Source organism: Mustela lutreola, chromosome 17, assembly GCF_030435805.1.
Source record: "Mustela lutreola isolate mMusLut2 chromosome 17, mMusLut2.pri, whole genome shotgun sequence".
Taxonomy (NCBI): Eukaryota; Metazoa; Chordata; class Mammalia; order Carnivora; family Mustelidae; genus Mustela; species Mustela lutreola.
In genome coordinates this window covers 26,624,828-26,694,168 of record NC_081306.1, presented here as the reverse complement: position 1 = coordinate 26,694,168, position 69,341 = coordinate 26,624,828, and positions in this window count along the sequence as shown.

The window sequence follows — 69,341 nt, the reverse complement described above, 5'->3', positions numbered from 1 at the left end:
GTTTTACACTGGGGTCCCAGGAGCATTTCTGTGCAAGGTGCAGCATGCTGCCCAGGGAGAAGAGCAGGAGCCGTTGGATTCTGGTCTGGAAAAGGTTGCGGAGCAGGAGATCCGGCCCTGGCAGGCACAGCGGCCGGTGGTAATACAATGTCACCAGCTCCAAATGCAGAGTGAAAGAAGCCTGGCTACTAAGGAGACAGGAGGGCATGAGTAGGGCAGGGTGCGTGCTCCACTCTTAGGAAGGAGTCTGGGCAGAAAGCATGCCTTTCCTGAACCTCTTTGCCTAAGGAGACAGCAGCTCCATGGCCTCCTGTCCCTGGGGCAGACTGCGCTAGTCACCAGGTGCCTACGCTAAACTCGCAGAAACAGCTCCCTGAAAGAACGGGGAGTCAGATGCCGTCTTCCTCTAGGATGTGGAAGCTTAGAGGAGGCACGGGGTTTATGGGGAAGGAGTGGGGACAGTCCCCAAAAGCTCCATAATCAGTGCACGGGCCGTGTGCAGGGATCCTGTCGCCTCCTCTCTCCTGTGGTGATGGCACTGGCCTAGCCGAGTCTGCCTTAGAGCCAGAACAAAAAGCAAAGCCTAACCTACCACAGGAGATGGTAATAGGCATAGAGTGCCATGCTAGGCCAAGCTCGCTGCTGCAGTGTTGTGACTTTGTCTGCTTATTTCAGCATAGCAAGGTGAATCCCGGGCGTAAATTCGGAGCCAGGGAAATCAAATGCCAAGAGGCACCACCTCTCCCGCGGCACTTCTTCCCTGCCCCGGAGAGTGAACACCCAATGCCTTTCTGAGGAAGCAGCAGCGAAGTGCGGTTTGTGCCAAGCTGAAAACCTTTGAGAACACATAGCAGTCGCTGGGAAATCAGAGTCGGTTCTGTGGGCTGCTGTTGCTGCTTGCCTTAGCCTAATATTCGCAGCACGAAGGGTGAAACCTGAATAGAGCGAAAGCCTCTTTGCCTTGGCATCCCCTCTGGGAAAGCACAGCAAACTTTGGGAAATCAGAGTCCGGTCTGAGGGATGCTCCTGTTGCCTGAGCTGGTCTCCTCAGCACGGTGTCATCAACCCGCATGGAGCGAAATCCTCTATGCCTGGGCATCCCCTCTGCCTGAGAGAGAAGCGCGGGTGCACCTGTGGAACGAGCCTTAAGGAAAGGGACACGTTTTGCAGTGCGGTCCGCAGGAGCATGTCTGTGGAAGGTGCAGCACGCTGTCCGGGGAGAACAAGAGCCATTAACCTTCTGGTCTGGAAACGTTTGCGAAGCAGGAGAGCCTGCAATACAATTATCACCCGCTCCCAGTGCAGAGAGACAGAAGCCAGGCTGCTAAGGAGACAGGAGGGGAAGAGTAGGGCAGGGCGCGTGCTCCACTCTTAGGAAGGAGTCTGGGCTGAAAGCATGCCTTTCCTGAACCTCTTGGTCTAAGAAGACAGCAGCTCCATCCCACCTGTCCCCGGGACAGACATGCGCTAGCCACCAGGAACCTACGCTGAACTCACAGAAACAGCTCCCTGAAAGAACAGGGAGTCAGATGCCGTCTTCCTCTAGGATGTGGAAGCTTGAAGGAGGCACGGGGTTTAAGGGGAAGGAGTGGGCACAGTCCCCAAAAGCTCCATAATCAGTGCACGGGCCGTGTGCAGGGATCCTGTCGCCTCCTCTCTCCTGTGGTGAAGGCACTGGCCTAGCCGAGTCTGCCTGAGAGCCAGAGCAAAAAGCAAAGCCTAACCTACCCCAGGAGATTGTAATAGGCATAGAGTGCCATGCTAGGCCAAGCTCGCTGCTGCAGGGTTGTGACTTTGTCTGCTTATTTCAGCATAGCAAGGTGAATCCCGGGCGTGAACTCGGAGCCAGGGAAATCACATGCCAAGAGGCACCACCTCTCCCGCGGCACTTCTTCCCTGCCCCGCAGAGTGAACACCCAATGCCTTTCTGAGGTAGCAGCAGCGACGTGCGTTTCCTGCCAAGCTGAAAACTTCTGCGAATGCATAGCAGTCGCTGGGAAATCAGAGTCGGTTCTGTGGGCTGCTGTTGCTGCTTGCCTTAGACTACTATTCGCAGCATGAAGAGTGAAACCCGAATAGAGCGAAAGCCTCTTTGCATTGGCATCCCCTCTGGGAAAGCACAGCAAACTTTGGGAAATCAGATTCCAGTCTGAGGGATGCTCCTGTTGCCTGAGCTGGTCTCCTCAGCACGGTGTCATCAACCCGCATGGAGCGAAATCCTCTATGCCTGGGCATCCCCTCTGCCTGAGAGAGAAGCGCGGTTGCGCCTGTGGAAAGAGCCTTAAGGAAAGGGACACGTTTTTCAGTGCGGTCCCCAGGGCATGTCTGTAGAAAGTGCAGCACGCTGCCATGGGAGAAGAGCAGGAGCCGTTGGCATTCTGGTCTTGAAAAGGTTGCGGAGCAGAAGAACCGGCCCTGGCAGGCACAGCGGCCGGTGACAATACAACTGTCACCCGCTCCAAATGCAGAGTGAAAGAAGCTTGGCCGCTAAGGAGACAGGAGGCCATGAGTAGGGCAGGGCGCGTGCTCCACTCTTAGGAAGGCGTCTGGGCAGAAAGCATGCCTTTCCTGAACCTCTTGGTCTAAGGAGACAGCAGCTCCATGGCCACCTGTCCCTGGGGCAGACTGCGCTAGCCACCAGGCGCCTACGCTAAACTCGCAGAAACACCTCCCTGAAAGAACGGGGAGTCAGATGCCATCTTCCTCTAGGATGTGGAAGCTTGGAAGAGGCACGAGGTTTAAGGGGAAGGAGTCCCCAAAAGCTCCATAATCAGTGCACGGGCCGTGTGCAGGGATCCTGTCGCCTCCTCTCTCCTGTGGTGAAGGCACTGGCCTAGCCGAGTCTGCCTTAGAGCCAGAGCAAAAAGCAAAGCCTAACCTACCCCAGGAGATGGTAATAGGCATAGATGCCATGCTAGGTCAAGCTCGCTGCTGCAGGGTTGTGACTTTGTCTGCTTAGTTCAGCATAGCAAGGTGAATCCCGGGCGTAAAATCGGAGCCCGGGAAATCAAATGCCAAGAGGCACCACCTCTCCCGCGGCACTTCTTCCCTGCCCCGCAGTGTGAACACCCAATGCCTTTCTGAGGAAGCAGCAGCGAAGTGCGGTTCGTGCCAAGCTGAAAACCTCTGCGAACGCATAGCAGTCGCTGGGAAATCAGAGTCGGTTCTGTGGGCTGCTGTTGCTGCTTGCCTTAGCCTAATATCGCAGCACGAAGGGTGAACCCGTATAGAGCGAAAGCCTCTTTGCCATGGCATCCCTTCTTGGAAAGCACAGCAATCTTTGTGAAATTAGAGTCAGGTCTGAGGGATGCTCCTGTTGCCTGAGCTGGTTTCCTCAGCACGGTGTAATAAACCCGCATGGAGAGAAATCCTCTATGCCTGGGCATCCCCTCTGCCTGAGAGAAAAGCGCGGTTGTGCCTGTGGAAAGAGCCTTCAGGAAGGGTACATGTTTTTCAGTGCGGTCCCCAGGAGCATGTCTGTGGAAGGTGCAGCACGCTGTCCGGGGAGAACAAGAGCCATTAACCCTCTGGTCTGGAAACGGTTGCAAAGCAGGAGAGCCGGCTATACAATTATCACCCGCTCCCTGTGCAGACAGACAGAAGCCTGGTTGCTAAGTAGACAGGAGGGGATGAGTAGGGCAGGGTGCATGCTAACTCTTAGGAAGGGGTCTGGGCAGAAAGCATGCCTGTCCTGAACCTCTGGGCCCAAGGGGACAGCAGCTCCTTGGCCACCTGTCCCTGGGGCAGACATGCGCTAGCCACCAGGCGCCTATGCTGAACTCGCAGAAACAGCTCCCTGAAATAATGGGGAGTTAGATGCCGTCTTCCTTTCCTTCAGGATGTGGAAGCTTGGAGGAGGCATGCGGTTTAAGGGTAAGGAGTGGGGAAGGTCCCCCAAAGCTCCCTATTCAGTGCACGGGCGGTGTGCATGAATCCTGTCACCTCTCGTTTCCTGTGGGGAAAGCACTGGCCTAGTCCGAGAATCCGCCTGAGCGCCAGAGTAAAAGGCCAAGCGATGCCTACACTGGGAGATGGTAGTGTGCATAGAGTGCCATCCTAGGCTATGCAGGCTACTGCACGGTGGTGGCTGTGTCTGCTTAGTTCGGCCTGGCAGGGTGAACCCAGGACGCGAACATGGAGCCCGGGAAAGCAAGGCCCAAGAGGCACCAGCTCTCCCGCAGCTCTTCTTCCCTGACGCGACTGAAGCCTTGCTGAGGAAGCAGCGGCGAAGTGCTGTTCGCGCCAAGCCAAAGCCTCTGCGAAAGCACAGCATTTGCTGAGAAGTGTTTTGCGGGCTGCTGCTGCTTGCCTGAGCCCAGTCTCGCCGTGGGAGAAACGCGCATACAGCGAAAGCCTCTTTGCCTCGGCATCTCCCCTGGGAAAGCACAGCATTCGTTGTGAAATCACAGTTGGGTTTGGGGATGCTGCTGCTGCTTGCCTGAGCTAGTCTCCGCAGCACGGTGGAAGATACCCGCATGGAGCGAAATACTCTTTGCCCTAGCATCCCTTCTGCCTGAGAGAGAAGAGTGGTAGCACTCGTCTGTCACAGCGCTCCTCAGGAGCAAGTGTGGGGAACGAACAGCACGCCACCCCCAGGGAATAGAAGGAGCCCTTGGTCTTGGGGTCGGGAAACGCTCGGGAAGCCGAATGGCCTGCTGTGCACGAACAGCAGGCCAGTGGCAAGACAAGTGTCACCTGCTCTCTGTGTGGAGAGATGGAAGCCTGTCTGCTAAGGAGACATGAGGGGACGACTAGGGCAGAGGCGCGTGCTCCACTCTGAGGAAGGAGTCTGGGCAGAAGGCAGGCCTGTCCTGTGCCTCTGGTCCCAAGGAGACAGCATCTCCTTGGCCACCTGTCCCAAGGGCCGACGGGCTTGCCCCCAGGTGCCATACCCGGAACTCGCAGAAAAAACCCCATGGAGAAAGGGCAGTCAGATGCTATCTTCCACCAAGATGTGGCAGCTATGTGGGTGGCAGGGGAAGGAGTGGAGACATTCCCCCACATTTCCCGATCGCAGTGCAAGGGCCCTGTGCACAGATCCTGTCGCCTCCTCCCTCCCGTAGTGAAGTCACTGGCTTAGACGCCGAGTCTGCCTGAGCGCCTGAGCAAAAGACAAAGCCTTACCTAGGCCAGGAGAAGGTAATAGGCATAGAGTGCCATGCTAGGCCGCGCACGCTGCTGCACTGTTGTGGCTTGTCTGCTTAGTTCGTACCGGCAGGGTGAACTCAGGACGCGAACATGGAGCCCGTGAAAGTGAGGCCCAAGAGGCACCAGCTCTCCCGCAGCTCTTCTTCCCTGACGCGTCTGAAGCCGTGCGAGGAAGCAGCGGCGAAGTGCTGTTCGCTCCAAGCCAAAGGCTCTGCGAAAGGACAGCATTCGCTGAGAAGTGTTCTGGCGGCTGCTGCTGCTTGCCTGAGCCCAGTCTCGCGGTGGGAGAAACCCGCATACAGCGAAAGCCTCTTTGCCTGGGCATCTCCCCGGGAAAGCACAGCTTTCCTTGGGAAATCAGAGTTGGGTTTGGGGATGCTGCTGCTGCTTGCCTGAGCTAGTCTCCGCAGCACGGTGGAAGATACCCGCATGGAGCGAAATACTCTTTGTCCTAGCATCCCTTCTGCCTGGGAGAGAAGAGTGGTAGCACTAGTCTGTCACAAAGCTCCCCAGGAGCAAATGTGGGGAAGGCGCAGCACGCCGCCCCCGGGGAAGAGAAGGAGCCCTTGGCCTTGGGGTCGGGAAACCTCGGGAAGCAGGATAGACTGCTGTACACGAACAGCAGGCCAGTGGCAAGACAAGTGTCACCGGCTCCCTGTGCGGAGACATGGAAGCCTGTCTGCTAAGGAGACATGAGGGGATGACTAGGGCAGGGGCGCGTGCTCCACTCTGATGAAGGAGTCTGGGCAGAAGGCAGGCCTGTCCGGTGCCTCTGGTCCCAAGGGGACATTATCTCATTGGCCACCTGTCCCAAGGGCAGACGGGCTTGCCCCCAGTTGCCATACCCGGAACTCGCAGAAACAACCCCATGGAGAAACGGGCAGTCAGATGACGTCTTCCACCAAGATGTGGCAGCGTTGTGGGTGGCAGGGGTGTGCCGGGGAAGGAGTGGAGACAGTCCCCCACAGTTCCACATCCCAGTGCACGGGCCGTGTGCACAGATCCTGCGCCTCCTCTCTCCTGTAGTGAAGGCACCGGCCTAGACCCCGAATCTGCCTGAGCGCCTGAGCAAAAGACAAAGCCTTACCTAGGCCAGGAGATGGTAATAGGCATAGAGTGCCATGCTAGGCCACGCACGCTGCTGCAGGGTTGTGACTGTGTCTTCTTAGTTCGGCTCAGCAAGGTGAACCCGGTCGCGTACTTGGAGCCCTGGAAAGCAAGGCCTAAGAGGCACCAGCCCTCCCGCGGCTCTTCTTCCGTGCCGCTAAAGAGCCAATGACCAAAGCCTTGCTGAGGAAGCAGCAGCGAAGTGCGGTTTGCGCTAAGCTGAAAACCTCTGCGAGAGCATAGGAGTCGCTGGGAAAACAGAGTCGGTTCTGTGGTCTGCTTTTGTTGCTTGCCTTAGCATAGCATTCCCAGCACGATGGGAGAAACCCGCATAGAGCGAAAGCCTCTTTACCGAGTCATCTCCTCTGGGAAAGCACAGCATTCTTTGGGAAATCAGAGTCGGGTCTGTGGGAGGCCGCCTGCTGCTTGCCGGAGCTAGTCTCCACAGCACGGTGTGATAAACCCGCATGGAGCGAAATCCTCTATGCCTGGGCATCCCCTCTGCCTGAGAGAGAAGCGCGGTGGCGCCTGTGGAAAGAGACTTAAGGGACACGTCTGTCACTGCAGAGCGACGGAAGCCTGGCTGCTAAGGAGACACGAGGGGAAGATTAGGGCAGGGGAATGGGCTCCACTCTGAGGAATGAGTCTGAACAGAAAGCCTTTGGGCTCAAGGTGACAGCAGCTCCTTGGCCACCTGTCCGTGGTGGAGACATGGGCCTGCCACCAGGAACCTACCCTGAACTCGAGAAACAACTCCCAGAAAGAACTGGCCATCAGATGCCGTCTTTCACCAGGATGTGGAAGCTTGGCGGAGGCACGGGGTTTAAGGGGAAGGAGAGGGGACAGTCCCGCAAAGCTCCCTGTTCAGTGCACAGGGCAGTGTGCAGGGATCCTGTCACCTTCCTTTCCAGTGGGGAAAGCGCTGGCCTAGTCCGCGAGTCCTCCTGAGCGCCTGAGTAAAAGGCCAAGCGTTGCCTACACCGAGAGATGGTAGTGTGCATAGAGTGCCAATCTAGGCTACGCACGCTACTGCACGGTGGTGGCTGTGTCTGCTTAGTTCGGCCTGGCAGGGTGAACCCAGGACGCGAACATGGAGCCCGGGAAAGCAAGGCCCAAGAGGCACCAGCTCTCCGGCAGCTCTTCTTCCCTGACGCGACTGAAGCCTTGCTGAGGAAGCAGCGGCGAAGTGCTGTTCGCGCCAAGCCAAAGCCTCTGCGAAAGCAGAGCATTTGCTGAGAAGTGTTTTGCGGGCTGCTGCTGCTTGCCTGAGCCCAGTCTCGCCGTGGGAGAAACGCGCATACAGCGAAAGCCTCTTTGACTCGGCATCTCCCCTGGGAAAGCACAGCATTCGTTGGGAAATCACAGTTGGGTTTGGGGATGCTGCTGCTGCTTGCCTGAGCTAGTCTCCGCAGCACGGTGGAAGATACCCGCATGGAGCGAAATACTCTTTGCCCTAGCATCCCTTCTGCCTGAGAGAGAAGAGTGGTAGCACTCGTCTGTCACAGCGCTCCTCAGGAGCAAGTGTGGGGAACGAACAGCACGCCACCCCCAGGGAATAGAAGGAGCCCTTGGTCTTGGGGTCGGGAAACGCTCGGGAAGCCGAATGGCCTGCTGTGCACGAACAGCAGGCCAGTGGCAAGACAAGTGTCACCTGCTCTCTGTGCGGAGAGATGGAAGCCTGTCTGCTAAGGAGACATGAGGGGACGACTAGGGCAGAGGCGCGTGCTCCACTCTGAGGAAGGAGTCTGGGCAGAAGGCAGGCCTGTCCTGTGCCTCTGGTCCCAAGGAGACAGCATCTCCTTGGCCACCTGTCCCAAGGGCCGACGGGCTTGCCCCCAGGTGCCATACCCGGAACTCGCAGAAAAAACCCCATGGAGAAACGGGCAGTCAGATGCTGTCTTCCACCAAGATGTGGCAGCTATGTGGGTGGCAGGGGGTGTGCCGGGGATGGAGTGGAGTCATTCCCCCACGTTTCCCGATCGCAGTGCATGGGCCCTGTGCACAGATCCTGTCGCCTCCTCCCTCCCGTAGTGAAGTCACTGGCTTAGACGCCGAGTCTGCCTGAGCGCCTGAGCAAAAGACAAAGCCTTACCTAGGCCAGGAGAAGGTAATAGGCATAGAGTGCCAATCTAGGCCGAGCACGCTGCTGCAGGGTTGTGACTGTGTCTGCTTAGTTCGGCTTAGCAAGGTGAACCCCGGGCGCGAACTTGAAGCCCGGGAAAGCAAGGCCCAAGAGGCACCAGCTCTCTCGCGGCTCTTCTTCCCTGCCGAGACAGAGCCAATGACCAAAAACTTGCTGAGGAAGCAGCAACGAAGTGCTGTTTGCGCCAAGCTGAAAACCTCTGCGAGAGCATAGGAGTCGCTGGGAAAACAGAGTCGGTTTTGTGGGCTGCTATTGTTGCTTGCCTTAGCCTAGTATTCCCAGCACGATGGGAGAAACCCGCATAGAGCGATAGCCTCTTTGCCAGGGCATCCCCTCTGGGAAAGCACAGCATTCTTTGGGATCAGAGTCAGGTCTGTGGGATGCTGCCTGCTGCTTGCGGGAGCTAGTATCCACAGCACGGTGTGATAAACCCACATGGAGCGAAATCCTCTTGGCCTGGGCATCCCCTCTGCCTGAGAGAGAAGCGCGGTGGCGCCTGTGGAAAGAGCCTTAAGGGACACGTCTGTCACTGCAGAGCGACGGAAGCCTGGCTTCTAAGGAGACAAGAGGGGAAAATTAGGGCAGGGGAAAGGGATCCACTCTGAGGAAGGAGTCTGGGCAAAAAGCCTTTGGGCTCAAGGAGACAGCAGCAGCTCCTTGTCCACCTGTCCGTGGTGGGGACATGGGCTTGCCACCACGCCCTACCCTGAACTCGAGAAACAACTCCCAGAAAGAACTGGCCATCAGATGCCGTCTCCTACCAGGATGTCGAAGCTTGCTGGCGGCACGGGGTTTAACGTGAAAGAGTGGGGATAGTAACCCAAAGCTCCCTATTCAGTGCAAAGAGCAGTGTGCAGGGATCCTGTCACATTCCTTTCCTGTGGGAAAAGCACTGGCCTAGTCTGCGAGTCCTACTGAGCGCCAGAATAAAATGCCAAGCGATGCCTACACGGGCGATGGTAGTGTGCATAGAGTGCCATCCTAGGCTACGCACGCTACTGCACGGTTGTGGCTTGTCTGCTTAGTTCGTACCGGCAGGGTGAACTCAGGACGCGAACATGGAGCCCGTGAAAGTGAGGCCCAAGAGGCACCAGCTCTCCCGCAGCTCTTCTTCCCTGACGCGACTGAAGCCGTGCGAGGAAGCAGCGGCGAAGTGCTGTTCGCTCCAAGCCAAAGCCTCTGCGAAAGCACAGCATTCGCTGAGAAGTGTTCTGGCGGCTGCTGCTGCTTGCCTGAGCCCAGTCTCGCGGTGGGAGAAACCCGCATACAGCGAAAGCCTCTTTGCCTGGGCATCTCCCCTGGGAAAGCACAGCTTTCCTTGGGAAATCAGAGTTGGGTTTGGGGATGCTGCTGCTGCTTGCCTGAGCTAGTCTCCGCAGCACGGTGGAAGATACCCGCATGGAGCGAAATACTCTTTGTCCTAGCATCCCTTCTGCCTGGGAGAAAAGAGTGGTAGCACTAGTCTGTCACAAAGCTCCCCAGGAGCAAATGTGGGGAAGGCGCAGCACGCCGCCCCCGGGGAAGAGAAGGAGCCCTTGGCCTTGGGGTCGGGAAACCTCGGGAAGCAGGATAGACTGCTGTACACGAACAGCAGGCCAGTGGCAAGACAAGTGTCACCGGCTCCCTGTGCGGAGAGATGGAAGCCTGTCTGCTAAGGAGACATGAGGGGACGACTAGGGCAGAGGCGCGTGCTCCACTCTGAGGAAGGAGTCTGGGCAGAAGGCAGGCCTGTCCTGTGCCTCTGGTCCCAAGGAGACAGCATCTCCTTGGCCACCTGTCCCAAGGGCCGACGGGTTTGCCCCCAGGTGCCATACCCGGAACTCGCAGAAAAAACCCCATGGAGAAACGGGCAGTCAGATGCTGTCTTTCACCAAGATGTGGCAGCTATGTGGGTGGCAGGGGGTGTGCCGGGGAAGGAGTGGAGACATTCCCCCACATTTCCCGATCGCAGTGCATGGGCCCTGTGCACAGATCCTGTCGCCTCCTCCCTCCCGTAGTGAAGTCACTGGCTTAGACGCCGAGTCTGCCTGAGCGCCTGAGCAAAAGACAAAGCCTTACCTAGGCCAGGAGAAGGTAATAGGCTTAGAGTGCCATGCTAGGCCGCACACGCTGCTGCAGGGTTGTGACTGTGTCTGCTTAGTTCGGCTTGGCAAGGTGAACCCCGGGCGCGAACTTGAAGCGCGGGAAAGCAAGGCCCAAGAGGCACCAGCTCTCTCGCGGCTCTTCTTCCCTGCCGAGACAGAGCCAATGACCAAAGCCTTGCTGAGGAAGCAGCAGCGAAGTGCGGTTTGCGCCAAGCTGAAAACCTCTGCGAGAGCATAGGAGTCGCTGGGAAAACAGAGTCGGTTTTGTGGGCTGCTATTGTTGCTTGCCTTAGCCTAGTATTCCCAGCACGATGGGAGAAACCCGCATAGAGCGATAGCCTCTTTGCCAGGGCATCCCCTCTGGGAAAGCACAGCATTCTTTGGGATCAGAGTCAGGTCTGTGGGATGCTGCCTGCTGCTTGCGGGAGCTAGTATCCACAGCACGGTGTGATAAACCCACATGGAGCGAAATCCTCTTGGCCTGGGCATCCCCTCTGCCTGAGAGAGAAGCGCGGTGGCGCCTGTGGAAAGAGCCTTAAGGGACACGTCTGTCACTGCAGAGCGACGGAAGCCTGGCTGCTAAGGAGACACGACGGGAAAATTAGGGCAGGGGAAAGGGATCCACTCTGAGGAAGGAGTCTGGGCAAAAAGCCTTTGGGCTCAAGGAGACAGCAGCAGCTCCTTGTCCACCTGTCCGTGGTGGGGACATGGGCTTGCCACCACGCCCTACCCTGAACTCGAGAAACAACTCCCAGAAAGAACTGGCCATCAGATGCCGTCTCCTACCAGGATGTCGAAGCTTGCTGGCGGCACGGGGTTTAACGTGAAAGAGTGGGGATAGTAACCCAAAGCTCCCAATTCAGTGCAAAGAGCAGTGTGCAGGGATCCTGTCACATTCCTTTCCTGTGGGAAAAGCACTGGCCTAGTCTGCGAGTCCTACTGAGCGCCAGAATAAAAGGCCAAGCGATGCATACACGGGCGATGGTAGTTTGCATAGAGTGCCATCCTAAGCTACGCACGCTACTGCACGGTTGTGGCTTGTCTGCTTAGTTCGTACCGGCAGGGTGAACTCAGGACGCGAACATGGAGCCCGTGAAAGTGAGGCCCAAGAGGCACCAGCTCTCCCGCAGCTCTTCTTCCCTGACGCGACTGAAGCCGTGCGAGGAAGTAGCGGCGAAGTGCTGTTCGCTCCAAGCCAAAGCCTCTGCGAAAGCACAGCATTCGCTGAGAAGGGTTCTGGCGGCTGCTGCTGCATGCCTGAGCCCAGTCTCGCGGTGGGAGAAACCCGCATACAGCGAAAGCCTCTTTGCCTGGGCATCTCCCCTGGGAAAGCACAGCTTTCCTTGGGAAATCAGAGTTGGGTTTGGGGATGCTGCTGCTGCTTGCCTGAGCTAGTCTCCGCAGCACGGTGGAAGATACCCGCATGGAGCGAAATACTCTTTGTCCTAGCATCCCTTCGGCCTGGGAGAGAAGAGTCGTAGCACTAGTCTGTCACAAAGCTCCCCAGGAGCAAATGTGGGGAAGGCGCAGCACGCCGCCCCCGGGGAAGAGAAGGAGCCCTTGGCCTTGGGGTCGGGAAACCTCGGGAAGCAGGATAGACTGCTGTACACGAACAGCAGGCCAGTGGCAAGACAAGTGTCACCGGTTCCCTGTGCGGAGAGATGGAAGCCTGTCTGCTAAGGAGACATGAGGGGATGACTAGGGCAGGGGCGCGTGCTCCACTCTGATGAAGGAGTCTGGGCAGAAGGCAGGCCTGTCCGGTGCCTCTGGTCCCAAGGGGACATTATCTCATTGGCCACCTGTCCCAAGGGCAGACGGGCTTGCCCCCAGGTGCCATACCCGGAACTCGCAGAAACAACCCCATGGAGAAACGGGCAGTCAGATGACGTCTTCCACCAAGATGTGGCAGCGTTGTGGGTGGCAGGGGTGTGCCGGGGAAGGAGTGGAGACAGTCCCCCAGAGTTCCCCATCCCAGTGCACGGGCCGTGTGCACAGATCCTGCGCCTCCTCTCTCCTGTAGTGAAGGCACCGGCCTAGACCCCGAATCTGCCTGAGCGCCTGAGCAAAAGTCAAAGCCTTACCTAGGCCAGGAGATGGTAATAGGCATAGAGTGCCATGCTAGGCCACGCACGCTGCTGCAGGGTTGTGACTGTGTCTTCTTAGTTCGGCTTAGCAAGGTGAACCCGGTCGCGGACTTGGAGCCCGGGAAAGCAAGGCCTAAGAGGCACCAGCCCTCCCGCGGCTCTTCTTCCGTGCCGCTACAGAGCCAATGACCAAAGCCTTGCTGAGGAAGCAGCAGCGAAGTGCGGTTTGCGCTAAGCTGAAAACCTCTGCGAGAGCATAGGGGTCGCTGGGAAAACAGAGTCGGTTCTGGGGTCTGCTTTTGTTGCTTGCCTTAGCCTAGTATTCCCAGCACGATGGGAAAAACCCACATAGAGCCAAAGCCTCTTTACCGAGTCATCCCCTCTGGGAAAGCACAGCATTCTTTAGGAAATCAGAGTCGGGTCTGTGGGAGGCCGCCTGCTGCTTGCCGGAGCTAGTCTCCACAGCACGTTTTGATAAACCCGCATGGAGCGAAATCCTCTTGGCCTGGGCATCCCCTCTGCCTGAGAGAGAAGCGCGGTGGCGCCTGTGGAGAGAGCCTTAAGGGACACGTCTGTCACTGCAGAGCGATGGAAGCCTGGCTGCTAAGGAGACACGAGGGGAAGATTAGGGCAGGGCAATGGGCTCCACTCTGAGGAATGAGTCTGAACAGAAAGCCTTTGGGCTCAAGCAGACAGCAGCTCCTTGGCCACCTGTCCGTGGTGGAGACATGGGCCTGCCACCAGGAACCTACCCTGAATTCGAGAAACAACTCCCAGAAAGAACTGGCCATCAGATGCCGTCGTTCACCAGGATGTGGAAGCTTGGAGGAGGCACGGGGTTTAAGGGGAAGGAGAGGGGACAGTCCCGCAAAGCTCCCTGTTCAGTGCACAGGGCAGTGTGCAGGGATCCTGTCACCTTTCTTTCCAGTGGGGAAAGCGCTGGCCTAGTCCGCGAGTCCTCCTGAGCGCCTGAGTAAAAGGCCAAGCGATGCCTACACCGAGAGATGGTAGTGTGCATAGAGTGCCAATCTAGGCTACGCACGCTACTGCACGGTGGTGGCTGTGTCTGCTTAGTTCGGCCTGGCAGGGTGAACCCAGGACGCGAACATGGAGCCCGGGAAAGCAAGGCCCAAGAGGCACCAGCTCTCCCGCAGCTCTTCTTCCCTGACGCGACTGAAGCCTTGCTGAGGAAGCAGCGGCGAAGTGCTGTTCGCGCCAAGCCAAAGCCTCTGCGAAAGCACAGCATTTGCTGAGAAGTGTTTTGCGGGCTGCTGCTGCTTGCCTGAGCCCAGTCTCGCCGTGGGAGGAACGCGCATACAGCGAAAGCCTCTTTGACTCGGCATCTCCCCTGGGAAAGCACAGCATTCGTTGGGAAATCACAGTTGAGTTTGCGGATGCTGCTGCTGCTTGCCTGAGCTAGTCTCCGCAGCACGGTGGAAGATACCCGCATGGAGCGAAATACTCTTTGCCCTAGCATCCCTTCTGCCGGAGAGAGAAGAGTGGTAGCACTCGTCTGTCACAGCGCTCCTCAGGAGCAAGTGTGGGGAACGAACAGCACGCCACCCCCAGGGAATAGAAGGAGCTCTTGGTCTTGGGGTCGGGAAACGCTCGGGAAGCCGAATGGCCTGCTGTGCACGAACAGCAGGCCAGTGGCAAGACAAGTGTCACCTGCTCTCTGTGCGGAGAGATGGAAGCCTGTCTGCTAAGGAGACATGAGGGGACGACTAGGGCAGAGGCGCGTGCTCCACTCTGAGGAAGGAGTCTGGGCAGAAGGCAGGCCTGTCCTGTGCCTCTGGTCCCAAGGAGGCAGCATCTCCTTGGCCACCTGTCCCAAGGGCCGACGGGCTTGCCCCCAGGTGCCATACCCGGAACTCGCAGAAAAAACCCCATGGAGAAACGGGCAGTCAGATGCTGTCTTCCACCAAGATGTGGCAGCTATGTGGGTGGCAGGGGATGTGCCGGGGAAGGAGTGGAGACATTCCCCCACATTTCCCGATCGCAGTGCATGGGCCCTGTGCACAGATCCTGTCGCCTCCTCCCTCCCGTAGTGAAGTCACTGACTTAGACGCCGAGTCTGCCTGAGCGCCTGAGCAAAAGACAAAGCCTTACCTAGGCCAGGAGAAGGTAATAGGCATAGAGTGCCATGCTAGGCCGCGCACGCTGCTGCAGGGTTGTGACTGTGTCTTCTTAGTTCGGCTTAGCAAGGTGAACCCGGTCGCGGACTTGGAGCCCGGGAAAGCAAGGCCTAAGAGGCACCAGCCCTCCTGCGGCTCTTCTTCCGTGCCGCTACAGAGCCAATGACCAAAGCCTTGCTGAGGAAGCAGCAGCGAAGTGCGGTTTGCGCCAAGCTGAAAACCTCTGCGAGAGCATAGGTGTCGCTGGGAAAACAGAGTCGGTTCTGTGGTCTGCTTTTGTTGCTTGCCTTAGCCTAGTATTCCCAGCACGATGGGAGAAACCCGCATAGAGCGAAAGCCTCTTTACCGGGTCATCCCCTCTGGGAAAGCACAGCATTCTTTGGGAAATCAGAGTCGGGTCTGTGGGAGGCCGCCTGCTGCTTGCCGGAGCTAGTCTCCACAGCACGTTTTGATAAACCCGCATGGAGCGAAATCCTCTTGGCCTGGGCATCCCCTCTGCCTGAGAGAGAAGCGCGGTGGCGCCTGTGGAGAGAGCCTTAAGGGACACGTCTGTCACTGCAGAGCGACGGAAGCCTGGCTGCTAAGGAGACACGACGGGAAAATTAGGGCAGGGGAAAGGGATCCACTCTGAGGAAGGAGTCTGGGCAAAAAGCCTTTGGGCTCAAGGAGACAGCAGCAGCTCCTTGTCCACCTGTCCGTGGTGGGGACATGGGCTTGCCACCACGCCCTACCCTGAACTCGAGAAACAACTCCCAGAAAGAACTGGCCATCAGATGCCGTCTCCTACCAGGATGTCGAAGCTTGCTGGCGGCACGGGGTTTAACGTGAAAGAGTGGGGATAGTAACCCAAAGCTCCCTATTCAGTGCAAAGAGCAGTGTGCAGGGATCCTGTCACATTCCTTTCCTGTGGGAAAAGCACTGGCCTAGTCTGCGAGTCCTACTGAGCGCCAGAATAAAAGGCCAAGCGATGCCTACACGGGCGATGGTAGTGTGCATAGAGTGCCATCCTAGGCTACGCACGCTACTGCACGGTTGTGGCTTGTCTGCTTAGTTCGTACCGGCAGGGTGAACTCAGGACGCGAACATGGAGCCCGTGAAAGTGAGGCCCAAGAGGCACCAGCTCTCCCGCAGCTCTTCTTCCCTGACGCGACTGAAGCCGTGCGAGGAAGCAGCGGCGAAGTGCTGTTCGCTCCAAGCCAAAGCCTCTGCGAAAGCACAGCATTCGCTGAGAAGTGTTCTGGCGGCTGCTGCTGCTTGCCTGAGCCCAGTCTCGCGGTGGGAGAAACCCGCATACAGCGAAAGCCTCTTTGCCTGGGCATCTCCCCTGGGAATGCACAGCTTTCCTTGGGAAATCAGAGTTGGGTTTGGGGATGCTGCTGCTGCTTGCCTGAGCTAGTCTCCGCAGCACGGTGGAAGATACCCGCATGGAGCGAAATACTCTTTGTCCTAGCATCCCTTCTGCCTGGGAGAGAAGAGTGGTAGCACTAGTCTCTCACAAAGCTCCCCAGGAGCAAATGTGGGGAAGGCGCAGCACGCCGCCCCCGGGGAAGGGAAGGAGCCCTTGGCCTTGGGGTCGGGAAACCTCGGGAAGCAGGATAGACTGCTGTACACGAACAGCAGGCCAGTGGCAAGACAAGTGTCACCGGCTCCCTGTGCGGAGAGATGGAAGCCTGTCTGCTAAGGAGACATGAGGGGACGACTAGGGCAGGCGTGCGTGCTCCACTCTGAGGAGGAGTTTGGGCAGAAGGCCGGCCGGTCCTGTGCCTCTGGTCCCAAGGAGAGAGCATCACCTTGGACACCTGTCCCAAGGGCAAACTGGTTTCCCCCATGTGCCATACCTGGAACTCGCAGAAACAACCCCATGGAGAAACGGGCAGTCAGATGACGTCTTCCACCAAGATGTGGCAGCGTTGTGGGTGGCAGGGGTGTGCCGGGGAAGGAGTGGAGACAGTCCCCCACAGTTCCCCATCCCAGTGCACGGGCCGTGTGCACAGATCCTGCGCCTCCTCTCTCCTGTAGTGAAGGCACCGGCCTAGACCCCGAATCTGCCTGAGCGCCTGAGCAAAAGACAAAGCCTTACCTAGGCCAGGAGAAGGTAATAGGCATATAGTGCCATGCTAGGCCACGCACGCTGCTGCAGGGTTGTGACTGTGTCTTCTTAGTTCGGCTTAGCAAGGTGAACCCGGTCGCGGACTTGGAGCCCGGGAAAGCAAGGCCTAAGAGGCACCAGCCCTCCCGCGGCTCTTCTTCCGTGCCGCTACAGAGCCAATGACCAAAGCCTTGCTGAGGAAGCAGCAGCGAAGTGCGGTTTGCGCCAAGCTGAAAACCTCTGCGAGAGCATAGGTGTCGCTGGGAAAACAGAGTCGGTTCTGTGGTCTGCTTTTGTTGCTTGCCTTAGCCTAGTATTCCCAGCACGATGGGAGAAACCCGCATAGAGCGAAAGCCTCTTTACCGGGTCATCCCCTCTGGGAAAGCACAGCATTCTTTGGGAAATCAGAGTCGGGTCTGTGGGAGGCCGCCTGCTCCTTGCCGGAGCTAGTCTCCACAGCACGGTGTGATAAACCCGCATAGAGCGAAATCCTCTTGGCCTGGGCATCCCCTCTGCCTGAGAGAGAAGCACGGTTGCGCCTGTGGAGAGAGCCTTAAGGGACACGTCTGTCACTGCAGAGCGACGGAAGCCTGGCTGCTAAGGAGACACGAGGGGAAGATTAGGGCAGGGGAAAGGGCTCCACTCTGAGGAATGAGTCTGAGCAGAAAGCCTTTGGGCTCAAGGAGACAGCAGCTCCTTGGCCACCTGTCCGTGGTGGAGACATGGGCTTGCCACCAGGAACCTACCCTGAACTCGAGAAACAACTCCCAGAAAGAACTGGCCATCAGATGCCGTCTTTCACCAGGATGTGGAAGCTTGGAGGAGGCACGGGGTTTAAGGGGAAGGAGAGGGGACAGTCCCGCAAAGCTCCCTGTTCAGTGCACAGGGCAGTGTGCATGGATCCTGTCACCTTCCTTTCCAGTGGGGAAAGCGCTGGCCTAGTCCGCGAGTCCTCCTGAGCGCCTGAGTAAAAGGCCACGCGATGCCTACACCGAGAGATGGTAGTGTGCATAGAGTGCCAATCTAGGCTACGCACGCTACTGCACGGTGGTGGCTGTGTCTGTTTAGTTCGGCCTGGCAGGGTGAACCCAGGACGCGAACATGGAGCCCGGGAAAGCAAGGCCCAAGAGGCACCAGCTCTCCCGCAGCTCTTCTTCCCTGACGCGACGAAAGCCTTGCTGAGGAAGCAGCGGCGAAGTGCTGTTCGCGCCAAGCCAAAGCCTCTGCGAAAGCCCAGCATTTGCTGAGAAGTGTTTTGCGGGCTGCTGCTGCTTGCCTGAGCCCAGTCTCGCCGTGGGATAAACGCGCATACAGCGAAAGCCTCTTTGACTCGGCATCTCCCCTGGGAAAGCACAGCATTCGTTGGGAAATCACAGTTGAGTTTGCGGATGCTGCTGCTGCTTGCCTGAGCTAGTCTCCGCAGCACGGTGGAAGATACCCGCATGGAGCGAAATACTCTTTGCCCTAGCATCCCTTCTGCCGGAGAGAGAAGAGTGGTAGCACTCGTCTGTCACAGCGCTCCTCAGGAGCAAGTGTGGGGAACGAACAGCACGCCACCCCCAGGGAATAGAAGGAGCTCTTGGTCTTGGGGTCGGGAAACGCTCGGGAAGCCGAATGGCCTGCTGTGCACGAACAGCAGGCCAGTGGCAAGACAAGTGTCACCTGCTCTCTGTGCGGAGAGATGGAAGCCTGTCTGCTAAGGAGACATGAGGGGACGACTAGGGCAGAGGCGCGTGCTCCACTCTGAGGAAGGAGTCTGGGCAGAAGGCAGGCCTGTCCTGTGCCTCTGGTCCCAAGGAGGCAGCATCTCCTTGGCCACCTGTCCCAAGGGCCGACGGGCTTGCCCCCAGGTGCCATACCCGGAACTCGCAGAAAAAACCCCATGGAGAAACGGGCAGTCAGATGCTGTCTTCCACCAAGATGTGGCAGCTATGTGGGTGGCAGGGGATGTGCCGGGGAAGGAGTGGAGACATTCCCCCACATTTCCCGATCGCAGTGCATGGGCCCTGTGCACAGATCCTGTCGCCTCCTCCCTCCCGTAGTGAAGTCACTGACTTAGACGCCGAGTCTGCCTGAGCGCCTGAGCAAAAGACAAAGCCTTACCTAGGCCAGGAGAAGGTAATAGGCATAGAGTGCCATGCTAGGCCGCGCACGCTGCTGCAGGGTTGTGACTGTGTCTTCTTAGTTCGGCTTAGCAAGGTGAACCCGGTCGCGGACTTGGAGCCCGGGAAAGCAAGGCCTAAGAGGCACCAGCCCTCCTGCGGCTCTTCTTCCGTGCCGCTACAGAGCCAATGACCAAAGCCTTGCTGAGGAAGCAGCAGCGAAGTGCGGTTTGCGCCAAGCTGAAAACCTCTGCGAGAGCATAGGTGTCGCTGGGAAAACAGAGTCGGTTCTGTGGTCTGCTTTTGTTGCTTGCCTTAGCCTAGTATTCCCAGCACGATGGGAGAAACCCGCATAGAGCGAAAGCCTCTTTACCGGGTCATCCCCTCTGGGAAAGCACAGCATTCTTTGGGAAATCAGAGTCGGGTCTGTGGGAGGCCGCCTGCTGCTTGCCGGAGCTAGTCTCCACAGCACGTTTTGATAAACCCGCATGGAGCGAAATCCTCTTGGCCTGGGCATCCCCTCTGCCTGAGAGAGAAGCGCGGTGGCGCCTGTGGAGAGAGCCTTAAGGGACACGTCTGTCACTGCAGAGCGACGGAAGCCTGGCTGCTAAGGAGACACGACGGGAAAATTAGGGCAGGGGAAAGGGATCCACTCTGAGGAAGGAGTCTGGGCAAAAAGCCTTTGGGCTCAAGGAGACAGCAGCAGCTCCTTGTCCACCTGTCCGTGGTGGGGACATGGGCTTGCCACCACGCCCTACCCTGAACTCGAGAAACAACTCCCAGAAAGAACTGGCCATCAGATGCCGTCTCCTACCAGGATGTCGAAGCTTGCTGGCGGCACGGGGTTTAACGTGAAAGAGTGGGGATAGTAACCCAAAGCTCCCTATTCAGTGCAAAGAGCAGTGTGCAGGGATCCTGTCACATTCCTTTCCTGTGGGAAAAGCACTGGCCTAGTCTGCGAGTCCTACTGAGCGCCAGAATAAAAGGCCAAGCGATGCCTACACGGGCGATGGTAGTGTGCATAGAGTGCCATCCTAGGCTACGCACGCTACTGCACGGTTGTGGCTTGTCTGCTTAGTTCGTACCGGCAGGGTGAACTCAGGACGCGAACATGGAGCCCGTGAAAGTGAGGCCCAAGAGGCACCAGCTCTCCCGCAGCTCTTCTTCCCTGACGCGACTGAAGCCGTGCGAGGAAGCAGCGGCGAAGTGCTGTTCGCTCCAAGCCAAAGCCTCTGCGAAAGCACAGCATTCGCTGAGAAGTGTTCTGGCGGCTGCTGCTGCTTGCCTGAGCCCAGTCTCGCGGTGGGAGAAACCCGCATACAGCGAAAGCCTCTTTGCCTGGGCATCTCCCCTGGGAATGCACAGCTTTCCTTGGGAAATCAGAGTTGGGTTTGGGGATGCTGCTGCTGCTTGCCTGAGCTAGTCTCCGCAGCACGGTGGAAGATACCCGCATGGAGCGAAATACTCTTTGTCCTAGCATCCCTTCTGCCTGGGAGAGAAGAGTGGTAGCACTAGTCTCTCACAAAGCTCCCCAGGAGCAAATGTGGGGAAGGCGCAGCACGCCGCCCCCGGGGAAGGGAAGGAGCCCTTGGCCTTGGGGTCGGGAAACCTCGGGAAGCAGGATAGACTGCTGTACACGAACAGCAGGCCAGTGGCAAGACAAGTGTCACCGGCTCCCTGTGCGGAGAGATGGAAGCCTGTCTGCTAAGGAGACATGAGGGGACGACTAGGGCAGGCGTGCGTGCTCCACTCTGAGGAGGAGTTTGGGCAGAAGGCCGGCCGGTCCTGTGCCTCTGGTCCCAAGGAGAGAGCATCACCTTGGACACCTGTCCCAAGGGCAAACTGGTTTCCCCCATGTGCCATACCTGGAACTCGCAGAAACAACCCCATGGAGAAACGGGCAGTCAGATGACGTCTTCCACCAAGATGTGGCAGCGTTGTGGGTGGCAGGGGTGTGCCGGGGAAGGAGTGGAGACAGTCCCCCACAGTTCCCCATCCCAGTGCACGGGCCGTGTGCACAGATCCTGCGCCTCCTCTCTCCTGTAGTGAAGGCACCGGCCTAGACCCCGAATCTGCCTGAGCGCCTGAGCAAAAGACAAAGCCTTACCTAGGCCAGGAGAAGGTAATAGGCATATAGTGCCATGCTAGGCCACGCACGCTGCTGCAGGGTTGTGACTGTGTCTTCTTAGTTCGGCTTAGCAAGGTGAACCCGGTCGCGGACTTGGAGCCCGGGAAAGCAAGGCCTAAGAGGCACCAGCCCTCCCGCGGCTCTTCTTCCGTGCCGCTACAGAGCCAATGACCAAAGCCTTGCTGAGGAAGCAGCAGCGAAGTGCGGTTTGCGCCAAGCTGAAAACCTCTGCGAGAGCATAGGTGTCGCTGGGAAAACAGAGTCGGTTCTGTGGTCTGCTTTTGTTGCTTGCCTTAGCCTAGTATTCCCAGCACGATGGGAGAAACCCGCATAGAGCGAAAGCCTCTTTACCGGGTCATCCCCTCTGGGAAAGCACAGCATTCTTTGGGAAATCAGAGTCGGGTCTGTGGGAGGCCGCCTGCTCCTTGCCGGAGCTAGTCTCCACAGCACGGTGTGATAAACCCGCATAGAGCGAAATCCTCTTGGCCTGGGCATCCCCTCTGCCTGAGAGAGAAGCACGGTTGCGCCTGTGGAGAGAGCCTTAAGGGACACGTCTGTCACTGCAGAGCGACGGAAGCCTGGCTGCTAAGGAGACACGAGGGGAAGATTAGGGCAGGGGAAAGGGCTCCACTCTGAGGAATGAGTCTGAGCAGAAAGCCTTTGGGCTCAAGGAGACAGCAGCTCCTTGGCCACCTGTCCGTGGTGGAGACATGGGCTTGCCACCAGGAACCTACCCTGAACTCGAGAAACAACTCCCAGAAAGAACTGGCCATCAGATGCCGTCTTTCACCAGGATGTGGAAGCTTGGAGGAGGCACGGGGTTTAAGGGGAAGGAGAGGGGACAGTCCCGCAAAGCTCCCTGTTCAGTGCACAGGGCAGTGTGCATGGATCCTGTCACCTTCCTTTCCAGTGGGGAAAGCGCTGGCCTAGTCCGCGAGTCCTCCTGAGCGCCTGAGTAAAAGGCCACGCGATGCCTACACCGAGAGATGGTAGTGTGCATAGAGTGCCAATCTAGGCTACGCACACTACTGCACGGTGGTGGCTGTGTCTGTTTAGTTCGGCCTGGCAGGGTGAACCCAGGACGCGAACATGGAGCCCGGGAAAGCAAGGCCCAAGAGGCACCAGCTCTCCCGCAGCTCTTCTTCCCTGACGCGACGAAAGCCTTGCTGAGGAAGCAGCGGCGAAGTGCTGTTCGCGCCAAGCCAAAGCCTCTGCGAAAGCCCAGCATTTGCTGAGAAGTGTTTTGCGGGCTGCTGCTGCTTGCCTGAGCCCAGTCTCGCCGTGGGATAAACGCGCATACAGCGAAAGCCTCTTTGACTCGGCATCTCCCCTGGGAAAGCACAGCATTCGTTGGGAAATCACAGTTGGGTTTGCGGATGCTGCTGCTGCTTGCCTGAGCTAGTCTCCGCAGCACGGTGGAAGACACCCGCATGGAGCGAAATACTCTTTGCCCTAGCATCCCTTCTGCCTGAGAGAGAAGAGTGGTAGCACTCGTCTGTCACAGCGCTCCTCAGGAGCAAGTGTGGGGAACGAACAGCACGCCACCCCCAGGGAATAGAAGGAGCCCTTGGTCTTGGTGTCGGGAAATGCTCGGGAAGCCGAATGGCCTGCTGTGCACGAACAGCAAGCCAGTGGCAAGACAAGTGTCACCTGCTCTCTGTGTGGAGAGATGGAAGCCTGTCTGCTAAGGAGACATGAGGGGACGACTAGGGCAGAGGCGCGTGCTCCACTCTGAGGGAGTCTGGGCAGAAGGCAGGCCTGTCCTGTGCCTCTGGTCCCAAGGAGACAGCATCTCCTTGGCCACCTGTCCCAAGGGCCGACGGGCTTGCCCCCAGGTGCCATACCCGGAACTCGCAGAAAAAACCCCATGGAGAAACGGGCAGTCAGATGCTGTCTTCCACCAAGATGTGGCAGCTATGTGGGTGGCAGGGGATGTGCCGGGGAAGGAGTGGAGACATTCCCCCACATTTCCCGATCGCAGTGCATGGGCCCTGTGCACAGATCCTGTCGCCTCCTCCCTCCCGTAGTGAAGTCACTGACTTAGACGCCGAGTCTGCCTGAGCGCCTGAGCAAAAGACAAAGCCTTACCTAGGCCAGGAGAAGGTAATAGGCATAGAGTGCCATGCTAGGCCGCGCACGCTGCTGCAGGGTTGTGACTGTGTCTGCTTGGTTCGGCTTAGCAAGGTGAACCCCGGGCGCGAACTTGAAGCCCGGGAAAGCAAGGCCCAAGAGGCACCAGCTCTCTCGCGGCTCTTCTTCCCTGCCGAGACAGAGCCAATGACCAAAGCCTTGCTGAGGAAGCAGCAACGAAGTGCTGTTTGCGCCAAGCAGAAAACCTCTGCGAGAGCATAGGAGTCTCTGGGAAAACAGAGTCGGTTTTGTGGGCTGCTATTGTTGCTTGCCTTAGCCTAGTATTCCCAGCACGATGGGAGAAACCCGCATAGAGCGATAGCCTCTTTGCCAGGGCATCCCCTCTGGGAAAGCACAGCATTCTTTGGGATCAGAGTCAGGTCTGTGGGATGCTGCCTGCTGCTTGCGGGAGCTAGTATCCACAGCACGGTGTGATAAACCCACATGGAGCGAAATCCTCTTGGCCTGGGCATCCCCTCTGCCTGAGAGAGAAGCGCGGTGGCGCCTGTGGAAAGAGCCTTAAGGGACACGTCTGTCACTGCAGAGCGACGGAAGCCTGGCTGCTAAGGAGACACGACGGGAAAATTAGGGCAGGGGAAAGGGATCCACTCTGAGGAAGGAGTCTGGGCAAAAAGCCTTTGGGCTCAAGGAGACAGCAGCAGCTCCTTGTCCACCTGTCCGTGGTGGGGACATGGGCTTGCCACCACGCCCTACCCTGAACTCGAGAAACAACTCCCAGAAAGAACTGGCCATCAGATGCCGTCTCCTACCAGGATGTCGAAGCTTGCTGGCGGCACGGGGTTTAACGTGAAAGAGTGGGGATAGTAACCCAAAGCTCCCTATTCAGTGCAAAGAGCAGTGTGCAGGGATCCTGTCACATTCCTTTCCTGTGGGAAAAGCACTGGCCTAGTCTGCGAGTCCTACTGAGCGCCAGAATAAAAGGCCACGCGATGCCTACACGGGCGATGGTAGTGTGCATAGAGTGCCATCCTAGGCTACGCACGCTACTGCACGGTTGTGGCTTGTCTGCTTAGTTCGTACCGGCAGGGTGAACTCAGGACGCGAACATGGAGCCCGTGAAAGTGAGGCCCAAGAGGCACCAGCTCTCCCGCAGCTCTTCTTCCCTGACGCGACTGAAGCCGTGCAAGGAAGCAGCGGCGAAGTGCTGTTCGCTCCAAGCCAAAGCCTCTGCGAAAGCACAGCATTCGCTGAGAAGTGTTCTGGCGGCTGCTGCTGCTTGCCTGAGCCCAATCTCGCGGTGGGAGAAACCCGCATACAGCGAAAGCTTCTTTGCCTGGGCATCTCCCCTGGGAAAGCACAGCTTTCCTTGGGAAATCAGAGTTGGGTTTGGGGATGCTGCTGCTGCTTGCCTGAGCTAGTCTCCGCAGCACGGTGGAAGATACCCGCATGGAGCGAAATACTCTTTGTCCTAGCATCCCTTCTGCCTGGGAGAGAAGAGTGGTAGCACTAGTCTCTCACAAAGCTCCCCAGGAGCAAATGTGGGGAAGGCGCAGCACGCCGCCCCCGGGGAAGGGAAGGAGCCCTTGGCCTTGGGGTCGGGAAACCTCGGGAAGCAGGATAGACTGCTGTACACGAACAGCAGGCCAGTGGCAAGACAAGTGTCACCGGCTCCCTGTGCGGAGAGATGGAAGCCTGTCTGCTAAGGAGACATGAGGGGACGACTAGGGCAGGCGTGCGTGCTCCACTCTGAGGAAGGAGTTTGGGCAGAAGGCCGGCCAGTCCTGTGCCTCTGGTCCCAAGGAGAGAGCATCACCTTGGACACCTGTCCCAAGGGCAAACTGGTTTCCCCCATGTGCCATACCTGGAACTCGCAGAAACAACCCCATGGAGAAACGGGCAGTCAGATGACGTTTTCCTCCAAGATGTGGCAGTGTTGTGGGTGGCAGGGGTGTGCCGGGGAAGGAGTGGAGACAGTCCCCCACAGTTCCCCATCCCAGTGCACGGGCCGTGTGCACAGATCCTGCGCCTCCTCTCTCCTGTAGTGAAGGCACCGGCCTAGACCCCGAATCTGCCTGAGCGCCTGAGCAAAAGACAAAGCCTTACCTAGGCCAGGAGAAGGTAATAGGCATAGAGTGCCATGCTAGGCCGCGCACGCTGCTGCAGGGTTGTGACTGTGTCTTCTTAGTTCGGCTTAGCAAGGTGAACCCGGTCGCGGACTTGGAGCCCGGGAAAGCAAGGCCTAAGAGGCACCAGCCCTCCTGCGGCTCTTCTTCCGTGCCGCTACAGAGCCAATGACCAAAGCCTTGCTGAGGAAGCAGCAGCGAAGTGCGGTTTGCGCCAAGCTGAAAACCTCTGCGAGAGCATAGGTGTCGCTGGGAAAACAGAGTCGGTTCTGTGGTCTGCTTTTGTTGCTTGCCTTAGCCTAGTATTCCCAGCACGATGGGAGAAACCCGCATAGAGCGAAAGCCTCTTTACCGGGTCATCCCCTCTGGGAAAGCACAGCATTCTTTGGGAAATCAGAGTCGGGTCTGTGGGAGGCCGCCTGCTGCTTGCCGGAGCTAGTCTCCACAGCACGTTTTGATAAACCCGCATGGAGCGAAATCCTCTTGGCCTGGGCATCCCCTCTGCCTGAGAGAGAAGCGCGGTGGCGCCTGTGGAGAGAGCCTTAAGGGACACGTCTGTCACTGCAGAGCGACGGAAGCCTGGCTGCTAAGGAGACACGACGGGAAAATTAGGGCAGGGGAAAGGGATCCACTCTGAGGAAGGAGTCTGGGCAAAAAGCCTTTGGGCTCAAGGAGACAGCAGCAGCTCCTTGTCCACCTGTCCGTGGTGGGGACATGGGCTTGCCACCACGCCCTACCCTGAACTCGAGAAACAACTCCCAGAAAGAACTGGCCATCAGATGCCGTCTCCTACCAGGATGTCGAAGCTTGCTGGCGGCACGGGGTTTAACGTGAAAGAGTGGGGATAGTAACCCAAAGCTCCCTATTCAGTGCAAAGAGCAGTGTGCAGGGATCCTGTCACATTCCTTTCCTGTGGGAAAAGCACTGGCCTAGTCTGCGAGTCCTACTGAGCGCCAGAATAAAAGGCCAAGCGATGCCTACACGGGCGATGGTAGTGTGCATAGAGTGCCATCCTAGGCTACGCACGCTACTGCACGGTTGTGGCTTGTCTGCTTAGTTCGTACCGGCAGGGTGAACTCAGGACGCGAACATGGAGCCCGTGAAAGTGAGGCCCAAGAGGCACCAGCTCTCCCGCAGCTCTTCTTCCCTGACGCGACTGAAGCCGTGCGAGGAAGCAGCGGCGAAGTGCTGTTCGCTCCAAGCCAAAGCCTCTGCGAAAGCACAGCATTCGCTGAGAAGTGTTCTGGCGGCTGCTGCTGCTTGCCTGAGCCCAGTCTCGCGGTGGGAGAAACCCGCATACAGCGAAAGCCTCTTTGCCTGGGCATCTCCCCTGGGAATGCACAGCTTTCCTTGGGAAATCAGAGTTGGGTTTGGGGATGCTGCTGCTGCTTGCCTGAGCTAGTCTCCGCAGCACGGTGGAAGATACCCGCATGGAGCGAAATACTCTTTGTCCTAGCATCCCTTCTGCCTGGGAGAGAAGAGTGGTAGCACTAGTCTCTCACAAAGCTCCCCAGGAGCAAATGTGGGGAAGGCGCAGCACGCCGCCCCCGGGGAAGGGAAGGAGCCCTTGGCCTTGGGGTCGGGAAACCTCGGGAAGCAGGATAGACTGCTGTACACGAACAGCAGGCCAGTGGCAAGACAAGTGTCACCGGCTCCCTGTGCGGAGAGATGGAAGCCTGTCTGCTAAGGAGACATGAGGGGACGACTAGGGCAGGCGTGCGTGCTCCACTCTGAGGAGGAGTTTGGGCAGAAGGCCGGCCGGTCCTGTGCCTCTGGTCCCAAGGAGAGAGCATCACCTTGGACACCTGTCCCAAGGGCAAACTGGTTTCCCCCATGTGCCATACCTGGAACTCGCAGAAACAACCCCATGGAGAAACGGGCAGTCAGATGACGTCTTCCACCAAGATGTGGCAGCGTTGTGGGTGGCAGGGGTGTGCCGGGGAAGGAGTGGAGACAGTCCCCCACAGTTCCCCATCCCAGTGCACGGGCCGTGTGCACAGATCCTGCGCCTCCTCTCTCCTGTAGTGAAGGCACCGGCCTAGACCCCGAATCTGCCTGAGCGCCTGAGCAAAAGACAAAGCCTTACCTAGGCCAGGAGAAGGTAATAGGCATATAGTGCCATGCTAGGCCACGCACGCTGCTGCAGGGTTGTGACTGTGTCTTCTTAGTTCGGCTTAGCAAGGTGAACCCGGTCGCGGACTTGGAGCCCGGGAAAGCAAGGCCTAAGAGGCACCAGCCCTCCCGCGGCTCTTCTTCCGTGCCGCTACAGAGCCAATGACCAAAGCCTTGCTGAGGAAGCAGCAGCGAAGTGCGGTTTGCGCCAAGCTGAAAACCTCTGCGAGAGCATAGGTGTCGCTGGGAAAACAGAGTCGGTTCTGTGGTCTGCTTTTGTTGCTTGCCTTAGCCTAGTATTCCCAGCACGATGGGAGAAACCCGCATAGAGCGAAAGCCTCTTTACCGGGTCATCCCCTCTGGGAAAGCACAGCATTCTTTGGGAAATCAGAGTCGGGTCTGTGGGAGGCCGCCTGCTCCTTGCCGGAGCTAGTCTCCACAGCACGGTGTGATAAACCCGCATAGAGCGAAATCCTCTTGGCCTGGGCATCCCCTCTGCCTGAGAGAGAAGCACGGTTGCGCCTGTGGAGAGAGCCTTAAGGGACACGTCTGTCACTGCAGAGCGACGGAAGCCTGGCTGCTAAGGAGACACGAGGGGAAGATTAGGGCAGGGGAAAGGGCTCCACTCTGAGGAATGAGTCTGAGCAGAAAGCCTTTGGGCTCAAGGAGACAGCAGCTCCTTGGCCACCTGTCCGTGGTGGAGACATGGGCTTGCCACCAGGAACCTACCCTGAACTCGAGAAACAACTCCCAGAAAGAACTGGCCATCAGATGCCGTCTTTCACCAGGATGTGGAAGCTTGGAGGAGGCACGGGGTTTAAGGGGAAGGAGAGGGGACAGTCCCGCAAAGCTCCCTGTTCAGTGCACAGGGCAGTGTGCATGGATCCTGTCACCTTCCTTTCCAGTGGGGAAAGCGCTGGCCTAGTCCGCGAGTCCTCCTGAGCGCCTGAGTAAAAGGCCACGCGATGCCTACACCGAGAGATGGTAGTGTGCATAGAGTGCCAATCTAGGCTACGCACGCTACTGCACGGTGGTGGCTGTGTCTGTTTAGTTCGGCCTGGCAGGGTGAACCCAGGACGCGAACATGGAGCCCGGGAAAGCAAGGCCCAAGAGGCACCAGCTCTCCCGCAGCTCTTCTTCCCTGACGCGACGAAAGCCTTGCTGAGGAAGCAGCGGCGAAGTGCTGTTCGCGCCAAGCCAAAGCCTCTGCGAAAGCCCAGCATTTGCTGAGAAGTGTTTTGCGGGCTGCTGCTGCTTGCCTGAGCCCAGTCTCGCCGTGGGATAAACGCGCATACAGCGAAAGCCTCTTTGACTCGGCATCTCCCCTGGGAAAGCACAGCATTCGTTGGGAAATCACAGTTGGGTTTGCGGATGCTGCTGCTGCTTGCCTGAGCTAGTCTCCGCAGCACGGTGGAAGACACCCGCATGGAGCGAAATACTCTTTGCCCTAGCATCCCTTCTGCCTGAGAGAGAAGAGTGGTAGCACTCGTCTGTCACAGCGCTCCTCAGGAGCAAGTGTGGGGAACGAACAGCACGCCACCCCCAGGGAATAGAAGGAGTCCTTGGTCTTGGTGTCGGGAAATGCTCGGGAAGCCGAATGGCCTGCTGTGCACGAACAGCAAGCCAGTGGCAAGACAAGTGTCACCTGCTCTCTGTGTGGAGAGATGGAAGCCTGTCTGCTAAGGAGACATGAGGGGACGACTAGGGCAGAGGCGCGTGCTCCACTCTGAGGGAGTCTGGGCAGAAGGCAGGCCTGTCCTGTGCCTCTGGTCCCAAGGAGACAGCATCTCCTTGGCCACCTGTCCCAAGGGCCGACGGGCTTGCCCCCAGGTGCCATACCCGGAACTCGCAGAAAAAACCCCATGGAGAAACGGGCAGTCAGATGCTGTCTTCCACCAAGATGTGGCAGCTATGTGGGTGGCAGGGGATGTGCCGGGGAAGGAGTGGAGACATTCCCCCACATTTCCCGATCGCAGTGCATGGGCCCTGTGCACAGATCCTGTCGCCTCCTCCCTCCCGTAGTGAAGTCACTGACTTAGACGCCGAGTCTGCCTGAGCGCCTGAGCAAAAGACAAAGCCTTACCTAGGCCAGGAGAAGGTAATAGGCATAGAGTGCCATGCTAGGCCGCGCACGCTGCTGCAGGGTTGTGACTGTGTCTGCTTGGTTCGGCTTAGCAAGGTGAACCCCGGGCGCGAACTTGAAGCCCGGGAAAGCAAGGCCCAAGAGGCACCAGCTCTCTCGCGGCTCTTCTTCCCTGCCGAGACAGAGCCAATGACCAAAGCCTTGCTGAGGAAGCAGCAACGAAGTGCTGTTTGCGCCAAGCAGAAAACCTCTGCGAGAGCATAGGAGTCTCTGGGAAAACAGAGTCGGTTTTGTGGGCTGCTATTGTTGCTTGCCTTAGCCTAGTATTCCCAGCACGATGGGAGAAACCCGCATAGAGCGATAGCCTCTTTGCCAGGGCATCCCCTCTGGGAAAGCACAGCATTCTTTGGGATCAGAGTCAGGTCTGTGGGATGCTGCCTGCTGCTTGCGGGAGCTAGTATCCACAGCACGGTGTGATAAACCCACATGGAGCGAAATCCTCTTGGCCTGGGCATCCCCTCTGCCTGAGAGAGAAGCGCGGTGGCGCCTGTGGAAAGAGCCTTAAGGGACACGTCTGTCACTGCAGAGCGACGGAAGCCTGGCTGCTAAGGAGACACGACGGGAAAATTAGGGCAGGGGAAAGGGATCCACTCTGAGGAAGGAGTCTGGGCAAAAAGCCTTTGGGCTCAAGGAGACAGCAGCAGCTCCTTGTCCACCTGTCCGTGGTGGGGACATGGGCTTGCCACCACGCCCTACCCTGAACTCGAGAAACAACTCCCAGAAAGAACTGGCCATCAGATGCCGTCTCCTACCAGGATGTCGAAGCTTGCTGGCGGCACGGGGTTTAACGTGAAAGAGTGGGGATAGTAACCCAAAGCTCCCTATTCAGTGCAAAGAGCAGTGTGCAGGGATCCTGTCACATTCCTTTCCTGTGGGAAAAGCACTGGCCTAGTCTGCGAGTCCTACTGAGCGCCAGAATAAAAGGCCACGCGATGCCTACACGGGCGATGGTAGTGTGCATAGAGTGCCATCCTAGGCTACGCACGCTACTGCACGGTTGTGGCTTGTCTGCTTAGTTCGTACCGGCAGGGTGAACTCAGGACGCGAACATGGAGCCCGTGAAAGTGAGGCCCAAGAGGCACCAGCTCTCCCGCAGCTCTTCTTCCCTGACGCGACTGAAGCCGTGCAAGGAAGCAGCGGCGAAGTGCTGTTCGCTCCAAGCCAAAGCCTCTGCGAAAGCACAGCATTCGCTGAGAAGTGTTCTGGCGGCTGCTGCTGCTTGCCTGAGCCCAATCTCGCGGTGGGAGAAACCCGCATACAGCGAAAGCTTCTTTGCCTGGGCATCTCCCCTGGGAAAGCACAGCTTTCCTTGGGAAATCAGAGTTGGGTTTGGGGATGCTGCTGCTGCTTGCCTGAGCTAGTCTCCGCAGCACGGTGGAAGATACCCGCATGGAGCGAAATACTCTTTGTCCTAGCATCCCTTCTGCCTGGGAGAGAAGAGTGGTAGCACTAGTCTCTCACAAAGCTCCCCAGGAGCAAATGTGGGGAAGGCGCAGCACGCCGCCCCCGGGGAAGGGAAGGAGCCCTTGGCCTTGGGGTCGGGAAACCTCGGGAAGCAGGATAGACTGCTGTACACGAACAGCAGGCCAGTGGCAAGACAAGTGTCACCGGCTCCCTGTGCGGAGAGATGGAAGCCTGTCTGCTAAGGAGACATGAGGGGACGACTAGGGCAGGCGTGCGTGCTCCACTCTGAGGAAGGAGTTTGGGCAGAAGGCCGGCCAGTCCTGTGCCTCTGGTCCCAAGGAGAGAGCATCACCTTGGACACCTGTCCCAAGGGCAAACTGGTTTCCCCCATGTGCCATACCTGGAACTCGCAGAAACAACCCCATGGAGAAACGGGCAGTCAGATGACGTTTTCCTCCAAGATGTGGCAGTGTTGTGGGTGGCAGGGGTGTGCCGGGGAAGGAGTGGAGACAGTCCCCCACAGTTCCCCATCCCAGTGCACGGGCCGTGTGCACAGATCCTGCGCCTCCTCTCTCCTGTAGTGAAGGCACCGGCCTAGACCCCGAATCTGCCTGAGCGCCTGAGCAAAAGACAAAGCCTTACCTAGGTCAGGAGAAGGTAATAGGCATAGAGTGCCATGCTAGGCCACGCACGCTGCTGCAGGGTTGTGACTGTGTCTTCTTAGTTCGGCTTAGCAAGGTGAACCCGGTCGCGGACTTGGAGCCCGGGAAAGCAAGGCCTAAGAGGCACCAGCCCTCCCGCGGCTCTTCTTCCGTGCCGCTACAGAGCCAATGACCAAAGCCTTGCTGAGGAAGCAGCAGCGAAGTGCGGTTTGCGCCAAGCTGAAAACCTCTGCGAGAGCATAGGTGTCGCTGGGAAAACAGAGTCGGTTCTGTGGTCTGCTTTTGTTGCTTGCCTTAGCCTAGTATTCCCAGCACGATGGGAGAAACCCGCATAGAGCGAAAGCCTCTTTACCGGGTCATCCCCTCTGGGAAAGCACAGCATTCTTTGGGAAATCAGAGTCGGGTCTGTGGGAGGCCGCCTGCTCCTTGCCGGAGCTAGTCTCCACAGCACGGTGTGATAAACCCGCATGGAGCGAAATCCTCTTGGCCTGGGCATCCCCTCTGGCTGAGAGAGAAGCACGGTGGCGTCTGTGGAAAGAGCCTTAAGGGACACGTCTGTCACTGCAGAGCGACGGAAGCCTGGCTGCTAAGGAGACACGAGGGGAAGATTAGGGCAGGGGAAAGGGCTCCACTCTGAGGAATGAGTCTGAGCAGAAAGCCTTTGGGCTCAAGGAGACAGCAGCTCCTTGGCCACCTGTCCGTGGTGGAGACATGGGCTTGCCACCAGGAACCTACCCTGAACTCGAGAAACAACTCCCAGAAAGAACTGGCCATCAGATGCCGTCTTTCACCAGGATGTGGAAGCTTGGAGGAGGCACGGGGTTTAAGGGGAAGGAGAGGGGACAGTCCCGCAAAGCTCCCTGTTCAGTGCACAGGGCAGTGTGCAGGGATCCTGTCACCTTCCTTTCCAGTGGGGAAAGCGCTGGCCTAGTCCGCGAGTCCTCCTGAGCGCCTGAGTAAAAGGCCAAGCGATGCCTACACCGAGAGATGGTAGTGTGCATAGAGTGCCAAACTAGGCTACGCACGCTACTGCACGGTGGTGGCTGTGTCTGTTTAGTTCGGCCTGGCAGGGTGAACCCAGGACGCGAACATGGAGCCCGGGAAGGCAAGGCCCAAGAGGCACCAGCTCTCCCGCAGCTCTTCTTCCCTGACGCGACTGAAGCCTTGCTGAGGAAGCAGCGGCGAAGTGCTGTTCGCGCCAAGCCAAAGCCTCTGCGAAAGCACAGCATTTGCTGAAAATGTTTTGCGGGCTGCTGCTGCTTGCCTGAGCCCAGTCTCGCCGTGGGAGAAACGCGCATACAGCGAAAGCCTCTTTGACTCGGCATCTCCCCTGGGAAAGCACAGCATTCGTTGGGAAATCACAGTTGGGTTTGCGGATGCTGCTGCTGCTTGCCTGAGCTAGTCTCCGCAGCAGGGTGGAAGATAAGCGCATGGAGCGAAATACTCTTTGCCCTAGCATCCCTTCTGCCTGAGAGAGAAGAGTGGTAGCACTCGTCTGTCACAGCGCTCCTCAGGAGCAAGTGTGGGGAACGAACAGCACGCCACCCCCAGGGAATAGAAGGAGCCCTTGGTCTTGGGGTCGGGAAACGCTCGGGAAGCCGAATGGCCTGCTGTGCACGAACAGCAAGCCAGTGGCAAGACAAGTGTCACCTGCTCTCTGTGTGGAGAGATGGAAGCCTGTCTGCTAAGGAGACATGAGGGGACGACTAGGGCAGAGGCGCGTGCTCCACTCTGAGGGAGTCTGGGCAGAAGGCAGGCCTGTCCTGTGCCTCTGGTCCCAAGGAGGCAGCATCTCCTTGGCCACCTGTCCCAAGGGCCGACGGGCTTGCCCCCAGGTGCCATACCCGGAACTCGCAGAAAAAACCCCATGGAGAAACGGGCAGTCAGATGCTGTCTTCCACCAAGATGTGGCAGCTATGTGGGTGGCAGGGGATGTGCCGGGGAAGGAGTGGAGACATTCCCCCACATTTCCCGATCGCAGTGCATGGGCCCTGTGCACAGATCCTGTCGCCTCCTCCCTCCCGTAGTGAAGTCACTGACTTAGACGCCGAGTCTGCCTGAGCGCCTGAGCAAAAGACAAAGCCTTACCTAGGCCAGGAGAAGGTAATAGGCATAGAGTGCCATGCTAGGCCGCGCACGCTGCTGCAGGGTTGTGACTGTGTCTGCTTAGTTCGGCTTAGCAAGGTGAACCCCGGGCGCGAACTTGAAGCCCGGGAAAGCAAGGCCCAAGAGGCACCAGCTCTCTCGCGGCTCTTCTTCCCTGCCGAGACAGAGCCAATGACCAAAGCCTTGCTGAGGAAGCAGCAACGAAGTGCTGTTTGCGCCAAGCTGAAAACCTCTGCGAGAGCATAGGAGTCGCTGGGAAAACAGAGTCGGTTTTGTGGGCTGCTATTGTTGCTTGCCTTAGCCTAGTATTCCCAGCACGATGGGAGAAACCCGCATAGAGCGATAGCCTCTTTGCCAGGGCATCCCCTCTGGGAAAGCACAGCATTCTTTGGGATCAGAGTCAGGTCTGTGGGATGCTGCCTGCTGCTTGCGGGAGCTAGTATCCACAGCACGGTGTGATAAACCCGCATGGAGCGAAATCCTCTTGGCCTGGGCATCCCCTCTGCCTGAGAGAGAAGCGCGGTGGCGCCTGTGGAAAGAGCCTTAAGGGACACGTCTGTCACTGCAGAGCGACGGAAGCCTGGCTGCTAAGGAGACACGACGGGAAAATTAGGGCAGGGGAAAGGGATCCACTCTGAGGAAGGAGTCTGGGCAAAAAGCCTTTGGGCTCAAGGAGACAGCAGCAGCTCCTTGTCCACCTGTCCGTGGTGGGGACATGGGCTTGCCACCACGCCCTACCCTGAACTCGAGAAACAACTCCCAGAAAGAACTGGCCATCAGATGCCGTCTCCTACCAGGATGTCGAAGCTTGCTGGCGGCACGGGGTTTAACGTGAAAGAGTGGGGATAGTAACCCAAAGCTCCCTATTCAGTGCAAAGAGCAGTGTGCAGGGATCCTGTCACATTCCTTTCCTGTGGGAAAAGCACTGGCCTAGTCTGCGAGTCCTACTGAGCGCCAGAATAAAAGGCCAAGCGATGCCTACACGGGCGATGGTAGAGTGCATAGAGTGCCATCCTAGGCTACGCACGCTACTGCACGGTTGTGGCTTGTCTGCTTAGTTCGTACCGGCAGGGTGAACTCAGGACGCGAACATGGAGCCCGTGAAAGTGAGGCCCAAGAGGCACCAGCTCTCCCGCAGCTCTTCTTCCCTGACGCGACTGAAGCCGTGCGAGGAAGCAGCGGCGAAGTGCTGTTCGCTCCAAGCCAAAGCCTCTGCGAAAGCACAGCATTCGCTGAGAAGTGTTCTGGCGGCTGCTGCTGCTTGCCTGAGCCCAGTCTCGCGGTGGGAGAAACCCGCATACAGCGAAAGCCTCTTTGCCTGGGCATCTCCCCTGGGAAAGCACAGCTTTCCTTGGGAAATCAGAGTTGGGTTTGGGGATGCTGCTGCTGCTTGCCTGAGCTAGTCTCCGCAGCACGGTGAAAGATACCCGCATGGAGCGAAATACTCTTTGTCCTAGCATCCCTTCTGCCTGGGAGAGAAGAGTGGTAGCACTAGTCTGTCACAAAGCTCCCCAGGAGCAAATGTGGGGAAGGCGCAGCACGCCGCCCCCGGGGAAGAGAAGGAGCCCTTTGCCTTGGGGTTGGGAAACCTCGGGAAGCAGGATAGACTGCTGTACACGAACAGCAGGCCAGTGGCAAGACAAGTGTCACCGGCTCCCTGTGCGGAGAGATGGAAGCCTGTCTGCTAAGGAGACATGAGGGGACGACTAGGGCAGGCGTGCGTGCTCCACACTGAGGAAGGAGTTTGGGCAGAAGGCCGGCCGGTCCTGAGCCTCTGGTCCCAAGGAGAGAGCATCACCTTGGACACCTGTCCCAAGGGCAGACTGGTTTCCCCCATGTGCCACACCTGGATCTCGCAGAAACAACCCCATGGAGAAACGGGCAGTCAGATGACGTCTTCCACCAAGATGTGGCAGCGTTGTGGGTGGCAGGGGTGTGCCGGGGAAGGAGTGGAGACAGTCACCCACAGTTCCCCATCCCAGTGCACGGGCCGTGTGCACAGATCCTGCGCCTCCTCTCTCCTGTAGTGAAGGCACCGGCCTAGACCCCGAATCTGCCTGAGCGCCTGAGCAAAAGACAAAGCCTTACCTAGGCCAGGAGAAGGTAATAGGCATAGAGTGCCATGCTAGGCCACGCACGCTGCTGCAGGGTTGTGACTGTGTCTTCTTAGTTCGGCTTAGCAAGGTGAACCCGGTCGCGGACTTGGAGCCCGGGAAAGCAAGGCCTAAGAGGCACCAGCCCTCCCGCGGCTCTTCTTCCGTGCCGCTACAGAGCCAATGACCAAAGCCTTGCTGAGGAAGCAGCAGCGAAGTGCGGTTTGCGCCAAGCTGAAAACCTCTGCGAGAGCATAGGTGTCGCTGGGAAAACAGAGTCGGTTCTGTGGTCTGCTTTTGTTGCTTGCCTTAGCCTAGTATTCCCAGCACGATGGGAGAAACCCGCATAGAGCGAAAGCCTCTTTACCGGGTCATCCCCTCTGGGAAAGCACAGCATTCTTTGGGAAATCAGAGTCGGGTCTGTGGGAGGCCGCCTGCTGCTTGCCGGAGCTAGTCTCCACAGCACGGTGTGATAAACCCACATGGAGCGAAATCCTCTTGGCCTGGGCGTCCCCTCTGCCTGAGAGAGAAGCGCGGTGGCGCCTGTGGAAAGAGCCTTAAGGGACACGTCTGTCACTGCAGAGCGACGGAAGCCTGGCTGCTAAGGAGACACGACGGGAAAATTAGGGCAGGGGAAAGGGATCCACTCTGAGGAAGGAGTCTGGGCAAAAAGCCTTTGGGCTCAAGGAGACAGCAGCAGCTCCTTGTCCACCTGTCCGTGGTGGGGACATGGGCTTGCCACCACGCCCTACCCTGAACTCGAGAAACAACTCCCAGAAAGAACTGGCCATCAGATGCCGTCTCCTACCAGGATGTCGAAGCTTGCTGGCGGCACGGGGTTTAACGTGAAAGAGTGGGGATAGTAACCCAAAGCTCCCTATTCAGTGCAAAGAGCAGTGTGCAGGGATCCTGTCACATTCCTTTCCTGTGGGAAAAGCACTGGCCTAGTCTGAGAGTCCTACTGAGCGCCAGAATAAAAGGCCAAGCGATGCCTACACGGGCTATGGTAGTGTGCATAGAGTGCCATCCTAGGCTACGCACGCTACTGCACGGTTGTGGCTTGTCTGCTTAGTTCGTACCGGCAGGGTGAACTCAGGACGCGAACATGGAGCCCGTGAAAGTGAGGCCCAAGAGGCACCAGCTCTCCCGCAGCTCTTCTTCCCTGACGCGACTGAAGCCGTGCGAGGAAGCAGCGGCGAAGTCCTGTTCGCTCCAAGCCAAAGCCTCTGCGAAAGCACAGCATTCGCTGAGAAGTGTTCTGGCGGCTGCTGCTGCTTGCCTGAGCCCAGTCTCGCGGTGGGAGAAACCCGCATACAGCGAAAGCCTCTTTGCCTGGGCATCTCCCCTGGGAAAGCACAGCTTTCCTTGGGAAATCAGAGTTGGGTTTGGGGATGCTGCTGCTGCTTGCCTGAGCTAGTCTCCGCAGCACGGTGGAAGATACCCGCATGGAGCGAAATACTCTTTGTCCTAGCATCCCTTCTGCCTGGGAGAGAAGAGTGGTAGCACTAGTCTGTCACAAAGCTCCCCAGGAGCAAATGTGGGGAAGGCGCAGCACGCCGCCCCCGGGGAAGAGAAGGAGCCCTTGGCCTTAGGGTCGGGAAAACTCGGGAAGCAGGATAGACTGCTGTACACGAACAGCAGGCCAGTGGCAAGACAAGTGTCACCGGCTCCCTGTGCGGAGAGATGGAAGCCTGTCTGCTAAGGAGACATGAGGGGACGACTAGGGCAGGCGTGCGTGCTCCACTCTGAGGAAGGAGTTTGGGCAGAAGGCCGGCCGGTCCTGTGCCTCTGGTCCCAAGGAGAGAGCATCACCTTGGACACCTGTCCCAAGGGCAAACTGGTTTCCCCCATGTGCCATACCTGGAACTCGCAGAAACAACCCCATGGAGAAACGGGCAGTCAGATGACGTCTTCCACCAAGATGTGGCAGCGTTGTGGGTGGCAGGGGTGTGCCGGGGAAGGAGTGGAGACAGTCCCCCACAGTTCCCCATCCCAGTGCACGGGCCGTGTACACAGATCCTGCGCCTCCTCTCTCCTGTAGTGAAGGCACCGGCCTAGACCCCGAATCTGCCTGAGCGCCTGAGCAAAAGACAAAGCCTTACCTAGGCCAGGAGATGGTAATAGGCATAGAGTGCCATGCTAGGCCACGCACGCTGCTGCAGGGTTGTGACTGTGTCTTCTTAGTTCGGCTTAGCAAGGTGAACCCGGTCGCGGACTTGGAGCCCGGGAAAGCAAGGCCTAAGAGGCACCAGCCCTCCCGCGGCTCTTCTTCCGTGCCGCTACAGAGCCAATGACCAAAGCCTTGCTGAGGAAGCAGCAGCGAAGTGCGGTTTGCGCCAAGCTGAAAACCTCTGCGAGAGCATAGGTGTCGCTGGGAAAACAGAGTCGGTTCTGTGGTCTGCTTTTGTTGCTTGCCTTAGCCTAGTATTCCCAGCACGATGGGAGAAACCCGCATAGAGCGAAAGCCTCTTTACCGGGTCATCCCCTCTGGGAAAGCACAGCATTCTTTGGGAAATCAGAGTCGGGTCTGTGGGAGGCCGCCTGCTCCTTGCCGGAGCTAGTCTCCACAGCACGGTGTGATAAACCCGCATGGAGCGAAATCCTCTTGGCCTGGGCATCCCCTCTGCCTGAGAGAGAAGCGCGGTGGCGCCTGTGGAAAGAGCCTTAAGGGACACGTCTGTCACTGCAGATCGACGGAAGCCTGGCTGCTAAGGAGACACGAGGGGAAGATTAGGGCAGGGGAAAGGGCTCCACTCTGAGGAATGAGTCTGAGCAGAAAGCCTTTGGGCTCAAGGAGACAGCAGCTCCTTGGCCACCTGTCCGTGGTGGAGACATGGGCTTGCCACCAGGAACCTACCCTGAACTCGAGAAACAACTCCCAGAAAGAACTGGCCATCAGATGCCGTCTTTCACCAGGATGTGGAAGCTTGGAGGAGGCACGGGGTTTAAGGGGAAGGAGAGGGGACAGTCCCGCAAAGCTCCCTGTTCAGTGCACAGGGCAGTGTGCAGGGATCCTGTCACCTTCCTTTCCAGTGGGGAAAGCGCTGGCCTAGTCCGCGAGTCCTCCTGAGCGCCTGAGTAAAAGGCCAAGCGATGCCTACACCGAGAGATGGTAGTGTGCATAGAGTGCCAATCTAGGCTACGCACGCTACTGCACGGTGGTGGCTGTGTCTGCTTAGTTCGGCCTGGCAGGGTGAACCCAGGACGCGAACATGGAGCCCGGGAAAGCAAGGCCCAAGAGGCACCAGCTCTCCCGCAGCTCTTCTTCCCTGACGCGACTGAAGCCTTGCTGAGGAAGCAGCGGCGAAGTGCTGTTCGCGCCAAGCCAAAGCCTCTGCGAAAGCACAGCATTTGCTGAGAAGTGTTTTGCGGGCTGCTGCTGCTTGCCTGAGCCCAGTCTCGCCATGGGAGAAACGCGCATACAGCGAAAGCCTCTTTGACTCGGCATCTCCCCTGGGAAAGCACAGCATTCGTTGGGAAATCACAGTTGGGTTTGCGGATGCTGCTGCTGCTTGCCTGAGCTAGTCTCCGCAGCACGGTGGAAGATACCCGCATGGAGCGAAATACTCTTTGCCCTAGCATCCCTTCTGCCTGAGAGAGAAGAGTGGTAGCACTCGTCTGTCACAGCGCTACTCAGGAGCAAGTGTGGGGAACGAACAGCACGCCACCCCCAGGGAATAGAAGGAGCCCTTGGTCTTGGGGTCGGGAAACGCTCGGGAAGCCGAATGGCCTGCTGTGCACGAACAGCAAGCCAGTGGCAAGACAAGTGTCACCTGCTCTCTGTGTGGAGAGATGGAAGCCTGTCTGCTAAGGAGACATGAGGGGACGACTAGGGCAGAGGCGCGTGCTCCACTCTGAGGGAGTCTGGGCAGAAGGCAGGCCTGTCCTGTGCCTCTGGTCCCAAGGAGGCAGCATCTCCTTGGCCACCTGTCCCAAGGGCCGACGGGCTTGCCCCCAGGTGCCATACCCGGAACTCGCAGAAAAAACCCCATGGAGAAACGGGCAGTCAGATGCTGTCTTCCACCAAGATGTGGCAGCTATGTGGGTGGCAGGGGGTGTGCCGGGGAAGGAGTGGAGACATTCCCCCACATTTCCCGATCGCAGTGCATGGGCCCTGTGCACAGATCCTGTCGCCTCCTCCCTCCCGTAGTGAAGTCACTGACTTAGACGCCGAGTCTGCCTGAGCGCCTGAGCAAAAGACAAAGCCTTACCTAGGCCAGGAGAAGGTAATAGGCATAGAGTGCCATGCTAGGCCGCGCACGCTGCTGCAGGGTTGTGACTGTGTCTGCTTAGTTCGGCTTAGCAAGGTGAACCCCGGGCGCGAACTTGAAGCCCGGGAAAGCAAGGCCCAAGAGGCACCAGCTCTCTCGCGGCTCTTCTTCCCTGCCGAGACAGAGCCAATGACCAAAGCCTTGCTGAGGAAGCAGCAACGAATTGCTGTTTGCGCCAAGCTGAAAACCTCTGCGAGAGCATAGGAGTCGCTGGGAAAACAGAGTCGGTTTTGTGGGCTGCTATTGTTGCTTGCCTTAGCCTAGTATTCCCAGCACGATGGGAGAAACCCGCATAGAGCGATAGCCTCTTTGCCAGGGCATCCCCTCTGGGAAAGCACAGCATTCTTTGGGATCAGAGTCAGGTCTGTGGGATGCTGCCTGCTGCTTGCGGGAGCTAGTATCCACAGCACGGTGTGATAAACCCACATGGAGCGAAATCCTCTTGGCCTGGGCATCCCCTCTGCCTGAGAGAGAAGCGTTGTGGCGCCTGTGGAAAGAGCCTTAAGGGACACGTCTGTCACTGCAGAGCGACGGAAGCCTGGCTGCTAAGGAGACACGACGGGAAAATTAGGGCAGGGGAAAGGGATCCACTCTGAGGAAGGAGTCTGGGCAAAAAGCCTTTGGGCTCAAGGAGACAGCAGCAGCTCCTTGTCCACCTGTCCGTGGTGGGGACATGGGCTTGCCACCACGCCCTACCCTGAACTCGAGAAACAACTCCCAGAAAGAACTGGCCATCAGATGCCGTCTCCTACCAGGATGTCGAAGCTTGCTGGCGGCACGGGGTTTAACGTGAAAGAGTGGGGATAGTAACCCAAAGCTCCCTATTCAGTGCAAAGAGCAGTGTGCAGGGATCCTGTCACATTCCTTTCCTGTGGGAAAAGCACTGGCCTAGTCTGCGAGTCCTACTGAGCGCCAGAATAAAAGGCCACGCGATGCCTACACGGGCGATGGTAGTGTGCATAGAGTGCCATCCTAGGCTACGCACGCTACTGCACGGTTGTGGCTTGTCTGCTTAGTTCGTACCGGCAGGGTGAACTCAGGACGCGAACATGGAGCCCGTGAAAGTGAGGCCCAAGAGGCACCAGCTCTCCCGCAGCTCTTCTTCCCTGACGCGACTGAAGCCGTGCGAGGAAGCAGCGGCGAAGTGCTGTTCGCTCCAAGCCAAAGCCTCTGCGAAAGCACAGCATTCGCTGAGAAGTGTTCTGGCGGCTGCTGCTGCTTGCCTGAGCCCAGTCTCGCGGTGGGAGAAACCCGCATACAGCGAAAGCTTCTTTGCCTGGGCATCTCCCCTGGGAAAGCACAGCTTTCCTTGGGAAATCAGAGTTGGGTTTGGGGATGCTGCTGCTGCTTGCCTGAGCTAGTCTCCGCAGCACGGTGGAAGATACCCGCATGGAGCGAAATACTCTTTGTCCTAGCATCCCTTCTGCCTGGGAGAGAAGAGTGGTAGCACTAGTCTCTCACAAAGCTCCCCAGGAGCAAATGTGGGGAAGGCGCAGCACGCCGCCCCCGGGGAAGGGAAGGAGCCCTTGGCCTTGGGGTCGGGAAACCTCGGGAAGAAGGATAGACTGCTGTACACGAACAGCAGGCCAGTGGCAAGACAAGTGTCACCGGCTCCCTGTGCGGAGAGATGGAAGCCTGTCTGCTAAGGAGACATGAGGGGACGACTAGGGCAGGCGTGCGTGCTCCACTCTGAGGAAGGAGTTTGGGCAGAAGGCCGGCCGGTCCTGTGCCTCTGGTCCCAAGGAGAGAGCATCACCTTGGACACCTGTCCCAAGGGCAAACTGGTTTCCCCCATGTGCCATACCTGGAACTCGCAGAAACAACCCCATGGAGAAACGGGCAGTCAGATGACGTTTTCCTCCAAGATGTGGCAGTGTTGTGGGTGGCAGGGGTGTGCCGGGGAAGGAGTGGAGACAGTCCCCCACAGTTCCCCATCCCAGTGCACGGGCCGTGTGCACAGATCCTGCGCCTCCTCTCTCCTGTAGTGAAGGCACCGGCCTAGACCCCGAATCTGCCTGAGCGCCTGAGCAAAAGACAAAGCCTTACCTAGGTCAGGAGAAGGTAATAGGCATAGAGTGCCATGCTAGGCCACGCACGCTGCTGCAGGGTTGTGACTGTGTCTTCTTAGTTCGGCTTAGCAAGGTGAACCCGGTCGCGGACTTGGAGCCCGGGAAAGCAAGGCCTAAGAGGCACCAGCCCTCCCGCGGCTCTTCTTCCGTGCCGCTACAGAGCCAATGACCAAAGCCTTGCTGAGGAAGCAGCAGCGAAGTGCGGTTTGCGCCAAGCTGAAAACCTCTGCGAGAGCATAGGTGTCGCTGGGAAAACAGAGTCGGTTCTGTGGTCTGCTTTTGTTGCTTGCCTTAGCCTAGTATTCCCAGCACGATGGGAGAAACCCGCATAGAGCGAAAGCCTCTTTACCGGGTCATCCCCTCTGGGAAAGCACAGCATTCTTTGGGAAATCAGAGTCGGGTCTGTGGGAGGCCGCCTGCTCCTTGCCGGAGCTAGTCTCCACAGCACGGTGTGATAAACCCGCATGGAGCGAAATCCTCTTGGCCTGGGCATCCCCTCTGGCTGAGAGAGAAGCACGGTGGCGCCTGTGGAAAGAGCCTTAAGGGACACGTCTGTCACTGCAGAGCGACGGAAGCCTGGCTGCTAAGGAGACACGAGGGGAAGATTAGGGCAGGGGAAAGGGCTCCACTCTGAGGAATGAGTCTGAGCAGAAAGCCTTTGGGCTCAAGGAGACAGCAGCTCCTTGGCCACCTGTCCGTGGTGGAGACATGGGCTTGCCACCAGGAACCTACCCTGAACTCGAGAAACAACTCCCAGAAAGAACTGGCCATCAGATGCCGTCTTTCACCAGGATGTGGAAGCTTGGAGGAGGCACGGGGTTTAAGGGGAAGGAGAGGGGACAGTCCCGCAAAGCTCCCTGTTCAGTGCACAGGGCAGTGTGCAGGGATCCTGTCACCTTCCTTTCCAGTGGGGAAAGCGCTGGCCTAGTCCGCGAGTCCTCCTGAGCGCCTGAGTAAAAGGCCAAGCGATGCCTACACCGAGAGATGGTAGTGTGCATAGAGTGCCAAACTAGGCTACGCACGCTACTGCACGGTGGTGGCTGTGTCTGTTTAGTTCGGCCTGGCAGGGTGAACCCAGGACGCGAACATGGAGCCCGGGAAGGCAAGGCCCAAGAGGCACCAGCTCTCCCGCAGCTCTTCTTCCCTGACGCGACTGAAGCCTTGCTGAGGAAGCAGCGGCGAAGTGCTGTTCGCGCCAAGCCAAAGCCTCTGCGAAAGCACAGCATTTGCTGAGAAGTGTTTTGCGGGCTGCTGCTGCTTGCCTGAGCCCAGTCTCGCCGTGGGAGAAACGCGCATACAGCGAAAGCCTCTTTGACTCGGCATCTCCCCTGGGAAAGCACAGCATTCGTTGGGAAATCACAGTTGGGTTTGCGGATGCTGCTGCTGCTTGCCTGAGCTAGTCTCCGCAGCAGGGTGGAAGATAAGCGCATGGAGCGAAATACTCTTTGCCCTAGCATCCCTTCTGCCTGAGAGAGAAGAGTGGTAGCACTCGTCTGTCACAGCGCTCCTCAGGAGCAAGTGTGGGGAACGAACAGCACGCCACCCCCAGGGAATAGAAGGAGCCCTTGGTCTTGGGGTCGGGAAACGCTCGGGAAGCCGAATGGCCTGCTGTGCACGAACAGCAAGCCAGTGGCAAGACAAGTGTCACCTGCTCTCTGTGTGGAGAGATGGAAGCCTGTCTGCTAAGGAGACATGAGGGGACGACTAGGGCAGAGGCGCGTGCTCCACTCTGAGGGAGTCTGGGCAGAAGGCAGGCCTGTCCTGTGCCTCTGGTCCCAAGGAGGCAGCATCTCCTTGGCCACCTGTCCCAAGGGCCGACGGGCTTGCCCCCAGGTGCCATACCCGGAACTCGCAGAAAAAACCCCATGGAGAAACGGGCAGTCAGATGCTGTCTTCCACCAAGATGTGGCAGCTATGTGGGTGGCAGGGGATGTGCCGGGGAAGGAGTGGAGACATTCCCCCACATTTCCCGATCGCAGTGCATGGGCCCTGTGCACAGATCCTGTCGCCTCCTCCCTCCCGTAGTGAAGTCACTGACTTAGACGCCGAGTCTGCCTGAGCGCCTGAGCAAAAGACAAAGCCTTACCTAGGCCAGGAGAAGGTAATAGGCATAGAGTGCCATGCTAGGCCGCGCACGCTGCTGCAGGGTTGTGACTGTGTCTGCTTAGTTCGGCTTAGCAAGGTGAACCCCGGGCGCGAACTTGAAGCCCGGGAAAGCAAGCCCCAAGAGGCACCAGCTCTCTCGCGGCTCTTCTTCCCTGCCGAGACAGAGCCAATGACCAAAGCCTTGCTGAGGAAGCAGCAACGAAGTGCTGTTTGCGCCAAGCTGAAAACCTCTGCGAGAGCATAGGAGTCGCTGGGAAAACAGAGTCGGTTTTGTGGGCTGCTATTGTTGCTTGCCTTAGCCTAGTATTCCCAGCACGATGGGAGAAACCCGCATAGAGCGATAGCCTCTTTGCCAGGGCATCCCCTCTGGGAAAGCACAGCATTCTTTGGGATCAGAGTCAGGTCTGTGGGATGCTGCCTGCTGCTTGCGGGAGCTAGTATCCACAGCACGGTGTGATAAACCCACATGGAGCGAAATCCTCTTGGCCTGGGCATCCCCTCTGCCTGAGAGAGAAGCGCGGTGGCGCCTGTGGAAAGAGCCTTAAGGGACACGTCTGTCACTGCAGAGCGACGGAAGCCTGGCTGCTAAGGAGACACGACGGGAAAATTAGGGCAGGGGAAAGGGATCCACTCTGAGGAAGGAGTCTGGGCAAAAAGCCTTTGGGCTCAAGGAGACAGCAGCAGCTCCTTGTCCACCTGTCCGTGGTGGGGACATGGGCTTGCCACCACGCCCTACCCTGAACTCGAGAAACAACTCCCAGAAAGAACTGGCCATCAGATGCCGTCTCCTACCAGGATGTCGAAGCTTGCTGGCGGCACGGGGTTTAACGTGAAAGAGTGGGGATAGTAACCCAAAGCTCCCTATTCAGTGCAAAGAGCAGTGTGCAGGGATCCTGTCACATTCCTTTCCTGTGGGAAAAGCACTGGCCTAGTCTGCGAGTCCTACTGAGCGCCAGAATAAAAGGCCAAGCGATGCCTACACGGGCGATGGTAGTGTGCATAGAGTGCCATCCTAGGCTACGCACGCTACTGCACGGTTGTGGCTTGTCTGCTTAGTTCGTACCGGCAGGGTGAACTCAGGACGCGAACATGGAGCCCGTGAAAGTGAGGCCCAAGAGGCACCAGCTCTCCCGCAGCTCTTCTTCCCTGACGCGACTGAAGCCGTGCGAGGAAGCAGCGGCGAAGTGCTGTTCGCTCCAAGCCAAAGCCTCTGCGAAAGCACAGCATTCGCTGAGAAGTGTTCTGGCGGCTGCTGCTGCTTGCCTGAGCCCAGTCTCGCGGTGGGAGAAACCCGCATACAGCGAAAGCCTCTTTGCCTGGGCATCTCCCCTGGGAAAGCACAGCTTTCCTTGGGAAATCAGAGTTGGGTTTGGGGATGCTGCTGCTGCTTGCCTGAGCTAGTCTCCGCAGCACGGTGGAAGATACCCGCATGGAGCGAAATACTCTTTGTCCTAGCATCCCTTCTGCCTGGGAGAGAAGAGTGGTAGCACTAGTCTGTCACAAAGCTCCCCAGGAGCAAATGTGGGGAAGGCGCAGCACGCCGCCCCCGGGGAAGAGAAGGAGCCCTTTGCCTTGGGGTTGGGAAACCTCGGGAAGCAGGATAGACTGCTGTACACGAACAGCAGGCCAGTGGCAAGACAAGTGTCACCGGCTCCCTGTGCGGAGAGATGGAAGCCTGTCTGCTAAGGAGACATGAGGGGACGACTAGGGCAGGCGTGCGTGCTCCACACTGAGGAAGGAGTTTGGGCAGAAGGCCGGCCGGTCCTGAGCCTCTGGTCCCAAGGAGAGAGCATCACCTTGGACACCTGTCCCAAGGGCAGACTGGTTTCCCCCATGTGCCACACCTGGATCTCGCAGAAACAACCCCATGGAGAAACGGGCAGTCAGATGACGTCTTCCACCAAGATGTGGCAGCGTTGTGGGTGGCAGGGGTGTGCCGGGGAAGGAGTGGAGACAGTCCCCCACAGTTCCCCATCCCAGTGCACGGGCCGTGTGCACAGATCCTGCGCCTCCTCTCTCCTGTAGTGAAGGCACCGGCCTAGACCCCGAATCTGCCTGAGCGCCTGAGCAAAAGACAAAGCCTTACCTAGGCCAGGAGAAGGTAATAGGCATAGAGTGCCATGCTAGGCCACGCACGCTGCTGCAGGGTTGTGACTGTGTCTTCTTAGTTCGGCTTAGCAAGGTGAACCCGGTCGCGGACTTGGAGCCCGGGAAAGCAAGGCCTAAGAGGCACCAGCCCTCCCGCGGCTCTTCTTCCGTGCCGCTACAGAGCCAATGACCAAAGCCTTGCTGAGGAAGCAGCAGCGAAGTGCGGTTTGCGCCAAGCTGAAAACCTCTGCGAGAGCATAGGTGTCGCTGGGAAAACAGAGTCGGTTCTGTGGTCTGCTTTTGTTGCTTGCCTTAGCCTAGTATTCCCAGCACGATGGGAGAAACCCGCATAGAGCGAAAGCCTCTTTACCGGGTCATCCCCTCTGGGAAAGCACAGCATTCTTTGGGAAATCAGAGTCGGGTCTGTGGGAGGCCGCCTGCTGCTTGCCGGAGCTAGTCTCCACAGCACGGTGTGATAAACCCACATGGAGCGAAATCCTCTTGGCCTGGGCGTCCCCTCTGCCTGAGAGAGAAGCGCGGTGGCGCCTGTGGAAAGAGCCTTAAGGGACACGTCTGTCACTGCAGAGCGACGGAAGCCTGGCTGCTAAGGAGACACGACGGGAAAATTAGGGCAGGGGAAAGGGATCCACTCTGAGGAAGGAGTCTGGGCAAAAAGCCTTTGGGCTCAAGGAGACAGCAGCAGGTCCTTGTCCACCTGTCCGTGGTGGGGACATGGGCTTGCCACCACGCCCTACCCTGAACTCGAGAAACAACTCCCAGAAAGAACTGGCCATCAGATGCCGTCTCCTACCAGGATGTCGAAGCTTGCTGGCGGCACGGGGTTTAACGTGAAAGAGTGGGGATAGTAACCCAAAGCTCCCTATTCAGTGCAAAGAGCAGTGTGCAGGGATCCTGTCACATTCCTTTCCTGTGGGAAAAGCACTGGCCTAGTCTGCGAGTCCTACTGAGCGCCAGAATAAAAGGCCAAGCGATGCCTACACGGGCTATGGTAGTGTGCATAGAGTGCCATCCTAGGCTACGCACGCTACTGCACGGTTGTGGCTTGTCTGCTTAGTTCGTACCGGCAGGGTGAACTCAGGACGCGAACATGGAGCCCGTGAAAGTGAGGCCCAAGAGGCACCAGCTCTCCCGCAGCTCTTCTTCCCTGACGCGACTGAAGCCGTGCGAGGAAGCAGCGGCGAAGTGCTGTTCGCTCCAAGCCAAAGCCTCTGCGAAAGCACAGCATTCGCTGAGAAGTGTTCTGGCGGCTGCTGCTGCTTGCCTGAGCCCAGTCTCGCGGTGGGAGAAACCCGCATACAGCGAAAGCCTCTTTGCCTGGGCATCTCCCCTGGGAAAGCACAGCTTTCCTTGGGAAATCAGAGTTGGGTTTGGGGATGCTGCTGCTGCTTGCCTGAGCTAGTCTCCGCAGCACGGTGGAAGATACCCGCATGGAGCGAAATACTCTTTGTCCTAGCATCCCTTCTGCCTGGGAGAGAAGAGTGGTAGCACTAGTCTCTCACAAAGCTCCCCAGGAGCAAATGTGGGGAAGGCGCAGCACGCCGCCCCCGGGGAAGAGAAGGAGCCCTTGGCCTTGGGGTCGGGAAAACTCGGGAAGCAGGATAGACTGCTGTACACGAACAGCAGGCCAGTGGCAAGACAAGTGTCACCGGCTCCCTGTGCGGAGAGATGGAAGCCTGTCTGCTAAGGAGACATGAGGGGACGACTAGGGCAGGCGTGCGTGCTCCACTCTGAGGAAGGAGTTTGGGCAGAAGGCCGGCCGGTCCTGTGCCTCTGGTCCCAAGGAGAGAGCATCACCTTGGACACCTGTCCCAAGGGCAAACTGGTTTCCCCCATGTGCCATACCTGGAACTCGCAGAAACAACCCCATGGAGAAACGGGCAGTCAGATGACGTCTTCCACCAAGATGTGGCAGCGTTGTGGGTGGCAGGGGTGTGCCGGGGAAGGAGTGGAGACAGTCCCCCACAGTTCCCCATCCCAGTGCACGGGCCGTGTACACAGATCCTGCGCCTCCTCTCTCCTGTAGTGAAGGCACCGGCCTAGACCCCGAATCTGCCTGAGCGCCTGAGCAAAAGACAAAGCCTTACCTAGGCCAGGAGATGGTAATAGGCATAGAGTGCCATGCTAGGCCACGCACGCTGCTGCAGGGTTGTGACTGTGTCTTCTTAGTTCGGCTTAGCAAGGTGAACCCGGTCGCGGACTTGGAGCCCGGGAAAGCAATGCCTAAGAGGCACCAGCCCTCCCGCGGCTCTTCTTCCGTGCCGCTACAGAGCCAATGACCAAAGCCTTGCTGAGGAAGCAGCAGCGAAGTGCGGTTTGCGCCAAGCTGAAAACCTCTGCGAGAGCATAGGTGTCGCTGGGAAAACAGAGTCGGTTCTGTGGTCTGCTTTTGTTGCTTGCCTTAGCCTAGTATTCCCAGCACGATGGGAGAAACCCGCATAGAGCGAAAGCCTCTTTACCGGGTCATCCCCTCTGGGAAAGCACAGCATTCTTTGGGAAATCAGAGTCGGGTCTGTGGGAGGCCGCCTGCTCCTTGCCGGAGCTAGTCTCCACAGCACGGTGTGATAAACCCGCATGGAGCGAAATCCTCTTGGCCTGGGCATCCCCTCTGCCTGAGAGAGAAGCGCGGTGGCGCCTGTGGAAAGAGCCTTAAGGGACACGTCTGACACTGCAGATCGACGGAAGCCTGGCTGCTAAGGAGACACGAGGGGAAGATTAGGGCAGGGGAAAGGGCTCCACTCTGAGGAATGAGTCTGAGCAGAAAGCCTTTGGGCTCAAGGAGACAGCAGCTCCTTGGCCACCTGTCCGTGGTGGAGACATGGGCTTGCCACCAGGAACCTACCCTGAACTCGAGAAACAACTCCCAGAAAGAACTGGCCATCAGATGCCGTCTTTCACCAGGATGTGGAAGCTTGGAGGAGGCACGGGGTTTAAGGGGAAGGAGAGGGGACAGTCCCGCAAAGCTCCCTGTTCAGTGCACAGGGCAGTGTGCAGGGATCCTGTCACCTTCCTTTCCAGTGGGGAAAGCGCTGGCCTAGTCCGCGAGTCCTCCTGAGCGCCTGAGTAAAAGGCCAAGCGATGCCTACACCGAGAGATGGTAGTGTGCATAGAGTGCCAATCTAGGCTACGCACGCTACTGCACGGTGGTGGCTGTGTCTGCTTAGTTCGGCCTGGCAGGGTCAACCCAGGACGCGAACATGGAGCCCGGGAAAGCAAGGCCCAAGAGGCACCAGCTCTCCCGCAGCTCTTCTTCCCTGACGCGACTGAAGCCTTGCTGAGGAAGCAGCGGCGAAGTGCTGTTCGCGCCAAGCCAAAGCCTCTGCGAAAGCACAGCATTTGCTGAGAAGTGTTTTGCGGGCTGCTGCTGCTTGCCTGAGCCCAGTCTCGCCATGGGAGAAACGCGCATACAGCGAAAGCCTCTTTGACTCGGCATCTCCCCTGGGAAAGCACAGCATTCGTTGGGAAATCACAGTTGGGTTTGCGGATGCTGCTGCTGCTTGCCTGAGCTAGTCTCCGCAGCACGGTGGAAGATACCCGCATGGAGCGAAATACTCTTTGCCCTAGCATCCCTTCTGCCTGAGAGAGAAGAGTGGTAGCACTCGTCTGTCACAGCGCTACTCAGGAGCAAGTGTGGGGAACGAACAGCACGCCACCCCCAGGGAATAGAAGGAGCCCTTGGTCTTGGGGTCGGGAAACGCTCGGGAAGCCGAATGGCCTGCTGTGCACGAACAGCAAGCCAGTGGCAAGACAAGTGTCACCTGCTCTCTGTGTGGAGAGATGGAAGCCTGTCTGCTAAGGAGACATGCGGGGACGACTAGGGCAGAGGCGCGTGCTCCACTCTGAGGGAGTCTGGGCAGAAGGCAGGCCTGTCCTGTGCCTCTGGTCCCAAGGAGGCAGCATCTCCTTGGCCACCTGTCCCAAGGGCCGACGGGCTTGCCCCCAGGTGCCATACCCGGAACTCGCAGAAAAAACCCCATGGAGAAACGGGCAGTCAGATGCTGTCTTCCACCAAGATGTGGCAGCTATGTGGGTGGCAGGGGGTGTGCCGGGGAAGGAGTGGAGACATTCCCCCACATTTCCCGATCGCAGTGCATGGGCCCTGTGCACAGATCCTGTCGCCTCCTCCCTCCCGTAGTGAAGTCACTGATTTAGACGCCGAGTCTGCCTGAGCGCCTGAGCAAAAGACAAAGCCTTACCTAGGCCAGGAGAAGGTAATAGGCATAGAGTGCCATGCTAGGCCGCGCACGCTGCTGCAGGGTTGTGACTGTGTCTGCTTAGTTCGGCTTAGCAAGGTGAACCCCGGGCGCGAACTTGAAGCCCGGGAAAGCAAGGCCCAAGAGGCACCAGCTCTCTCGCGGCTCTTCTTCCCTGCCGAGACAGAGCCAATGACCAAAGCCTTGCTGAGGAAGCAGCAACGAAGTGCTGTTTGCGCCAAGCTGAAAACCTCTGCGAGAGCATAGGAGTCGCTGGGAAAACAGAGTCGGTTTTGTGGGCTGCTATTGTTGCTTGCCTTAGCCTAGTATTCCCAGCACGATGGGAGAAACCCGCATAGAGCGATAGCCTCTTTGCCAGGGCATCCCCTCTGGGAAAGCACAGCATTCTTTGGGATCAGAGTCAGGTCTGTGGGATGCTGCCTGCTGCTTGCGGGAGCTAGTATCCACAGCACGGTGTGATAAACCCACATGGAGCGAAATCCTCTTGGCCTGGGCATCCCCTCTGCCTGAGAGAGAAGCGCGGTGGCGCCTGTGGAAAGAGCCTTAAGGGACACGTCTGTCACTGCAGAGCGACGGAAGCCTGGCTGCTAAGGAGACACGACGGGAAAATTAGGGCAGGGGAAAGGGATCCACTCTGAGGAAGGAGTCTGGGCAAAAAGCCTTTGGGCTCAAGGAGACAGCAGCAGCTCCTTGTCCACCTGTCCGTGGTGGGGACATGGGCTTGCCACCACGCCCTACCCTGAACTCGAGAAACAACTCCCAGAAAGAACTGGCCATCAGATGCCGTCTCCTACCAGGATGTCGAAGCTTGCTGGCGGCACGGGGTTTAACGTGAAAGAGTGGGGATAGTAACCCAAAGCTCCCTATTCAGTGCAAAGAGCAGTGTGCAGGGATCCTGTCACATTCCTTTCCTGTGGGAAAAGCACTGGCCTAGTCTGCGAGTCCTACTGAGCGCCAGAATAAAAGGCCAAGCGATGCCTACACGGGCGATGGTAGTGTGCATAGAGTGCCATCCTAGGCTACGCACGCTACTGCACGGTTGTGGCTTGTCTGCTTAGTTCGTACCGGCAGGGTGAACTCAGGACGCGAACATGGAGCCCGTGAAAGTGAGGCCCAAGAGGCACCAGCTCTCCCGCAGCTCTTCTTCCCTGACGCGACTGAAGCCGTGCGAGGAAGCAGCGGCGAAGTGCTGTTCGCTCCAAGCCAAAGCCTCTGCGAAAGCACAGCATTCGCTGAGAAGTGTTCTGGCGGCTGCTGCTGCTTGCCTGAGCCCAGTCTCGCGGTGGGAGAAACCCGCATACAGCGAAAGCCTCTTTGCCTGGGCATCTCCCCTGGGAAAGCACAGCTTTCCTTGGGAAATCAGAGTTGGGTTTGGGGATGCTGCTGCTGCTTGCCTGAGCTAGTCTCCGCAGCACGGTGGAAGATACCCGCATGGAGCGAAATACTCTTTGTCCTAGCATCCCTTCTGCCTGGGAGAGAAGAGTGGTAGCACTAGTCTCTCACAAAGCTCCCCAGGAGCAAATGTGGGGAAGGCGCAGCACGCCGCCCCCGGGGAAGAGAAGGAGCCCTTGGCCTTGGGGTCGGGAAACGTCGGGAAGCAGGATAGACTGCTGTACACGAACAGCAGGCCAGTGGCAAGACAAGTGTCAACGGCTCCCTGTGCGGAGAGATGGAAGCCTGTCTGCTAAGGAGACATGAGGGGACGACTAGGGCAGGCGTGCGTGCTCCACTCTGAGGAAGGAGTTTGGGCAGACGGCCGGCCGGTCCTGTGCCTCTGGTCCCAAGGAGAGAGCATCACCTTGGACACCTGTCCCAAGGGCAAACTGGTTTCCCCCATGTGCCATACCTGGAACTCGCAGAAACAACCCCATGGAGAAACGGGCAGTCAGTTGACGTCTTCCACCAAGATGTGGCAGCGTTGTGGGTGGCAGGGGTGTGCCGGGGAAGGAGTGGAGACAGTCCCCCACAGTTCCCCATCCCAGTGCACGGGCCGTGTGCACAGATCCTGTGCCTCCTCTCTCCTGTAGTGAAGGCACCGGCCTAGACCCCGAATCTGCCTGAGCGCCTGAGCAAAAGACAAAGCCTTACCTAGGCCAGGAGAAGGTAATAGGCATAGAGTGCCATGCTAGGCCACGCACGCTGCTGCAGGGTTGTGACTGTGTCTTCTTAGTTCGGCTTAGCAAGGTGAACCCGGTCGCGGACTTGGAGCCCGGGAAAGCAAGGCCTAAGAGGCACCAGCCCTCCCGCGGCTCTTCTTCCGTGCCGCTACAGAGCCAATGACCAAAGCCTTGCTGAGGAAGCAGCAGCGAAGTGCGGTTTGCGCCAAGCTGAAAACCTCTGCGAGAGCATAGGTGTCGCTGGGAAAACAGAGTCGGTTCTGTGGTCTGCTTTTGTTGCTTGCCTTAGCCTAGTATTCCCAGCACGATGGGAGAAACCCGCATAGAGCGAAAGCCTCTTTACCGGGTCATCCCCTCTGGGAAAGCACAGCATTCTTTGGGAAATCAGAGTCGGGTCTGTGGGAGGCCGCCTGCTCCTTGCCGGAGCTAGTCTCCACAGCACGGTGTGATAAACCCGCATGGAGCGAAATCCTCTTGGCCTGGGCATCCCCTCTGCCTGAGAGAGAAGCGCGGTGGCGCCTGTGGAAAGAGCCTTAAGGGACACGTCTGTCACTGCAGAGCGACGGAAGCCTGGCTGCTAAGGAGACACGAGGGGAAGATTAGGGCAGGGGAAAGGGCTCCACTCTGAGGAATGAGTCTGAGCAGAAAGCCTTTGGGCTCAAGGAGACAGCAGCTCCTTGGCCACCTGTCCGTGGTGGAGACATGGGCTTGCCACCAGGAACCTACCCTGAACTCGAGAAACAACTCCCAGAAAGAACTGGCCATCAGATGCCGTCGTTCACCAGGATGTGGAAGCTTGGAGGAGGCACGGGGTTTAAGGGGAAGGAGAGGGGACAGTCCCGCAAAGCTCCCTGTTCAGTGCACAGGGCAGTGTGCAGGGATCCTGTCACCTTCCTTTCCAGTGGGGAAAGCGCTGGCCTAGTCCGCGAGTCCTCCTGAGCGCCTGAGTAACAGGCCAAGCGATGCCTACACCGAGAGATGGTAGTGTGCATAGAGTGCCAATCTAGGCTACGCACGCTACTGCACGGTGGTGGCTGTGTCTGTTTAGTTCGGCCTGGCAGGGTGAACCCAGGACGCGAACATGGAGTACGGGAAAGCCAGGCCCAAGAGGCACCAGCTCTCCCGCAGCTCTTCTTCCCTGACGCGACTGAAGCCTTGCTGAGGAAGCAGCGGCGAAGTGCTGTTCGCGCCAAGCCAAAGCCTCTGCGAAAGCACAGCATTTGCTGAGAAGTGTTTTGCGGGCTGCTGCTGCTTGCCTGAGCCCAGTCTCGCCGTGGGAGAAACGCGCATACAGCGAAAGCCTCTTTGACTCGGCATCTCCCCTGGGAAAGCACAGCATTCGTTGGGAAATCACAGTTGGGTTTGCGGATGCTGCTGCTGCTTGCCTGAGCTAGTCTCCGCAGCACGGTGGAAGATACCCGCATGGAGCGAAATACTCTTTGCCCTAGCATCCCTTCTGCCTGAGAGAGAAGAGTGGTAGCACTCGTCTGTCACAGCGCTCCTCAGGAGCATGTGTGGGGAACGAACAGCACGCCACCCCCAGGGAATAGAAGGAGCCCTTGGTCTTGGGGTCGGGAAACGCTCGGGAAGCCGAATGGCCTGCTGTGCACGAACAGCAAGCCAGTGGCAAGACAAGTGTCACCTGCTCTCTGTGTGGAGAGATGGAAGCCTGTCTGCTAAGGAGACATGAGGGGACGACTAGGGCAGAGGCGCGTGCTCCACTCTGAGGGAGTCTGGGCAGAAGGCAGGCCTGTCCTGTGCCTCTGGTCCCAAGGAGGCAGCATCTCCTTGGCCACCTGTCCCAAGGGCCGACGGGCTTGCCCCCAGGTGCCATACCCGGAACTCGCAGAAAAAACCCCATGGAGAAACGGGCAGTCAGATGCTGTCTTCCACCAAGATGTGGCAGCTATGTGGGTGGCAGGGGATGTGCCGGGGAAGGAGTGGAGACATTCCCCCACATTTCCCGATCGCAGTGCATGGGCCCTGTGCACAGATCCTGTCGCCTCCTCCCTCCCGTAGTGAAGTCACTGACTTAGACGCCGAGTCTGCCTGAGCGCCTGAGCAAAAGACAAAGCCTTACCTAGGCCAGGAGAAGGTAATAGGCATAGAGTGCCATGCTAGGTTGCGCACGCTGCTGCAGGGTTGTGACTGTGTCTGCTTAGTTCGGCTTAGCAAGGTGAACCCCGGGCGCGAACTTGAAGCCCGGGAAAGCAAGGCCCAAGAGGCACCAGCTCTCTCGCGGCTCTTCTTCCCTGCCGAGACAGAGCCAATGACCAAAGCCTTGCTGAGGAAGCAGCAACGAAGTGCTGTTTGCGCCAAGCTGAAAACCTCTGCGAGAGCATAGGAGTCGCTGGGAAAACAGAGTCGGTTTTGTGGGCTGCTATTGTTGCTTGCCTTAGCCTAGTATTCCCAGCACGATGGGAGAAACCCGCATAGAGCGATAGCCTCTTTGCCAGGGCATCCCCTCTGGGAAAGCACAGCATTCTTTGGGATCAGAGTCAGGTCTGTGGGATGCTGCCTGCTGCTTGCGGGAGCTAGTATCGACAGCACGGTGTGATAAACCCACATGGAGCGAAATCCTCTTGGCCTGGGCATCCCCTCTGCCTGAGAGAGAAGCGCGGTGGCGCCTGTGGAAAGAGCCTTAAGGGACACGTCTGTCACTGCAGAGCGACGGAAGCCTGGCTGCTAAGGAGACACGACGGGAAAATTAGGGCAGGGGAAAGGGATCCACTCTGAGGAAGGAGTCTGGGCAAAAAGCCTTTGGGCTCAAGGAGACAGCAGCAGCTCCTTGTCCACCTGTCCGTGGTGGGGACATGGGCTTGCCACCACGCCCTACCCTGAACTCGAGAAACAACTCCCAGAAAGAACTGGCCATCAGATGCCGTCTCCTACCAGGATGTCGAAGCTTGCTGGCAGCACGGGGTTTAACGTGAAAGAGTGGGGATAGTAACCCAAAGCTCCCTATTCAGTGCAAAGAGCAGTGTGCAGGGATCCTGTCACATTCCTTTCCTGTGGGAAAAGCACTGGCCTAGTCTGCGAGTCCTACTGAGCGCCAGAATAAAAGGCCAAGCGATGCCTACACGGGCGATGGTAGTGTGCATAGAGTGCCATCCTAGGCTACGCACGCTACTGCACGGTTGTGGCTTGTCTGCTTAGTTCGTACCGGCAGGGTGAACTCAGGACGCGAACATGGAGCCCGTGAAAGTGAGGCCCAAGAGGCACCAGCTCTCCCGCAGCTCTTCTTCCCTGACGCGACTGAAGCCGTGCGAGGAAGCAGCGGCGAAGTGCTGTTCGCTCCAAGCCAAAGCCTCTGCGAAAGCACAGCATTCGCTGAGAAGTGTTCTGGTGGCTGCTGCTGCTTGCCTGAGCCCAGTCTCGCGGTGGGAGAAACCCGCATACAGCGAAAGCCTCTTTGCCTGGGCATCTCCCCTGGGAAAGCACAGCTTTCCTTGGGAAATCAGAGTTGGGTTTGGGGATGCTGCTGCTGCTTGCCTGAGCTAGTCTCCGCAGCACGGTGGAAGATACCCGCATGGAGCGAAATACTCTTTGTCCTAGCATCCCTTCTGCCTGGGAGAGAAGAGTGGTAGCACTAGTCTCTCACAAAGCTCCCCAGGAGCAAATGTGGGGAAGGCGCAGCACGCCGCCCCCGGGGAAGGGAAGGAGCCCTTGGCCTTGGGGTCGGGAAACCTCGGGAAGCAGGATAGACTGCTGTACACGAACAGCAGGCCAGTGGCAAGACAAGTGTCACCGGCTCCCTGTGCGGAGAGATGGAAGCCTGTCTGCTAAGGAGACATGAGGGGACGACTAGGGCAGGCGTGCGTGCTCCACTCTGAGGAAGGAGTTTGGGCAGAAGGCCGGCCGGTCCTGTGCCTCTGGTCCCAAGGAGAGAGCATCACCTTGGACACCTGTCCCAAGGGCAGACTGGTTTCCCCCATGTGCCACACCTGGATCTCGCAGAAACAACCCCATGGAGAAACGGGCAGTCAGATGACGTCTTCCACCAAGATGTGGCAGCGTTGTGGGTGGCAGGGGTGTGCCGGGGAAGGAGTGGAGACAGTCCCCCACAGTTCCCCATCCCAGTGCACGGGCCGTGTGCACAGATCCTGCGCCTCCTCTCTCCTGTAGTGAAGGCACCGGCCTAGACCCCGAATCTGCCTGAGCGCCTGAGCAAAAGACAAAGCCTTACCTAGGCCAGGAGAAGGTAATAGGCATAGAGTGCCATGCTAGGCCACGCACGCTGCTGCAGGGTTGTGACTGTGTCTTCTTAGTTCGGCTTAGCAAGGTGAACCCGGTCGCGGACTTGGAGCCCGGGAAAGCAAGGCCTAAGAGGCACCAGCCCTCCCGCGGCTCTTCTTCCGTGCCGCTACAGAGCCAATGACCAAAGCCTTGCTGAGGAAGCAGCAGCGAAGTGCGGTTTGCGCCAAGCTGAAAACCTCTGCGAGAGCATAGGTGTCGCTGGGAAAACAGAGTCGGTTCTGTGGTCTGCTTTTGTTGCTTGCTTTAGCCTAGTATTCCCAGCACGATGGGAGAAACCCGCATAGAGCGAAAGCCTCTTTACCGGGTCATCCCCTCTGGGAAAGCACAGCATTCTTTGGGAAATCAGAGTCGGGTCTGTGGGAGGCCGCCTGCTGCTTGCCGGAGCTAGTCTCCACAGCACGGTGTGATAAACCCACATGGAGCGAAATCCTCTTGGCCTGGGCATCCCCTCTGCCTGAGAGAGAAGCGCGGTGGCGCCTGTGGAAAGAGCCTTAAGGGACACGTCTGTCACTGCAGAGCGACGGAAGCCTGGCTGCTAAGGAGACACGACGGGAAAATTAGGGCAGGGGAAAGGGATCCACTCTGAGGAAGGAGTCTGGGCAAAAAGCCTTTGGGCTCAAGGAGACAGCAGCAGCTCCTTGTCCACCTGTCCGTGGTGGGGACATGGGCTTGCCACCACGCCCTACCCTGAACTCGAGAAACAACTCCCAGAAAGAACTGGCCATCAGATGCCGTCTCCTACCAGGATGTCGAAGCTTGCTGGCGGCACGGGGTTTAACGTGAAAGAGTGGGGATAGTAACCCAAAGCTCCCTATTCAGTGCAAAGAGCAGTGTGCAGGGATCCTGTCACATTCCTTTCCTGTGGGAAAAGCACTGGCCTAGTCTGCGAGTCCTACTGAGCGCCAGAATAAAAGGCCACGCGATGCCTACACGGGCGATGGTAGTGTGCATAGTGTGCCATCCTAGGCTACGCACGCTACTGCACGGTTGTGGCTTGTCTGCTTAGTTCGTACCGGCAGGGTGAACTCAGGACGTGAACATGGAGCCCGTGAAAGTGAGGCCCAAGAGGCACCAGCTCTCCCGCAGCTCTTCTTCCCTGACGCGACTGAAGCCGTGCGAGGAAGCAGCGGCGAAGTGCTGTTCGCTCCAAGCCAAAGCCTCTGCGAAAGCACAGCATTCGCTGAGAAGTGTTCTGGCGGCTGCTGCTGCTTGCCTGAGCCCAGTCTCGCGGTGGGAGAAACCCGCATACAGCGAAAGCCTCTTTGCCTGGGCATCTCCCCTGGGAAAGCACAGCTTTCCTTGGGAAATCAGAGTTGGGTTTGGGGATGCTGCTGCTGCTTGCCTGAGCTAGTCTCCGCAACACGGTGGAAGATACCCGCATGGAGCGAAATACTCTTTGTCCTAGCATCCCTTCTGCCTGGGAGAGAAGAGTGGTAGCACTAGTCTCTCACAAAGCTCCCCAGGAGCAAATGTGGGGAAGGCGCAGCACGCCGCCCCCGGGGAAGGGAAGGAGCCCTTGGCCTTGGGGTCGGGAAACCTCGGGAAGCAGGATAGACTGCTGTACACGAAGAGCAGGCCAGTGGCAAGACAAGTGTCACCGGCTCCCTGTGCGGAGAGATGGAAGCCTGTCTGCTAAGGAGACATGAGGGGACGACTAGGGCAGGCGTGCGTGCTCCACTCTGAGGAGGAGTTTGGGCAGAAGGCCGGCCGGTCCTGTGCCTCTGGTCCCAAGGAGAGAGCATCACCTTGGACACCTGTCCCAAGGGCAAACTGGTTTCCCCCATGTGCCATACCTGGAACTCGCAGAAACAACCCCATGGAGAAACGGGCAGTCAGATGACGTCTTCCACCAAGATGTGGCAGCGTTGTGGGTGGCAGGGGTGTGCCGGGGAAGGAGTGGAGACAGTCCCCCACAGTTCCCCATCCCAGTGCACGGGCCGTGTGCACAGATCCTGCGCCTCCTCTCTCCTGTAGTGAAGGCACCGGCCTAGACACCGAATCTGCCTGAGCGCCTGAGCAAAAGACAAAGCCTTACCTAGGCCAGGAGATGGTAATAGGCATAGAGTGCCATGCTAGGCCACGCACGCTGCTGCAGGGTTGTGACTGTGTCTTCTTAGTTCGGCTTAGCAAGGTGAACCCGGTCGCGGACTTGGAGCCCGGGAAAGCAAGGCCTAAGAGGCACCAGCCCTCCCGCGGCTCTTCTTCCGTGCCGCTACAGAGCCAATGACCAAAGCCTTGCTGAGGAAGCAGCAGCGAAGTGCGGTTTGCGCCAAGCTGAAAACCTCTGCGAGAGCATAGGTGTCGCTGGGAAAACAGAGTCGGTTCTGTGGTCTGCTTTTGTTGCTTGCCTTAGCCTAGTATTCCCAGCACGATGGGAGAAACCCGCATAGAGCGAAAGCCTCTTTACCGGGTCATCCCCTCTGGGAAAGCACAGCATTCTTTGGGAAATCAGAGTCGGGTCTGTGGGAGGCCGCCTGCTCCTTGCCGGAGCTAGTCTCCACAGCACGGTGTGATAAACCCGCATGGAGCGAAATCCTCTTGGCCTGGGCATCCCCTCTGCCTGAGAGAGAAGCACGGTGGCGCCTGTGGAAAGAGCCTTAAGGGACACGTCTGTCACTGCAGAGCGACGGAAGCCTGGCTGCTAAGGAGACACGAGGGGAAGATTAGGGCAGGGGAAAGGGCTCCACTCTGAGGAATGAGTCTGAGCAGAAAGCCTTTGGGCTCAAGGAGACAGCAGCTCCTTGGCCACCTGTCCGTGGTGGAGACATGGGCTTGCCAACAGGAACCTACCCTGAACTCGAGAAACAACTCCCAGAAAGAACTGGCCATCAGATGCCGTCTTTCACCAGGATGTGGAAGCTTGGTGGAGGCACGGGGTTTAAGGGGAAGGAGAGGGGACAGTCCCGCAAAGCTCCCTGTTCAGTGCACAGGGCAGTGTGCAGGGATCCTGTCACCTTCCTTTCCAGTGGGGAAAGCGCTGGCCTAGTCCGCGAGTCCTCCTGAGCGCCTGAGTAACAGGCCAAGCGATGCCTACACCGAGAGATGGTAGTGTGCATAGAGTGCCAATCTAGGCTACGCACGCTACTGCACGGTGGTGGCTGTGTCTGTTTAGTTCGGCCTGGCAGGGTGAACCCAGGACGCGAACATGGAGTCCGGGAAAGCAAGGCCCAAGAGGCACCAGCTCTCCCGCAGCTCTTCTTCCCTGACGCGACTGAAGCCTTGCTGAGGAAGCAGCGGCGAAGTGCTGTTCGCGCCAAGCCAAAGCCTCTGCGAAAGCACAGCATTTGCTGAGAAGTGTTTTGCGGGCTGCTGCTGCTTGCCTGAGCCCAGTCTCGCCGTGGGAGAAACGCGCATACAGCGAAAGCCTCTTTGACTCGGCATCTCCCCTGGGAAAGCACAGCATTCGTTGGGAAATCACAGTTGGGTTTGCGGATGCTGCTGCTGCTTGCCTGAGCTAGTCTCCGCAGCAGGGTGGAAGACACCCGCATGGAGCGAAATACTCTTTGCCCTAGCATCCCTTCTGCCTGAGAGAGAAGAGTGGTAGCACTCGTCTGTCACAGCGCTCCTCAGGAGCAAGTGTGGGGAACGAACAGCACGCCACCCCCAGGGAATAGAAGGAGCCCTTGGTCTTGGGGTCGGGAAATGCTCGGGAAGCCGAATGGCCTGCTGTGCACGAACAGCAAGCCAGTGGCAAGACAAGTGTCACCTGCTCTCTGTGTGGAGAGATGGAAGCCTGTCTGCTAAGGAGACATGAGGGGACGACTAGGGCAGAGGCGCGTGCTCCACTCTGAGGGAGTCTGGGCAGAAGGCAGGCCTGTCCTGTGCCTCTGGTCCCAAGGAGACAGCATCTCCTTGGCCACCTGTCCCAAGGGCCGACGGGCTTGCCCCCAGGTGCCATACCCGGAACTCGCAGAAAAAACCCCATGGAGAAACGGGCAGTCAGATGCTGTCTTCCACCAAGATGTGGCAGCTATGTGGGTGGCAGGGGATGTGCCGGGGAAGGAGTGGAGACATTCCCCCACATTTCCCGATCGCAGTGCATGGGCCCTGTGCACAGATCCTGTCGCCTCCTCCCTCCCGTAGTGAAGTCACTGACTTAGACGCCGAGTCTGCCTGAGCGCCTGAGCAAAAGACAAAGCCTTACCTAGGCCAGGAGAAGGTAATAGGCATAGAGTGCCATGCTAGGCCGCGCACGCTGCTGCAGGGTTGTGACTGTGTCTGCTTGGTTCGGCTTAGCAAGGTGAACCCCGGGCGCGAACTTGAAGCCCGGGAAAGCAAGGCCCAAGAGGCACCAGCTCTCTCGCGGCTCTTCTTCCCTGCCGAGACAGAGCCAATGACCAAAGCCTTGCTGAGGAAGCAGCAACGAAGTGCTGTTTGCGCCAAGCTGAAAACCTCTGCGAGAGCATAGGAGTCGCTGGGAAAACAGAGTCGGTTTTGTGGGCTGCTATTGTTGCTTGCCTTAGCCTAGTATTCCCAGCACGATGGGAGAAACCCGCATAGAGCGATAGCCTCTTTGCCAGGGCATCCCCTCTGGGAAAGCACAGCATTCTTTGGGATCAGAGTCAGGTCTGTGGGATGCTGCCTGCTGCTTGCGGGAGCTAGTATCCACAGCACGGTGTGATAAACCCACATGGAGCGAAATCCTCTTGGCCTGGGCATCCCCTCTGCCTGAGAGAGAAGCGCGGTGGCGCCTGTGGAAAGAGCCTTAAGGGACACGTCTGTCACTGCAGAGCGACGGAAGCCTGGCTGCTAAGGAGACACGACGGGAAAATTAGGGCAGGGGAAAGGGATCCACTCTGAGGAAGGAGTCTGGGCAAAAAGCCTTTGGGCTCAAGGAGACAGCAGCAGCTCCTTGTCCACCTGTCCGTGGTGGGGACATGGGCTTGCCACCACGCCCTACCCTGAACTCGAGAAACAACTCCCAGAAAGAACTGGCCATCAGATGCCGTCTCCTACCAGGATGTCGAAGCTTGCTGGCGGCACGGGGTTTAACGTGAAAGAGTGGGGATAGTAACCCAAAGCTCCCTATTCAGTGCAAAGAGCAGTGTGCAGGGATCCTGTCACATTCCTTTCCTGTGGGAAAAGCACTGGCCTAGTCTGCGAGTCCTACTGAGCGCCAGAATAAAAGGCCAAGCGATGCCTACACGGGCGATGGTAGTGTGCATAGAGTGCCATCCTAGGCTACGCACGCTACTGCACGGTTGTGGCTTGTCTGCTTAGTTCGTACCGGCAGGGTGAACTCAGGACGCGAACATGGAGCCCGTGAAAGTGAGGCCCAAGAGGCACCAGCTCTCCCGCAGCTCTTCTTCCCTGACGCGACTGAAGCCGTGCAAGGAAGCAGCGGCGAAGTGCTGTTCGCTCCAAGCCAAAGCCTCTGCGAAAGCACAGCATTCGCTGAGAAGTGTTCTGGCGGCTGCTGCTGCTTGCCTGAGCCCAGTCTCGCGGTGGGAGAAACCCGCATACAGCGAAAGCTTCTTTGCCTGGGCATCTCCCCTGGGAAAGCACAGCTTTCCTTGGGAAATCAGAGTTGGGTTTGGGGATGCTGCTGCTGCTTGCCTGAGCTAGTCTCCGCAGCACGGTGGAAGATACCCGCATGGAGCGAAATACTCTTTGTCCTAGCATCCCTTCTGCCTGGGAGAGAAGAGTGGTAGCACTAGTCTCTCACAAAGCTCCCCAGGAGCAAATGTGGTGAAGGCGCAGCACGCCGCCCCCGGGGAAGAGAAGGAGCCCTTGGCCTTGGGGTCGGGAAACCTCGGGAAGCAGGATAGACTGCTGTACACGAACAGCAGGCCAGTGGCAAGACAAGTGTCACCGGCTCCCTGTGCGGAGAGATGGAAGCCTGTCTGCTAAGGAGACATGAGGGGACGACTAGGGCAGGCGTGCGTGCTCCACTCTGAGGAAGGAGTTTGGGCAGAAGGCCGGCCGGTCCTGTGCCTCTGGTCCCAAGGAGAGAGCATCACCTTGGACACCTGTCCCAAGGGCAAACTGGTTTCCCCCATGTGCCATACCTGGAACTCGCAGAAACAACCCCATGGAGAAACGGGCAGTCAGATGACGTCTTCCACCAAGATGTGGCAGTGTTGTGGGTGGCAGGGGTGTGCCGGGGAAGGAGTGGAGACAGTCCCCCACAGTTCCCCATCCCAGTGCACGGGCCGTGTGCACAGATCCTGCGCCTCCTCTCTCCTGTAGTGAAGGCACCGGCCTAGACCCCGAATCTGCCTGAGCGCCTGAGCAAAAGACAAAGCCTTACCTAGGTCAGGAGAAGGTAATAGGCATAGAGTGCCATGCTAGGCCACGCACGCTGCTGCAGGGTTGTGACTGTGTCTTCTTAGTTCGGCTTAGCAAGGTGAACCCGGTCGCGGACTTGGAGCCCGGGAAAGCAAGGCCTAAGAGGCACCAGCCCTCCCGCGGCTCTTCTTCCGTGCCGCTACAGAGCCAATGACCAAAGCCTTGCTGAGGAAGCAGCAGCGAAGTGCGGTTTGCGCCAAGCTGAAAACCTCTGCGAGAGCATAGGTGTCGCTGGGAAAACAGAGTCGGTTCTGTGGTCTGCTTTTGTTGCTTGCCTTAGCCTAGTATTCCCAGCACGATGGGAGAAACCCGCATAGAGCGAAAGCCTCTTTACCGGGTCATCCCCTCTGGGAAAGCACAGCATTCTTTGGGAAATCAGAGTCGGGTCTGTGGGAGGCCGCCTGCTCCTTGCCGGAGCTAGTCTCCACAGCACGGTGTGATAAACCCGCATGGAGCGAAATCCTCTTGGCCTGGGCATCCCCTCTGCCTGAGAGAGAAGCACGGTGGCGCCTGTGGAAAGAGCCTTAAGGGACACGTCTGTCACTGCAGAGCGACGGAAGCCTGGCTGCTAAGGAGACACGAGGGGAAGATTAGGGCAGGGGAAAGGGCTCCACTCTGAGGAATGAGTCTGAGCAGAAAGCCTTTGGGCTCAAGGAGACAGCAGCTCCTTGGCCACCTGTCCGTGGTGGAGACATGGGCTTGCCACCAGGAACCTACCCTGAACTCGAGAAACAACTCCCAGAAAGAACTGGCCATCAGATGCCGTCGTTCACCAGGATGTGGAAGCTTGGAGGAGGCACGGGGTTTAAGGGGAAGGAGAGGGGACAGTCCCGCAAAGCTCCCTGTTCAGTGCACAGGGCAGTGTGCAGGGATCCTGTCACCTTCCTTTCCAGTGGGGAAAGCGCTGGCCTAGTCCGCGAGTCCTCCTGAGCGCCTGAGTAAAAGGCCAAGCGATGCCTACACCGAGAGATGGTAGTGTGCATAGAGTGCCAATCTAGGCTACGCACGCTACTGCACGGTGGTGGCTGTGTCTGTTTAGTTCGGCCTGGCAGGGTGAACCCAGGACGCGAACATGGAGCCCGGGAAAGCAAGGCCCAAGAGGCACCAGCTCTCCCGCAGCTCTTCTTCCCTGACGCGACTGAAGCCTTGCTGAGGAAGCAGCGGCGAAGTGCTGTTCGCGCCAAGCCAAAGCCTCTGCGAAAGCACAGCATTTGCTGAGAAGTGTTTTGCGGGCTGCTGCTGCTTGCCTGAGCCCAGTCTCGCCGTGGGAGAAACGCGCATACAGCGAAAGCCTCTTTGACTCGGCATCTCCCCTGGGAAAGCACAGCATTCGTTGGGAAATCACAGTTGGGTTTGCGGATGCTGCTGCTGCTTGCCTGAGCTAGTCTCCGCAGCAGGGTGGAAGATACCCGCATGGAGCGAAATACTCTTTGCCCTAGCATCCCTTCTGCCTGAGAGAGAAGAGTGGTAGCACTCGTCTGTCACAGCGCTCCTCAGGAGCAAGTGTGGGGAACGAACAGCACGCCACCCCCAGGGAATAGAAGGAGCCCTTGGTCTTGGGGTCGGGAAACGCTCGGGAAGCCGAATGGCCTGCTGTGCACGAACAGCAAGCCAGTGGCAAGACAAGTGTCACCTGCTCTCTGTGTGGAGAGATGGAAGCCTGTCTGCTAAGGAGACATGAGGGGACGACTAGGGCAGAGGCGCGTGCTCCACTCTGAGGGAGTCTGGGCAGAAGGCAGGCCTGTCCTGTGCCTCTGGTCCCAAGGAGGCAGCATCTCCTTGGCCACCTGTCCCAAGGGCCGACGGGCTTGCCCCCAGGTGCCATACCCGGAACTCGCAGAAAAAACCCCATGGAGAAACGGGCAGTCAGATGCTGTCTTCCACCAAGATGTGGCAGCTATGTGGGTGGCAGGGGATGTGCCGGGGAAGGAGTGGAGACATTCCCCCACATTTCCCGATCGCAGTGCATGGGCCCTGTGCACAGATCCTGTCGCCTCCTCCCTCCCGTAGTGAAGTCACTGACTTAGACGCCGAGTCTGCCTGAGCGCCTGAGCAAAAGACAAAGCCTTACCTAGGCCAGGAGAAGGTAATAGGCATAGAGTGCCATGCTAGGCCGCGCACGCTGCTGCAGGGTTGTGACTGTGTCTGCTTAGTTCGGCTTAGCAAGGTGAACCCCGGGCGCGAACTTGAAGCCCGGGAAAGCAAGCCCCAAGAGGCACCAGCTCTCTCGCGGCTCTTCTTCCCTGCCGAGACAGAGCCAATGACCAAAGCCTTGCTGAGGAAGCAGCAACGAAGTGCTGTTTGCGCCAAGCTGAAAACCTCTGCGAGAGCATAGGAGTCGCTGGGAAAACAGAGTCGGTTTTGTGGGCTGCTATTGTTGCTTGCCTTAGCCTAGTATTCCCAGCACGATGGGAGAAACCCGCATAGAGCGATAGCCTCTTTGCCAGGGCATCCCCTCTGGGAAAGCACAGCATTCTTTGGGATCAGAGTCAGGTCTGTGGGATGCTGCCTGCTGCTTGCGGGAGCTAGTATCCACAGCACGGTGTGATAAACCCACATGGAGCGAAATCCTCTTGGCCTGGGCATCCCCTCTGCCTGAGAGAGAAGCGCGGTGGCGCCTGTGGAAAGAGCCTTAAGGGACACGTCTGTCACTGCAGAGCGACGGAAGCCTGGCTGCTAAGGAGACACGACGGGAAAATTAGGGCAGGGGAAAGGGATCCACTCTGAGGAAGGAGTCTGGGCAAAAAGCCTTTGGGCTCAAGGAGACAGCAGCAGCTCCTTGTCCACCTGTCCGTGGTGGGGACATGGGCTTGCCACCACGCCCTACCCTGAACTCGAGAAACAACTCCCAGAAAGAACTGGCCATCAGATGCCGTCTCCTACCAGGATGTCGAAGCTTGCTGGCGGCACGGGGTTTAACGTGAAAGAGTGGGGATAGTAACCCAAAGCTCCCTATTCAGTGCAAAGAGCAGTGTGCAGGGATCCTGTCACATTCCTTTCCTGTGGGAAAAGCACTGGCCTAGTCTGCGAGTCCTACTGAGCGCCAGAATAAAAGGCCAAGCGATGCCTACACGGGCGATGGTAGTGTGCATAGAGTGCCATCCTAGGCTACGCACGCTACTGCACGGTTGTGGCTTGTCTGCTTAGTTCGTACCGGCAGGGTGAACTCAGGACGCGAACATGGAGCCCGTGAAAGTGAGGCCCAAGAGGCACCAGCTCTCCCGCAGCTCTTCTTCCCTGTCGCGACTGAAGCCGTGCGAGGAAGCAGCGGCGAAGTGCTGTTCGCTCCAAGCCAAAGCCTCTGCGAAAGCACAGCATTCGCTGAGAAGTGTTCTGGCGGCTGCTGCTGCTTGCCTGAGCCCAGTCTCGCGGTGGGAGAAACCCGCATACAGCGAAAGCCTCTTTGCCTGGGCATCTCCCCTGGGAAAGCACAGCTTTCCTTGGGAAATCAGAGTTGGGTTTGGGGATGCTGCTGCTGCTTGCCTGAGCTAGTCTCCACAGCACGGTGAAAGATACCCGCATGGAGCGAAATACTCTTTGTCCTAGCATCCCTTCTGCCTGGGAGAGAAGAGTGGTAGCACTAGTCTGTCACAAAGCTCCCCAGGAGCAAATGTGGGGAAGGCGCAGCACGCCGCCCCCGGGGAAGAGAAGGAGCCCTTTGCCTTGGGGTTGGGAAACCTCGGGAAGCAGGATAGACTGCTGTACACGAACAGCAGGCCAGTGGCAAGACAAGTGTCACCGGCTCCCTGTGCGGAGAGATGGAAGCCTGTCTGCTAAGGAGACATGAGGGGACGACTAGGGCAGGCGTGCGTGCTCCACACTGAGGAAGGAGTTTGGGCAGAAGGCCGGCCGGTCCTGTGCCTCTGGTCCCAAGGAGAGAGCATCACCTTGGACACCTGTCCCAAGGGCAGACTGGTTTCCCCCATGTGCCACACCTGGATCTGGCAGAAACAACCCCATGGAGAAACGGGCAGTCAGATGACGTCTTCCACCAAGATGTGGCAGCGTTGTGGGTGGCAGGGGTGTGCCGGGGAAGGAGTGGAGACAGTCCCCCACAGTTCCCCATCCCAGTGCACGGGCCGTGTGCACAGATCCTGCGCCTCCTCTCTCCTGTAGTGAAGGCACCGGCCTAGACCCCGAATCTGCCTGAGCGCCTGAGCAAAAGACAAAGCCTTACCTAGGCCAGGAGAAGGTAATAGGCATAGAGTGCCATGCTAGGCCACGCACGCTGCTGCAGGGTTGTGACTGTGTCTTCTTAGTTCGGCTTAGCAAGGTGAACCCGGTCGCGGACTTGGAGCCCGGGAAAGCAAGGCCTAAGAGGCACCAGCCCTCCCGCGGCTCTTCTTCCGTGCCGCTACAGAGCCAATGACCAAAGCCTTGCTGAGGAAGCAGCAGCGAAGTGCGGTTTGCGCCAAGCTGAAAACCTCTGCGAGAGCATAGGTGTCGCTGGGAAAACAGAGTCGGTTCTGTGGTCTGCTTTTGTTGCTTGCCTTAGCCTAGTATTCCCAGCACGATGGGAGAAACCCGCATAGAGCGAAAGCCTCTTTACCGGGTCATCCTCTCTGGGAAAGCACAGCATTCTTTGGGAAATCAGAGTCGGGTCTGTGGGAGGCCGCCTGCTGCTTGCCGGAGCTAGTCTCCACAGCACGGTGTGATAAACCCACATGGAGCGAAATCCTCTTGGCCTGGGCGTCCCCTCTGCCTGAGAGAGAAGCGCGGTGGCGCCTGTGGAAAGAGCCTTAAGGGACACGTCTGTCACTGCAGAGCGACGGAAGCCTGGCTGCTAAGGAGACACGACGGGAAAATTAGGGCAGGGGAAAGGGATCCACTCTGAGGAAGGAGTCTGGGCAAAAAGCCTTTGGGCTCAAGGAGACAGCAGCAGCTCCTTGTCCACCTGTCCGTGGTGGGGACATGGGCTTGCCACCACGCCCTACCCTGAACTCGAGAAACAACTCCCAGAAAGAACTGGCCATCAGATGCCGTCTCCTACCAGGATGTCGAAGCTTGCTGGCGGCACGGGGTTTAACGTGAAAGAGTGGGGATAGTAACCCAAAGCTCCCTATTCAGTGCAAAGAGCAGTGTGCAGGGATCCTGTCACATTCCTTTCCTGTGGGAAAAGCACTGGCCTAGTCTGCGAGTCCTACTGAGCGCCAGAATAAAAGGCCAAGCGATGCCTACACGGGCTATGGTAGTGTGCATAGAGTGCCATCCTAGGCTACGCACGCTACTGCACGGTTGTGGCTTGTCTGCTTAGTTCGTACCGGCAGGGTGAACTCAGGACGCGAACATGGAGCCCGTGAAAGTGAGGCCCAAGAGGCACCAGCTCTCCCGCAGCTCTTCTTCCCTGACGCGACTGAAGCCGTGCGAGGAAGCAGCGGCGAAGTGCTGTTCGCTCCAAGCCAAAGCCTCTGCGAAAGCACAGCATTCGCTGAGAAGTGTTCTGGCGGCTGCTGCTGCTTGCCTGAGCCCAGTCTCGCGGTGGGAGAAACCCGCATACAGCGAAAGCCTCTTTGCCTGGGCATCTCCCCTGGGAAAGCACAGCTTTCCTTGGGAAATCAGAGTTGGGTTTGGGGATGCTGCTGCTGCTTGCCTGAGCTAGTCTCCGCAGCACGGTGGAAGATACCCGCATGGAGCGAAATACTCTTTGTCCTAGCATCCCTTCTGCCTGGGAGAGAAGAGTGGTAGTTCTAGTCTGTCACAAAGCTCCCCAGGAGCAAATGTGGGGAAAGCGCAGCACGCCGCCCCCGGGGAAGAGAAGGAGCCCTTGGCCTTGGGGTCGGGAAACCTCGGGAAGCAGGATAGACTGCTGTACACGAACAGCAGGCCAGTGGCAAGACAAGTGTCACCGGCTCCCTGTGCGGAGAGATGGAAGCCTGTCTGCTAAGGAGACATGAGGGGACGACTAGGGCAGGCGTGCGTGCTCCACTCTGAGGAAGGAGTTTGGGCAGAAGGCCGGCCGGTCCTGTGCCTCTCGTCCCAAGGAGAGAGCATCACCTTGGACACCTGTCCCAAGGGCAAACTGGTTTCCCCCATGTGCCATACCTGGAACTCGCAGAAACAACCCCATGGAGAAACGGGCAGTCAGATGACGTCTTCCACCAAGATGTGGCAGCGTTGTGGGTGGCAGGGGTGTGCCGGGGAAGGAGTGGAGACAGTCCC